The following is a 53,167-nucleotide window of genomic DNA, read 5'->3' as shown; positions in this document are numbered from 1 at the left end:
ATAATGAGCTTCCCTGTGACCTCACACAGCTGACGCCAAGTGTACAGCAACTTTGAAGACTGGACAACTCAGTGTGAGGATGTTAACATTGTCATGACAGGAAGTTTGGCAAAAGATGGTAATAAGGAGAAAAAGAGATACTTACGAACTCTATTCCTGGCGAAATATAACAGCCATGCAGACAACTGCACAGAAGATCTACAGCTCAGAAATGATCGTCTCGCCCAGGTCGAGAATGGGATTGCCACCCCCCAGTGGCCCCTTCACCCATCCTGCGCCTCGGACTCCCGCCCTCCCTGCAGCAGGGCCTGCGGTGCTGATGGCGCCTTGCTTTTTGGTATGGTCCCACCCACCTCCAGGCAGGAATCCCTGAACACTACACTTTGATCTTATCTGTGTTTGAACTTTATATTGCAGAAAAATAGAGTGGTTATTCTTTGATGTTTGATTTTGTTCATGTCACATTATTATTTTTTAAGTTTCCTCCAAGTTGGTACTCGTAGCTGTAGTTAATTCTCCTTTTTGCCACTCTTTTGCATTTTCTTTATGATTATAATCACAGATTGTTTATCCACATCACTCTCCGTGGACATTTGGGTTATTTTTAGGTTCCACTGTCATGAAGAACGGTGCAGGGCATGCAAGTATGCGTGTCCTGGTGCATGTGTGCAAGCATTTCTATGGGTGCTCTTGCTGAACCACATGTATGTGTATTTTCAACTTTGGTAGATGATCTCTTTGGTGGTTATATTGATTTATGCATATGCATCAATACTCTACGGCAGCCTGCAGTTCTAGTTGCTTTATTTTCTTGCATGGTCTGATGAAAGCAAAAAAGAGGTGGGGCGGTGGGTAGGGGGAACTGTTAGTAAGAATTCAGAATAAATAGAAAGCAAAAAGTAAGATGGGGAAGTAAATCCCAGTGTGCCAGTAATGGACCAGGGGAAGCCTGGAATAAAAATTCATTTATAAGACACATACTAAATGTAACATCACAGAAAATTTTATGGTAAATTGATGAAAAGGAAATAACCGGAAAATATTATCCAAAAGAAAGCCATGAAGAGTTGTATTACACCAGACAAAATGGACTTGACGCCAAAAAGCGTTATTAGTGACAGAAGGGACGTCTATCACCAGAAAGATGTGACATTTTCAAAGTCGAATATGATGAATAACATAGCTTGAAAAAACAGAAAGCAAAAATTGATAGGACCACAAGTGGACACTGACCTAGCTGCCATCACGATAGAGACTTCTATGCTCATCTGTCCATGACTGACAGACAAAGCAGAAAACAAAAAGAGCAGAGAATGGAAAATGATACAGATCCTTAGAATAAGAACCCGGTGGAACTTCTTAGAAATGAAACGATGCAGTTAACTGAAATCGGAATCTCAGCAGATGGGTTTAAAAGTGGATTAGGGGATCCCTGGGTGGCTCAGCGGTTTAGCGCCTGTCTTTGGCCCAGGGCTCGATCCTGGAGTCCCAGGATCGAGTCCCACGTCGGGCTCCTGGCATGGAGCCTGCTTCTCCCTCCTCCTGTGTTGTGTCTGTGCCTCTCTCTCTCTCTCTCTCTCTCTCTCTATCATAAATAAATAAATAAATCTTTAAAAAAATAAAAAAATTAAAAGTGGATTAGACACACCTGGGGCGGGGGGCGGGGGGCGGTGAATGAACTCAGGGATCTGTCAGAAGGAATTTTCTGAAATACTGCACAGAGAGACAAAGAGGTTTTAAAAAGATGGAAAAGGCTAAGCTATCTAGAACTTTGTAAAGTAACATATGTTTCTTTAGAATTCTAGGAGGAAGAGAGGGAGAAACTGAGGCGGAGCAATATTTCAAGAACGCTCAGCTCAGCATTTCCCACTATAGATTCATGCAGCCCAATGAATCCCAAATAGGATTGAAAAAAAAAAAAGAAAAATATATATCAAGATACATCATGAAGATGCCCCAGGACGTCGTGGTGAGCCCTTCATCCCTGGCAGAGGTCTCAGTGCAGAGGAATATTTACTTCGTGGGATTTTGGGGGAAAGAAAAAAAGGTAGAACTTAAATCTTGGGTATGTAACTTGGAAGTGTGACAGGGTAAAATGTTCTAAGGAGAGATGTCTGGGTGGCTCAGTGGTTGAGCATCTGCCTTCGGCTCAGGGTGTGATCCTGGGGTCCCAGGATCGAGTCCCACGTCGGGCTCCCTGCATGGAGCCTGCTTCTCCCTCTGCCTGTGTCTCTGCCTCTCTCTGTGTGTCTCTCATGAATAAATAAATAAAATATTTTTAAAAAATGTTCTAAGGAGGTAACTTTAGGCTTTGTCAAGATGTGCAAAGTGAACATTTCAGGCAGTTGCCCCCGGTACCTTATGGCTCTCCAGGGGCTAATCAGGGCTCATACCTTGTCTTTGCCTGTTGCAAATAGAGCTGCTCTTAAGATGGTTTCCCCACTTTTTTATTTTCGTGGCATGAACTTTCTGGAGAGACCAGGCTGATTGTTTTAATTGCAGAATGGCCTACATTCAGGCCTGATGGTTTCACTGGGGCTCATTTAACATTGTTTTTTTTTTTTTTTTTTTCTCCCTGGACCTTGTAGAAAATGTGTTCAACTTAATCTCTTTGTGGCACCTGTGACAGATATCGTTGCATGTGCGTGTGGGCAATTGGCAGTATGGTTATTGATGGACGTTGGTGGGGTGGGGATGAGAGTGTAGCCTTTATGAATTTGCATTTTACATTTGCAGAATGGGAGAGACCGCTGGCCTCCCTCCTTGAGCACTGCCCAGCTGACCCTGGTGCGGTGGTGGCGAGCCCCAGGACGGTGGAGGATGGCCAGGAGGTGGAGGATGGCCAGCCAGGACTGAAGGCGGGGAGGCCGCACAGGATGGGGCCTGGGGTGGCGCGGCTGCCCGCTAAGGCTGTTTCTGGCCCTCCCTTTGCTGTGGGACATGATGAAGTAATGGACACGGGTGACGTTAATGGCAACCTTTTTAAAAATATATATATATATTTTAAGATTTCATTTATTTATTCATGGGAGACACACACACAGAGAGAGAGAGAGAGAGAGAGAGAGAGAGGCAGAGACACAGGCAGAGGGAGAAGCAGGCTCCATGCAGGGAGCCCAACGTGGGACTCGATCCCGGGCCTCCAGGGTCATGCCATGGGCCGAAGGCAGGCGCCAAACCGCCGAGCCACCCAGGCTGCCCAATGGCAACCTTAGAAACGAGAGAAAAGAAAATGAAAGAAGTCTAAGGCTTGTGAGCAAAGAGGGTCAATGGGAAATGCTGGGGTGAAGGTTTGAATCTGTATACTTTAGAGTATACACGGCTGAAAATTCGGGACCTTGAGAGCCTCGGGACAAGGTTAGGGGAAGCCATCAGTGTGACATCCCGGGTCCTCTCCCCCGTGGGGACCACTTCCAGAGGGCGATCCCCTTCAACCTTCCACAAAGTAACCGGACACGAGTTTCTGCAAATTGCTGTGGGCACTGTCTGGAGCAGCTAATTGGCATGAACACCCTCCCGGGCGGGGGCGTCCTTTAGAGAGGCCCGGGTGGAACAAACAGGCACTGTCAGGCCCCAGGGAACAGAGGCAGAAGGAGTTCATTGGGAAAGGAGCACGGCCGCTCCCCACGGCCACTCAGCTGATCGCCGGCGGGGAGCCCCCGCCCGTGCTCTGCAAACACTGGGCCCAGCGGGCAGCCGAGCATCCCTCGAGCATCCCTCGGGCTCTCTGTGGCTGTTGGCTCAGCGGACGCCTCTCCTCGCGGATTTGTGCTGGGAACAAACAATCGAGACCAGCTAGAAGGCGCGATCTGCTGCGGAAGAACAGACGGGGCGCTGCGAAAATATTTTCAAGGTTCGGAGGGTAACTGGGGCCGCGCTGCCCCCATCGGCGACCCCCTAAGGACTTCCACTGTGTCCTGTGCTTTTCTTCTACTTCGAAACAGGAGGAGCCTGGTGCAGCTCGCTGTGCCAGGAAGCACGTGGGCTTCCCTCCGCAAGCTCAGCAGTTCGGGCTACGCTGGATTCCTTTCGCCGGACGATCCTCAAAAAGTGGTGGGTGGCCGAGCGTGGGCACCCACTGGGGGGCTTGCGAGAAATGCAGACGCACGCGGGCCCCTCCCCGGGGCCTCTGAAGCCAAAGCCCAGGCTTTAGCAGGCGAGGTCCCCGGGGGCGGGGGGTGGGGGGTGCTGGCTTGCAGGCACGTTCAGGTCTGCAGAGCACGCTGGGTTCTGAGCCCCGGCTGTGCTCAAGACCACCGGGCGGCCTTAGGACACATTTTCCATCTCCCACTGTTTCCGGGGCTCCTGGTGGCTTTTTCTTTTTCAAGATTTTATTTTATTTGTTTATGAGAGACAGAGAGAGAGAGAGACAGAGAGACAGAGAGACAGAGAGACAGAGACACAGGCAGAGGGAGAGGCAGGCTCCATGCAGGAGCCAGACGTGGGACTCGATCCCGGGACCCCAGGATCAGGCCCTGGGCCGAAGGCGTCGCTATACCGCTGAGCCACCCGGGCTGCCCCTTGTGGCTTTTTCTGCCGCTTTCTCCCACCTTTCCAGCTTTCCTGAGAATACAGGGCTAGCAAAATAACCTCGGCCTGGGCATGTCTGGGGCGGGGGCGCGCTTTGCCGTCTCAGGGAAGCGGTCTCTCTGCTGCCGCCACTTGCCCTCTGGCTTCTGCCCCGCTGCCTTTGGGTTTTGTCTCTGTTCACTCATTTAGAGCAAAACTCGTCGAGGGGCGTCTGTCCTGACTCCGAGTCTCTCTCCTCCCGTTACTTAGTCACCTGCACCAGCACCCCCCCCTCGTTTAAGGAAACTGGTCAAGGTCACCAACGACCCCATGCAGCTCAGGCCAAGGTCCTTTCTCCATCCCCGTCTGTGGGGCTGTGGCTGTGTCTCCCCGGGGACCGCCTGCCCCCTGCTCCCGGGATTTTACAGCCCCTGCTTCCCGCCCACACTCCCCTCTTTGGTCGCCTTCTTCCCCAGTGGGGCGGTGCACACGGCTCCCTTGTGCGTCAGGGCTGGGATGTCTGCGAGCCACAGACACACCTCCTGACCCCCACCTCCAGCACCTGCACACACCTCCTGACCCCCACCTCCCGTCCCTGCACACACCTCCTGACCCCCACCCCCTTGCACCTGCACACACCTCCTGACCCCCACCTCCTTGCACCTGCACACACCTCCTGACCCCCACCCCCTTGCACCTGCACACACCTCCTGACCCCCACCTCCTGCACCTGCTCCTCATCTCCACTGATGGAGGTGTTGCTGAGCGGTTGTTGCTCGGGCCCGACCCTCTGGAGTCACTCTGGGCACTGGAATGAGAGGCCCCACTTCTAGTCTGCTCGATGTCCTGTTTGTGTCTCCCTCAACACAGGTCCGGGGTCAGGCTCTCCCACGCAGCCAGCAGGAGTGTACGCTGGCACGGTGGACGGTGGGCGAGTCTGCGGCAGCGTCCCCTCACGCGCGATGCTGGTGTGTGCCACCATCCGGGGGGGGGGTCGCTCCCAGGAGCACGGGTCCCCGCCAGGAGTTCCACGGCGGGGGGGTGTAGCCCGGAACAACCACTAGTGTCCCCCTGTGGCTAGATGGTAAGTAAACCATGGAATGTTCTCGTGAGCAGACATGAGGCAGGGTGAGAAGGACTGCGGTGTGGCAGGCATCACCCACGCACACGGTATGCACGGTGTGACTCCATGTGTGTAAGTTCAAACACAGCCACGAGGAGCCTCGGGTGCTGGAGGGCAGGAGAGTGGGTGCCTCCGGGCAGAGACGGGGCGCCACGGGGGGAGCACTCGAGGCCTCCAGGGGCAGATAATGGGCGAGTCTTCCTCTGGGTGCTAAACAGAGTACTTCCCTTGCAAGAGTGCTGTGAGCTGTACCCCCAGGATCTGCGTACTTTGCTGTAAGTCTTCCTTCGATTCAAGATGCCCAGACTCAACCACTCTTCCCACCTCCACCGCTCCCTCCTGGATCCAAGCCCCGGGCTCCTCCCGGATGACTCCTGAGCTGCCCCCGCTCCCAGTCTTGTCCGAGGATGTCTGGTCTCAGCACAGCCCCAGAGTGGTTGGGTTTTTATCATTCCCAGGCTCACCTGTGCAAAGTCTCCTTCTGAGCAGAATCTGGATTCTTTCCAGTCACCCCCACAACCAGCGTAATCCGGCCCCGTGCTCCTCACTGCCTTCCCACATGCCAACCGCTCCCGTCCGAGGCATCTGCCTGCTGTCCCCTGGCCTGGGGTGCCCGTCTCCCAGGGCCCACTCCCCAAGGAGGCCTGTTCTGACTGGCCTAGTGACCTTGCACTCAGCAGCCCCCAGCACTCCTGTTCCTGCTTATTCTACTTTACTGTTGTTACTTTACTCCAGCACCTTCTTCTGCATGGCTTGGATAGTAGCTCCCCAAAAATGTCCACCCAGAGCCTATGGATGTGACCTCATTTGGAAAAGGGCCTTTGTGGACATAATTAAGGGTCTGGAAATGAGAGCGTCCTGGTTAGGAAGGGCACTAAGTCCCTTGGCAAGTGTCACAGAAGAGAAGGGGATGTGAAGACAGGCACAGAGATGGAGGCGATGAGTCCACCAGCAAGGATTGCTGGCCGCCACTGGAAGCGATGGGAGCGGCAGGGAGTGGAGTCTCCATCCAGAAGGACCAGCGCCACCAAGGCCTTAATTTTGGATGCCCAGCCTCCAAATGTGTGCAACAAGTCATCTCTGTTGGTCTAAGCCACTGAGTCCCAGGTAATTTGCTACAGCAACTCTAGGGAACTCCTTTAGATACCATATCATTTCTTTATTACTATTACTTTCTGTATTCTCTCACCATTCGCTCTATGAGGGCACAAATCCCTATTTTGTTCCTGATGGGTTTCAAATACCAGTGCCTGGCACACAGTGGGCACTCGAGCCGGAAAAGGAACTGATTGATTGGGTTAAGTGTGGTAGGTCCCAGTTGAAGTCTTCTAAAATGTAGCTGAATGAACAAAGGGTGACACATGGCACCTTGGAGGGCCGGCCAGCGCCAGCAGGAATGGATGCGACACACGGCGATCGGATGAAGCTCAAGTGCATTCTGCTGAACGGAAGGAGCCAGACATAAAAGATAGCATCCTGTACGACGCCAGCTGAGCTCTCCCGAGAGAAAGCAGACCAGCGGTGGCCCAGGGCCCAGGGCCCAGGAGGTTCACTGAACAGGAGGATGAGCAGCTTTTGGGGGTGGTAAAAATGTCCTGTCCTGGTTGTCCTCACTTGGGTATCCACACTTGTCCAAACTCATCACACTGGATCCCTAATATGGGTGCATGTTACTGTAGGTAAGTTATATCTCAAAAAGGTGATATAATCGGGTGGTTTATTTGTCTAGACTAGGGTAATAATGATCTAAAGCAAATCCCCCCTTATGGGCCCCGGAGCAGGGCTGAAGATGTGATTTTTAGAGTCCAAGAATATATGTGGCAAGGATGGACAGTACAAAGAAGCAGAAAGTGTAAAGCCAAATGGACAGAGAGCAGACGATGCTGACCATTTGGAGCCTGACCGAGGTCGCACGTACGAGATGGCGCTGTGGACAGAGTCCCCGTCTCAGACCTCACAGCTCCAGCTGCACACCTGCCGCTTTGGGGCTCTGGACCCCACCAGCAACCTCAGCCAGGCGAGGAGCCCCTGACCGAGTTAACCGGGCAGCGGCCCCGGGGGACACGAGGGGTTGCTAGCTATCCCCGCCTACCTCCCTCAGGCTTCCCCCGTCTATTTCTTCTGTCCTTCAGGATGGGCTGGGTTCTGACCACGAATCACTGATTTTAGTTCCTAAGTGAGACGGACACTGGTTCAAGGGTTCAAAGGTGAATGCGAGCTGGTGATTGATTCAGAAGCATGACTGATGCCTTTCAAATAACAGCTGTTTTACAAGGAAGGGAACTCCCAGACCAAACTCCAACATGAAGGCTGATGCAAAACCCCCAAATAATTTGTCGACTAATAGGAACCAGCAAGATAGGAGATAGGTGCATCACAACTGCTGCAGACCAGGCCCCCCGGGAAGCAGACCCCGACACAGAGATTGGTGTGCAGGATCCCACTTTGGGGAGGGGGAAGGAGGCAGGGCTGGGTAGGCCCCATGGAAAGGCTCTCACCCTGTGGGGGGCTCTGCAGGGGGCGGGAGGGCCTGGTCTTTACACCTCTGTACTGACCCTTGTCGGATGCTATCACCTTGAGGGGTGTGTAAACTAGGCCAACAGGGTTCTCTTTAGCTGGGACGTTTGCAAAGGACAGGCAGCTGAGGACCAACTCACAGTCACAGTCTCAGTGGCCACAGTCCCTTCTCCTGAAGGGATTGCCACGCACACAGCAGCAGCAGTCAACATGGGACGGAGTCAGGTGGTGAAGATACAAGGAGCCACTTTTAGATTTAGGCAGTTTGTTACTTATATAGACAATGAATGGAGGATGGCGGCTCCCTGGATCCTTCTCCCACATGCCAGAAGGGGCAGGATGGCTGCCACAAGAGCTGGGGGACTCTGCTGCTGAGAAGTCAGGTCTAGACTTCACGGAAGCAGTTGATATTCTGCGTGCCTATCCTGAGCTCATCAGAACCCTCCTGGGGGTGGGGGGTGTGGGCAAGCACGTGGGGGGTGGCTTTGGGGTAGCTCCTCACCAGCCTCCCACCCCCGCCCCCTCATCAACTGGGAGAATCGTGGGACCATCTGCCAGGACTCAGATTAGCTGTGGTGGGGTGCCAGGGAGTGTTTTAGGACTCTGAGGATAGTTGAACATCAGAAAATTGTATTGAGCTTTGCAACATTAACAGAAAAAAAAAGGGGGGGAGAAAGTCTATCATCTCAATAGATACAGAAAAGGCATCTGGCAAAATTCAATACCCATTTATAATTTTTATAAATGCTCTTAGCAAACTGGGAATAGAATCCTTAATCTAATACAGAAGACCGCAAAAATTATTACTTTTTATGAGAGGTGGGGAAAGGGCAGAGGGAGAAGGAGAGAGAGAATCTTAAGCAGGCTCCTAGCACGGAGCCCAACACAGGACTTGGTCTCACAACCCAGGATCATGGCCTGAGCCGAAATCAAGAGTCAGACGCTTAACTGACCCACTCCGGCACCCCTTGCATATGTATTATTTGTCAGGTGTTTAAAGTGTTCCCTTGGGACACCTTGGGCAATCCAGAATTATTTACCTGCAAACTGCAATTATTTGAAACAAAGCTGATAATCTGGCAGGTTAACATTCTCTTATTAAGCATCTAAAAAATGCCTTGGAGCTGCCAAGATACAACAAAGTCTATGCACTTCGCTCATAGGAGTCCCTTAAACCCTCACTCTGGGGATATAATACTGGTAAGCTTTTTCATTTTCTTTTCCAAGCCCATAACACTTAGAAGCAGCAACAGAGACTGTCCCACTGGCAAAAATCAGAGTGTGAGCTACCAGCCTGATAGGAAAGGACATCAGTGGACATGGGCAAACCATGAGAAAAGAGGCAACGGTTCAAAAAACACAGTGCTTGGGGCAGGCACCTGGGTGGCTCCGTTGGTTGAGTGTCCAGCTCTTGGTTTTGGGTCAGGTCGTGATCTCATGGCTCATGGGCTCAAGTCCTGCAGGGGGCTCTGCACTCACTGGGGAGTCTGCTTGAAGATTCTCTCCCTCTGCCCCTCACCCCTGCTCACACAAACACTCGCTCTCAAATAAATAAATCTTTTTAAAAAAACAAACCACAGTGTTTGCAAAACACTTACTATTGGGGCACAGCACGTCACACCTCAGCTGCCCGAGGCCACTGCAGTATAGAACAGTCATTGATACGCCTAACAGTGACTTCCAGGCATCAGGAAAAGATAAAATTATGTTTGTGACTCACCACTTAAAAGGACACGAATTATGTTCTGTATGAAAGTTTTCTCTAATGGCCGGGTTCTTAAATTTTTTTGTCATTGGTATGGGGGAATTTTAGTATTAGAAAACTAACTTGGGATGCCCGGGTGGCTCAGCAGTTGGGTGCCTGCCTTCGGCCCAGGGCATGATCCTGGAGACCCAGGACCAAGTCCCGTGTCAGGCTCCTGCACTGAGCCTGCTTCTCCCTCTGCCTCTGTCTCTGCCTCTCTCTCTCTGTGTCTCTCGTGAATAAATAAAATCTTAAGAAACAAAAACAAAAACAACTAACTTATAGGTAATGTCCAGTGCTGAACAACCTACGCAAGGTTTTTCATGGCCTAAGCAGGGCTTGTACAGGAAGCAGAGGTATCATTTTGCAAACTTTTGAACTAAGTTTTTAAAATGGGCCCTCATACTTGAGTCACCAAGCGGGGGTGGGGGGGTGGGGGGTTGTCTGGCCTGAGGGCTCAGTCCAGGAATATTATTTGTCTCAGAGCCACTACTACTTAAAGGCAGCTGTAGCCTGGCCCCGTGAGCACACTGGGCTGAAAAAGGTGAGCGGGTTTTGTGATTTCTCCTGAGTTCACCCTTTGAGAGGTATGGACAGCACGTGCAGAATGTGTCCGCTGCATTTACCTTCCGTCATCTCAGTTCATCATGGGACCACATGCTATCAATGCCCACCGCCCCCACAAGCCACTTATCCTCGCCTGGAGGACTCTGCAAAAGGGTCATTGTGTCTCTTCACCTGGAGGCCTTTCTGGGACATGAGAGCATGCTCAGCCCAGGCACAAGAAGTGCTGGGAGGTTAACATTCCAGGAGCAACACTCAACCCGATAAACAAGGTGGATGATGCCCTGGTCTCCTCACTCCTGAGTGGGATGGAGCTCGGTGGGCCACAGTGGTAACCTGCACCCTTTCTCGGCTTTCTTCCCTTTCCTGCCTCATGCCCCCATGCCCTTACCATGCTTCCTGGGGTCCCCTCCCAAGTAAACTACTTAAACCAAAACCCTTGTCTCAGGGTCTGCTTTCAGGGGAGCCCAGCTCCTGGACTTGGATGCCAGCCAGACAACAGGATCCCGTCAGACGCTGGCATGCTGCTGGGCCAGCTACCAAATTCCGACCTGGGAACGACTGGGGTGAGGAAGAGAGCATCAGGCTCTGGTCAACCAACTGTCACCACAGGAGATGCCAGGACAATTGGAATGCCCCATGGCACACTGAAAGAGACCCACGTCTCCTACATGCAGAGGATGGAATGTGCTGAGGATCAGGCCAGGATGGTATCATGAGTGGTGTGACCACGAAGTGGACCAAATTCACAGGCCTGGCAAGTCCCCTTGGCTCAAGGCAGGCTCTGATTAGGAAGGACGAGGACTCTGAGATGTGTGATGGGCCCATGTGAACAGATGCCTTCAAGAGCCTTGACACCCCAGACCTCCCTGAATGCTTGGGTCTAGCAAGCAGCTCATGCCCGGGCTAGTGAGCAGCCTCCCCTCACCTGGAGATCACGTAAGGCCTCTCTTGACAGAGAACGCTGGCAAGATAACCTCTGTCTTCCCCAAGATCTGCCCCCACTCACGCTCATTATTCCTAAATCAGACAACATGGAGGAGTACAAGTATGGCCTGCGTAGAGAGAGACTGTCCTGCTAGGAAAGGAAGTGAACATGACTGGCATGAGCTGGAAGAGCATGTGTGGGCACGGATCTTGAGGATGCTGGTCCAGTGGATGATGGAACAGAAGCGGCTAAGAAGAGTTTATCAGTGTGTGGGTTCTCCTCTGTGACTCAGGAGTTGGCACCTTGGCAAGGACACACAAAGCTGGTCCTAACACACTGCTGCAATGCCTCCTGGGAGGTTGGAGACCATGGCATAATGGGGATGGAGCCAGAAGACTCAGAGGGATGGCCCACCGGAGTGGATACCAGATGGGAGAGCCAGCCCATGGGCGGAGAACCCTCCCTTTGCTGAAGCAAGGAGAGAGGTAACATTAGTGCTGATGAGCAGCTCAGTGGGGGCTGTCCTCCGTGGGCCACAGCACACAGTAAGGGATGCTGCTACACAACTGGGCTCCCTAGGACTTCTGATTCTCCAATGGACAGGATTCCAGACCAAGAGTCTGTCCGCAGCACATGGCCCTTCCTCAGTTCCCAGCAAGGCAGTTGGGGAACCTCCATCTGATTTCTGGTACACTGTACCCATCTCACATCCTACTGTTACTTTGAAAAAATTATGAAGGATTTTCAAATTCCAATTTTGCATTGTTTTTTAATCTGTAAAATATTGCAATCTTTTTTTTCTGCATGGTGTTGAAAATTGTTATTCAAATAGTATTGTCGGGTAGTCCCAGTGGTGCAGTGGTTTAGCGCTGCCTGCAGTCTGGGGTGTGATCCTGGAGACCTGGGATCGAGCCCCACATCGGGCTCCCTGCATGGAGCCGGCTTCTCCCTTTGCCTGTGTTTCTGCCTCTCTCTCTTTGTGTGCCTCTATGAGTAAATAAATAAAATCTTAAAAAAAAAAAAAAGTATTGTCTAGGGAGGCCTGGGTGGCTCAGTGGTTGAGCATCTGCTTTTGGCTCAGGGTGTGATCCCAGGATCCCAGGATCGAGTCCTGCATCGGGGTCCCCGCAGGGAGCCTGCTTCTCTGTCTGCCTATGTCTCTGCCTCTCTGTGTCTCTCTCATGAATAAATAAAATCTTAAAAAAAAAAGTATTGTCTAAATACTACTATTTTGCCTTTTAATTTTAAAAGACTTGCTTACATGAGACCGATCAGGTCTTGAACTTCTAATGGCAAAGCCTTAGTATAATAAGCATTTACACATGAGCCAAGGAAATCATTAATGCCAAATGTGTGCGATCCACTCTATCTAAAAGCACCTAGCATTTAAAAAATGTAAGCACCTCCACAGACCATTTCACTCATCAGAACAGAAATAATAGCAAAGGTTTTATGAAACAGGATTACACATTCAATTCAATGTGGAGCAGTATTTTCCTAATAAAGAATCCTATAAGACACAAGCAGATGATCACCACTTAGTTAACAGAGACTCAGAACGTACCACATAATGAGGAAAAAATACATGCTTAAATGTGGAAGAGAAGAAATTAATAACAAAAACCCTTTATATTTATTTTTGTCAACAAAAGGTCTGAGTCATAAGTTAGCAGGAGCCTTGAACTTTGAAGTTCAACCAAAGGTGCATCATGACAGCCAGGAATGGTACAGTGAAAGTTCAATCAAGACTTGAGCCAATACTCTTAGGAATCCAAAATATACAGACCAAAGAGGCTTGCTTTCTTATTCAAATGAGATAAATCTTAAAACTAGGAAAATATGCAAAAAATAAACATTTAAAACTTCATTTTGCTAGAGTCATGAGTTACACACACAGAAACAGGGGCAAAAGCAGAGAACAAAGTATTCAGATGTTGATAAATCATGTTGATTTATGTCAAAGGATAGCATATTTATCTTCACATGGGGCATAGTTAAGTTTTAAGGTTCCAGAAACACTTCCAATTTTTTTATTGAACTGGAACACACTCTACCAAATATTTCAAAGTTGCTACCAAAAAACAAGTTGAAATTCTATTTAGCGATACAGGTTTCCCAACACTTCCTCCTTCCCTGTGGGCATCAAGTTCAGAAAGCTTCAGGGCGGGAATGAGGGGATAGTCTCTGATGGATATACCAGCATATTCTATTTCTGAATTGTGTACAATACCTGGTCCTTAAGTAATGGAAGAGATTTTTGGAGAGAATATCCATCTGGGGCTAAAGAACTAGGCGGGTGACAGCTCTAGAAGGAACAGAGAATGAGTGACCTGAGCAGTGAGAGGGATTTGGGAGAGGATATGTGATAAATGCTGGCTAGTTTGATCTCCCCTCCCTCCTCAGACTCTTTTCATCTTTTTCAGACTGTCTTCTGTGTCCTTTTGGGGGGACGTTGTCTGTTTTACCCTTTATCACTTGTTCCTCTGATATTGTAACATAAAGCCTCTAAGAAAGACAACAAATTCAAGGCTAGTATTAAAAGCTTGAACAAAAATAATAATGAGCCTTATCATCTGATCAGTAAACACTTCCTGGTGAACAAAATCTTCATTTGTGCAAGTGGGATCAACTCTCTAAGCAGGCAGCACTCAGGGTGTGACACTCTGCTTCTGGAAATGCGAACAGTTACTAAGCGATGTGATAAAAGTCAGTCCTTTCTGATGCATTACTGTTTTGTGGACCTTATTCATCCTTACGGCATACCGATGCATTACATGGCTGTAGAGATTGAGGCCTCATTTCTAATGACTTATCCAAAATCACTCAAGAAAAAGCAGAACCAATAGAAATATAATCAGTACCCCTTGAAAATGGGGTACATTTTACGTTTATGTTTATTTATTTATATGCACCTGCACCAATTGAATCTTAGGTCTGATAACTGATTTTATGTTGAATATAAGTCATCTTAAAGTGTTATTTTTTTAAAAAAAAATTTTAGTTATTTAAGAGAGAGAAAGATAGTGAGAGATAGCATGAGTGGGGCAGGGGGTGGGGGGAGGAAAGGCAGGCTCCCCCAGAGCAGGGAGCCCAATGTGAGGCTCGATCCTAGGACCCCAGGATCATGACCTGAGCTGAAGGCATATACTTAACCGACTGAAAGACCCAAGCACCCCAAAGTGTTATTTAACATGTAATTTTTTTAAAAAAGATTTTATTTATTCATGAGAGACAGACAGACAGAAAGAGAGAGAGGCAGAGACACAGGCAGAGGGAGAAGCAGGCTCCACGCAGGGAGCCCAACATAGGACTCGATCCCGGGTCTCCAGGATCATGCCCTGGGCTGAAGGCGGTGCTAAACCACTGAGCCACCCAGGCTGCCCCTTAACATGTAATTTAAGAGAATATTCTGGAACATGGAAGTATAAAGATTATATTTATTCTCACTCTGGGTACTTTCTCAATTGTAAAGTACCGGATGGATCTGACTTCTTCATCCGTGATCCAGATTCATGATAAGTTGGCTGCAAAAAATGTCCCCCCATCCTCTGGTAATTACAGCATTTAGCTAGAGAGACGGAAGTTAATCAAATCCTCGTGTTTGCTATTAATTTTCCTTATAATGGATATAAATGCTGCCTATAAAAGTTGGTATGCACACTTTCAGTGCATTCATATGTTTTTATGAGGAAACAGAGAAAATGAATCTGGTTTTGAAAAATAGGGTTTATTTTGTAATAACTATCTTTTAATAACTGCTTTTATTTTTACACTGGGGGAATGCACAAGAATAGATGATGCTAGCTTTAACATTTAATGAAACGGTGTACACTCTTTCTACTAATGTAAAAGGCCAAGGCTCTTCTTCCCACTCTAAACATCTTTTTTTACTATAAAGAATTCTCATTGCATTGAAACTAAAACTCTGGAGCGCTCGGCAGAGGACGGCTGGCCAGAATCAGTCAGAAGGTCCCCTCTTCTCAATTACATAACTGAAATAGGAAGTCTAGTTCTAAATATTAGAAGCAAAGTCTATATATTAGAAAAATAAAGAGAGGGAAGATTAACAAACTGCTTCAAAATACATGCCTGAGGTGTGAAACAGCTTGTACTTTCACGTTGTGGCAGCTTCCAGAAGAAATCTTCTTTGAGTTTTAATCTTCAGGTTCGTACCTGGAAAGAGATTAATACTTCAGTTAAGACTGTAAACAGGGGCACCTGGGTGGGTCAGCGGTTGAGTGTCTGCTTTCAGCTCAAGGTGTGATCCTGGGGTCTGGGGATCGAGTCCCGCATCAGGCTCCTCACAGGGAACCTGCTTCTCCCTCTGCCTGTGTCTCTGCCTCTCTTTCTCTCTGTGTCTCTCATGAATAAATAAATAAAATCTTAAAAAAAAAACATAAATGATATCATGATACTTTTTGATGCTGTCATTGTTACCCAATGAGTTTCCTTGAAACCTGTGGGGAAGTTAGAGACGGTCACGACCTACAAGGGGACTCCTGCTGCAGGGTGGACAAAGGACACCTTTGGGCTCCACATCTCTGGATCTGGCACTTAGACCCATGACAGCTCAGGACAATAGAAACTCGGTCATCAACCAAGTTGTCAGATGCGAAGTGCTGAAAGGCCTATGTGAGGACTGGGTCAACAAAGCCCCTTCTCTAAAGACGAACTGGATCTGAGATTTCCTTCCTTGTGGTTTCCCTGGAGCCCTCATAAAGGTAAAATGGCAGCTGGGTTTCCAGACCAAACCGTGGAGGTCAGAAATGAGGCTGAGCAGCACAGTCCATGCGGGCTGGGAAGACTGGCCGAGTGGTGAATATGTGGGCCCACTGCTACAGGCTTTCAACTGTGCGCCGAGTTCCTGTAACTGGACATGTCCCTCCCTGGGCAGCAGGCAGCTAGGGACCTGGTTCTATGTAGAGCACGGGCTGCTAAGCCACGCTGGCTACGGTACCCAGCCACAAGGACCGCATTCTCTAGCACCTAAATTGTCACTGAGGGCAGGCACCAGATGACCAGGTCTTAGGCTCCTACAAGGACACTCCTGAGGAAGAATACCCAGGGATGCCCTATAAGTTTGCTGGGCTTCCCTCCTGATATCCTGCTTAAAAGGATCTGTTGCTAAGAGGAGCCTAGTGTAGCTGTGTGTGCCTAAGTCCTAGCTGAACCCAACTGAAACCCTCGTGGGCAGGATGGAAAAGGCCTGGCCAAAGCTCTTCCGTTCTCCTCAAATGCAGGCTTCTAGACTAAATGACAGCAAGTACCCACTGGCCTGATCTCCCCAGACACATACTGAGATTTAATGAAGAACACACGTCAACCTGGCAGCAAGGCAAATCCAACAGTCAGCAAGGCTTACTTGGCCAGTCTTCTCCTCAGGTCTTTGATTTGGTCATTCTTCCTGGTGAGAATCTCTTTCATGTTTCGAAAAGCTGCTGTTTGTTGGAATTTCTTTTCTAATTCCTGCACAGTGAAAAGTGTCAGTCAGTTACTACGGAACAGTGCAGAGAAGTAGCACATCTCATAAGCGTGTACATTTTTGCTCTAATTTTGCTAATATTTTATATTATTTTCTCATTTCTATTATTATTTTCTGATTTCTTTTTAAAATTTACTTATACAAAATTAAGGCTATGCAAATTTTAAAAATACATTCCTTCAAAGGAGAAGTCAATAAAACAGCAACACTGTCAGTATATAAATACAACATTAGCATATGACCGGAACATATTATGCCCTAGACATGAGAAATCTGTTTGAAACAGTAAACTACTTCTTAGGTGAAATAAACATGATCTTTCCCCCATATCCCAGTGGTGCCAGTACTCTAGGAGGAGGATTTTTTCATTCAGTTACATTTTAGCTCCAATATGCTTGAGAATTTAATCCCTAAACTGCAGAACACAGTTTTCTAATGTTATTTCATAGAAATTAAGAACAAGGGATAGAAAAAGAGAAGTCACCCATCCCTGTGCCAGGCTGTAAGGGGGATGGGCAACATGGGGGGTGCGAGGCAGCTCTGGAAGCTATCCGCGGAGGAGGCTTTTACCATTCATAGGAAGGAGTGGGGATTTTTATTATCCTAGATCTCGCCCAAAACGGAAGAATCTCAATGCCTAGAAATGATATATCTCGAACACGTACTGGCTAATACCCTGAGAAAAAATAAGGCAAATCTGTAGCTGGCCTCCAACATGTCCCTGAATTACACTTGTTCCTCACCTGGGTGGACACACACACACAGATCTGACCTTTTCAGCCATGCTCAGCTGTTCTTGAACCCTGAGTAGGTCATGCTTGGCTGTCGCCAGATTCTCCTCCAGGGACTTCTGACTTTCTGTCTTGTCGTTTAGTGTCTTCTGAAACTCACTCTTCAAAGCAGCAACTGTGTTTTCCAAGTCATTCAAGTCTTGAGCTTTTATAAAATCCTATGAAAGATACATGCACTGACATAATTTCTTGTTGGCATCCTGGCTAGGAGCTGTTTTACAACAGTGGTTCAACATCGGGACATGAAAGCAAGTGTTCCGCTGTGCGCCCCGGTTTCCCCTGCCAGCTGGGGGAAGCTCCTGCTCCTAGAGGGGAGGGGGTTGGCGTCCCCCGCTCTCCCCTGGCCGTCCTGCATGGTGTGCTGCACGCGGCAGACGCTCAGTGGTCACTGATCTCCAAATATGTAAGGTATCATTTATGAATTGCTGGAATTCCAAAGAGGAATAGGAGAAAGGTGAGATCCTAAATTTACAAGGTTGTGTGTCCCAGAGTAGGGATGGCGAACAAGTTTTGTTTTTGAAGTCGGTTAAAAAAAAATTCTAGTGAAGAATTCTGAATGATGTAGACGGAAATATAATAAACCTGATATAATTTGTTATAAAAAATTTAATAGACCTAGTCTTAGTCACTATTTACATTAAGAGAGCCAAATCATTGCTTACTGATTATATGGTTTGGTAAGTTTGTAAAACTTTAAGTTTTTTTTTTTTTTTTTGTATTAATGTGGTATGCATGTTTGCACACACTGTCAGTATAATAAAAACAGCCAGATCATATTTTTAACTAGATAATATGTAATAGAAAAAAGTAATACATACTAAATAGGAAAATGGTCAAATTGCTAAATACGAAGATGAAGCAGTTCTACTGACAAAATTCCTTATTTTTTATTTTTAAAGATTTATTTTTTCATGAGAGAGAGAGAGAGAGAAAGAGAGATTGAGGCAAAGAAACAGGCAGAGGGAGGAGCAGGCTCCATGCAGGGAGCCCGACGCAGGAGTCGATCCCGGGGCCCCAGGATCAGGCCTTGGGCTGAAGGCGGCGCTAAACCGCTGAGCCACCAGGGCTGCCCATCACTTATTTTTAAAATCTGGTCTTTTAAAAAGATTTTACTTCATTGCAGCTAGTGAAAGCATGTATACATTTTACTTTTGCCAAAATCTGAAAAGTAAAATTGGAACAAAGACCAAAATGGCTTTTAAATCAAATTCGTCATCCAAAAATGTTTGCAACTGTTTAACTTTTGAGAAATTATAAAGCTGTTTTCTGGAGTGTGTAACTCTGTGTTTTATAAATCTATGGTCCTTTATGTATGAATGAAAATCATATTTATTTTCCTTTTTTTTTTTTAGCCATCTAAGAATTATCCTCCTATTTAAAAAATACCTATAGATGAAATGATGTAATGTCTGCGATTTACTTCAAAAAACAAGATGGGGGATGCCTGGGTAGCTCAGGGGTTGAGCATCTGCCTTTGACTTAATGTGTGATCCTGGGGTCCTGGGATCGAGTTCCACATCAGGCTCCCTGCATGGAGCCTGCTTCTCCCTCTGCCTATGTCTCTGCCTCTCCCTCTCTCTCTCTCTCATGAATAAATAAATAAAACCTAAAAAAAAAAAAAAAAAAAAACCCAACATGATAGAAAGGGAGAAGTAGAGGTAAACAGGAAACCAGAAGCTGAGTGATGAGTACCAGGGGTGCGTTACACTATTCCCTCTCCTCTTGTATATTAAAAATTTCCATACAATTTTTCCATAAAAACATGTAACAATAAAAGTCTAATGAAGTAAGTCTGGGGACTGTTTAACAGACATTTGCAATGACAGTACAACCACTAGAAAAGCCAATGCTGCATTGAAAATTCACTCTTCCAGTCTGGCTGATGTGAAATCAGTCATAGTATCTAGCATCAGTGGAAAGGCCACAAGGAACAGAATTGTAGACATGATAACTTCCCACAGGTGGAGGGCTACTCAGTCAACTGCTCAGACAGGCCTGGCGACCCAGCCCTGGATTTCAGCGCATTACAGGAATACCACCAGACGTACGTGGATTTGAAGATGCATAGCCGGTAAGTTCATTCTATTTTGTCATACTCACTGAAAGCCAACTTAATAATAAATTCTGTATAATAAAACTGAACACAAATCCAATTAGCTAAAAACTCTTTCTTTCTTCGTTTCCTTTCCCCCATTGTAATTGGAATGTCAAAACCAAAGGGGTAAGAACTTGAAAACAGTTAAACTTCAGAACATCTTATGTGCTAGTGGTCTCTTGGGACAGGTGAAGCATGTGAGCTGTCTACCTGCCCCTGTAGCCGCCCCCCTCCCTGGCCTTTCCTGGAGGGGGATTAGATGGCCAACAGTGGCATCCCTCTCAGGGAGGGGCAAAGACGAGGGGCATAATGAACAGTAATTAAGACTTCTTCTCCTTTTTCTTTTTTTTTAAAGTAGCTCCACGAGGGCTCTCCAACGCAGAGCCCAATGCAGGCCTTGAACTCATGACCCTGAGATCAAGACCTGAGCGAGATCAAGAGTTGGACACCCAACCGTCTGAGACACCCAGGTGCCCCAACACTTCAAGTTTATACCTTTATTTTACTTGAAAAACATGAAAAAGATAGCTAAAACTTATTCCACTTTTTAAAAAAACTTGAAATATAATTGACATGCCACACCCTATCATTTTCAGGTGTCCATCATAGTGACTGTATTTCTGTGCCATACAAAGGGATCCCTGTGATGAGTGCAGTTACCCACCATCACAAAATTCTTACAGTATTATCGACTACATTCAAAACTTCTTTCACCTTTGTATTTCCTTGGTCAAGCTGTAAATCCTGTAGTGCTCTTTCTAGCTTTGACTTCTCATCTAATGCTTGCGTTGCCTATAAACAGATTTAAACAAAATACATTCAGTATTCAGTCTGTAAGCAACTCTTTCAATAATTTTGTTAAAGTATTTCTCAGTTACCTGTATTTCAATGGTCTTCAGCCTTGACTTCAATTTCTCGTTCTCTTCCTGAAGTCTTGAAATTTCCTTTGTGAGTAAATTCGAGGTTTATTATTTTAACTACAGTGTTTTTAATACTTGGAAGTGTTTCACTCAAAAATTTAATTGTAAAATTAAATTTAAATGACATAACAACAGCTCAGACACCTGCATTCCCTAGTGGCCGGTGCTGTCCTGGTCCCGTCCAGCCCACTGCCCCCACACCTATGAGTCACCTGTGACTCTAAGCCTCTTCTCCGGTCTCTCAGGCTCCCTTCAGGCCTCTTTCCTCAGCCTTCTTCTCAGTCTCCCTCCCCTGCCACCTCTCATCTAGCTGGTCTTGCAACTCTTGGGTCTTTTCTGGGCTGACACAACATACCACCTGTACTTATCCCCAACATGGGTCTTTATCAGTGCCACACTCTATGCCCAAGCCCCTAGATGCTTCTGTCTGAGCTGAGGCCAAAGGCCTTTGCTCCAAGCAGCTCCTTAATAAGAGTCAGCTTTGAGCCCAGTCCTCTTCCTCTCTATGGCTCCAACACACATATCAGCCCAGTCAGACAGCACTGCACTCCATGCCAAATCACACCAGCCTTCTGCCTCTCACTGCTGCCCATGCCATTCCCCTGTCTGCCATGCCCCTCTTCTTTCCTCTGACAATTAAATGTCTTTAGCCTTCAGCCCAGCTCAGGGACCACCTTCCCTCAAAGTCTGTCCTCAGTCACTCATATCCATGCGGAAGGGTGTCTTCTCTGCCCCCCTGGGGCACACGGGTTGGAATTCCCCTGTTTCCAGAATATTAATTCTCCCTTCTCAACGAGACTATAAGGCTTTTGAGACAAAAAGCTAAGCATTACACTGCTTTTTTTTTTTTTTTAATCTAGTAACATCTAGCACAATGTTGAGAATACAGGAGTCATGAAAAATATGTGCATATGGGTAGTTAATCTTTATAAATCTAATAAAAAACTCTATCACTGCTATCTTAGATCATAAACTTCAAATAGCCAGCAATAAACACTGTCCAAAACACCATGCCCTTCCTGTCACCATGAAACAATGCAATTAAGACTGGCTTCAGACTTTCTGGAAGGTGGGTGCCCTCTTTTTGGTCCATGGGAACCACAGAGTAAAAGGACTACCGTGGACTGATTAGCCTTGGCGGGCCAAAGCCTGAATCGGCCACCTCCTACCTCAATTTCTCCACCCTCCGGCTGTGCAGGCCATGAGAGGGCTAAGTTAGAGGGTCTGCCTTTCTCACAACAAGCACAACGTTTACCTTGTTCAGGAGTTCCGTGGTTCCACCGTCGTTAAGTGGAACAAGTTTTGGCTTCATGGTATCTATGATGGGCTGACACAAAATAAAGAAACCAAACCAAATTCACCACAGAAGAAAACACACATTATCACTCCACACTTGTACTTTCTAAGTAGAAAACACTGTGTGAAAGCATATCCACTGGGATGCCAGCTCCATGGGGGCACTTCTGGCGTTGGGTTCTCTGCAATGCCCCAGGGACTAGGACAGTGCCTGGCCCATAGTACCTCCAAACAAATTAGAGATGCAAGTGAATCCATCCTCCCATGTCTTTTTAAATAAATTCAGATGGAAGGGAAAGGAGGGAACAGAGGCAGGAGGCAAGGTGCTCGAAGCCAGAGCAGATCTAGATCCCAGCCTCTAGGGACAGGAATTTTAATGTATGGGGTGTGAAACAGACTTCCTCATGAACCTGAGCCAGGGAAAGCTGCCAGTGAGGCTACACTGCAGGTGAAGAGGAGCTTGGCTAGGCAAAATACTCTAGCAGTTCAGTGATATGTGTTAAAACAGGTGAATCCATGCCCTCTGACCCAGACACTTCTTAGCTAGAAATACATTCCAAAGGAATAACTGGAAAAATGTTTTGTATGTGTATGTGGACTCAGCATCATTTTTCTCTCTGACACCAGGGAGCGTTTGTGGTGCGTCTACATGATGCCATGTTAAGTGGTGACCACAAATAAGGAGAATGATTAAAAAGAGAAGCAGGTCACTAGTCACCACTAGGATTGTCTCCATTTGACAGATGAGGCAAACAAGGCTTGGCTGTCTCTGGCAACCCGCTCAAGGTCACAGAGTGGGAGAGACCAGGCCAGGATGGATGCCCATGCTGTGCATCATCTGAGTAAAGAGTTTATATGGCAGGGAGTGGGATGAACTATGGGGATTCTGTGTGTGTGTGTGTGTGTGTGTGTGTGTGTGTGAGAGAGAGAGAGAGAGAGAGAGAGAGAGAAAGAGAGAGAGAGAGAGAGAAAGAGAGAAGAGTGAGAGAGCACGTGTGCATGAGCAAGTGAGGAGACAGAAGCATTTTTTCAGTTCCTTCCACAGTTTTTCTTTTTTGCCTGAAAATATGAGGTAATTACTGAATTCTGCTCTTGAATTGAATGTCTTTCCTTGACTTTACCTCTTTTCATTTTACCTCTGAATCCTCTTGGCAACTTGAGGATTTTAAATACTGGCTATTAAGATATGGACTTAGAATGACCAAAATTTACCTTTTTATTTGAAGATGTAAATTCTGCTTTTTCAAATTCTGCAACTTGTTCTAATAATTCTCTTGAAAAATATGAAAAAAAATTCATTAGAACAGATCTGTACCACTCACCACACACACACACACACACACACACACACACACACTCTCTCAAGAATAAGGTCACTGGTAGTGATCTACTACAACATGGCAGGGAGGACAGAGCACAAGGAAGGAAACCTCACCATCTCAGAAATGGTACTTAGTTACTGATGGCCTGGAATCCTGACCACAGGGACCAAATTTAAATATTCTACAGCACCTAGTACCTTGCACCTACTGAATGCAATATAATTGTTAGAGCTAAACTACGGTGTCCATAGAAATATGTCTGAAATTTGTCATCAACTCTGTATTTTTGAAGTGTAAGAGACAGATTGCTCTATGACATAATATACATCCATCATTAGCTAGTGGATGTTCAAGAGAGGCAAACTGGTTTTAATAGAGTGGCCTCAGAAAATTGAATTTGTTCAGGTTATCTATGAAAAAGAGTATCATGGCTGCTGAAAAAGAATATGATCTACTTTGAAGGAAGAAATGCGGGGACCCAACCACCCGATTATAGTCCCTTTTCCCTGCAAAGGTCCATGGGAACTGACTACACAAAAGCCCGTAGAGGGAGTGGCAGTAACCACTCTCCTAAGCTTCCTGGGTCTGTTTCTCAAAGTTTTCTGGGCAGCGGGTGGAGTAAACTGGTTTTCCTGCCACCTTGTGCTGTTCAGCTCCCTCTGCCTGGGCCAGCATGCTGCGCTCTATTTCAAGGCTATGTCAAGCTTCCCTGGTTTCTGGCCCGGTTTCTCTTAGACTAAGTTTTAATTTCATTTTACTTTTTTTTTTTTAATTAATGAGCTCTTTGATACTGTCTAGATTATAATCGTTTTTTACATTTCTTATTTTAAAGGTAAGTGTATAATTTAAAATGTAATTATTGAGAAATAAAATTCCTATCCTCCTGGTCTGAATCGATGGCATTTGAATTAAATTTTCATTTGCTTCCTACTCTTCATTCTTTGTTGACCTGTATCTCTAAAGATTCATTATAATATAATCAGGCTGACCAAGAAATGGGCAGGAATAATAAGAGCCTATGAGGAATTTCATGGATCTCAAATGCATCTATAACACCTGACAACGGGAGAAAACAGAATTTTGAAGAGGTCGCTGAGTAGCACCTAAGAGCTCATTCAGTGATCAGATGCTTTGCTACCGACCTCCCCAAACCTTCTCATACCCCAGTTGTAGGAAAAGAAGCGGCAGAGACACTCACTAACTTTTGAGATCATGCCTGGGCCTCTCTCGTCCTAACTGCAGGTACGAATGTGAGTACCTGTTTTCGAGTTCAGAGATATCTGTCTGTAGCTTGAGGTACCACTTCTCGGCCTGTGAGAAAAGCTGCCGCAGAAGTAGCACGTTGGTGTGGGCCGTGTTGATGAGTTCAGACTCCACCTCACTGTAGACCACAGCCTGCAGCCCACTCAGGACCTCGGAGACCTCATCTACGGTGAAGGTCTCCTCCACTAGCCTGAAAAACAACCACAGTCCCAGACTTCTGGATAAACAACCCCGACCATTGACAAAATAAAAACAAAACTAAGAAAACCCACATTCACGTCATCTGAGGGCTTAAGGGTTTAGAGTGAAAAATCTCTCTGGGGGCAGCCTGGGTGGCTCAGCGGTTTAGCGCTGCCTTCAGCCCAGAGCCTGATCCTGGAGACCCAGGATTGAGTCCCATGTCGGGCTCGCTGCATGGAGCCTGCTTCTCCTTCGGCCTGTGTCTCTGCCTCTCTCTCTCTCTGTGTCTCTCATGAATAAATAAATAAAATATTAAAAAAAATATCTCGGGGAATTATCTTCTTTATTAATAAAATATACCAAAAATAATTTAAGCTCAGCTAATATTTGTTGAAGCTCAGGTGATTTTTGATGTCTAGTGAAATGAGCAAATGGTGGGAGTGCACATTCTCTAAAAACAGGTACATGCTCAGAAATAGTCCTCCCAAACTTCCAAACTTTTGACTTTTTTCTTAAGTTTTTCAGTTTAATTTTTTTTTTTACTTGAATTTCTACTACAATTACTCTTACCATATTTAGTAGTTTCAAAAGTTACCTGGAAGGTATTATTTCTCCTTTCTTTCTTTTATTTGTTTAGCATTTCAATAATTGTATGAACTATTCATGTGAGAGTCAAGTGGCTATAAGAAAATCAGTGGTAATTAGATGTTAGCACTAAGGCCCAAATGAAAAAGAAATGGACTTAGTTCAAGTTCCTCTGAGCACTGTCAACTCATCATCATCAACAATAGCATTAAAACCCAGTCTCCCACAGAACATTTGAGTCGGGTGGGAACTTCAGAGTCATCTTCTTCCACCCTCTCATGTGACAATTGGGAATGTAGGCTCAGAGTGGGGAGGTGACACATCTCTCATCCCGCAGGGCGTGACTCAGCCCCACAATCATTTCCAGCAATCTCAGCAACAGGCCCAACTGCTGAATCCTGGGAAAGCGTCTGTGCACGGCATCTACTTTCAAGGGCAGTTTGACAGGGAGAAAGCCTCTCCTCGCCCCACCTGCCCCCAGCTGCTCAGGGGGTGAGGACCAATGGGCCCCAGCCCTGGCTTCTCTTCTTCCAAAAGGAGGATGATGAAGAGAAGGGCGACAAAGTCTTATCAGAGTTAGTCTCAAGTAGATAGTATTTGATTTACTACTCTTCAGAGTTTCATTTAACTAGATTTTAACCAGTCTAAAAAAAAAAATCAAAACTTAACTATTTTTTATGAAAATCCTTATTCGATATATTAACAATCTTCTTGTATGTTTTTTAAGATTTTATTTATTCATTAGAGACACACACACACACAGATAGAGGGGGGCGGGGGGAGAGACACAGGCAGAGGGAGAAGCAGGCTCCATGCAGGGAGCCCGACGTGGAACTCGATCCTGGGTCTCCAGGATCACGCCCTGGGCTAAAGGCGGCGCTAAACTGCTGAGCCACCCAGGCTGCCCAATCTTCCTATATTCTTTAATAGAACATACCAAATCTCCTTAGAACTTTTTTTTTTGCAACACAAGTTTATGAACATTTAAGGTACTCAGTGTATAAAGTAAGCACTGAAGTACCTTCTCTGATTTACAGTTGGGCCAGTGAACCTGCTGCTTTCATCTGGGGAAACCAGCTGACCAAATTACATTAGTGGGTTGAACAGATAACAGTGGACAGCTGACAGTGTCTGCTACTGAGTGCCATGGATGGCTTTATGACACTTGTAGCTCACCTGGAGGCCTTGTGCATTTAACTGTGCCAAAGTCTGATCCCCAAATAATCTGATGTCTCTTGATTAGTCATTTTCTTTTCTTGTTTCCCCTATTTTTCTCTAGATTAAACATGTATTTTGCGTTTTCTACAGACTTTAATTATACTCTATGACTGGTTCAACCAAACTAGTTATCTACTAACAATTTGTTAGTTATGGATTTTCATGGTTTTCTACTGTCCCCCCCCCTCCCCCCCCACCGCTATGATTTCTTCAATATGAACTGTAGGGATTCTCTCACTAAAAGCCATGCCTTATGGCTCTAATCCTTTAACTAATAACTCAGGTAATTAAAGTTCTAGGATCTTTAATACATCAAGCCAATCATTAACGTACATGTACTTCACTACTTCTGGACAGCTCTTCTGAAACTCTGCAATCTCATAATTCTCATATGTGTATGTTTGGTAATAGATTGCTCCCACCACAATAATCCAATTTCTTGAATTTCTCCTATTCATGAGGTGTGATGTGGCTACTCTCAGTGAGTAACTGATCAGGATAATCCCAGCAACAGTTTGTATGGGCTCTGCTACAGCATCCCCATTACAGCTCCCAGAAAGGATGCATGTTTCCCCTTGGGTGTCCTTAGACTCCTCTGATACCTGCTCTCCTTGAGGTCTTGGAAGCAGGAATCTACAGTTTTGAGTCTCAGGCCTCTTTTTGAACGAGCAAATCGCATGTAATTGATAACTTCATTTTGATGGTGCTCATTTAGGCCCAACTCTGCCTAAAAGAGAGAGAAATAATCGTTAGTCTTTAAGATGTGATGAAGCAACTAACAATGAAAATATACAAGATGTCCAGTGGTAGTGACTGCTAGATGTTCACCAGATTCTGTTCTTCCCTTCTTCCCAGTTATATGGCTGCCCAACCATACTTCCCAGCCCTTCCTGCAGCTAGGTGTGGCCACATGACTACTGATCAGTAATGGATGTGAGCAGAAGAGATGTGGGCCATCTCCAAAGCCTGAGCCTTAGGATGTGGCCATGTCTTTGTCACACCTATTTCTCTGTTACCTGGAGGGGTGGTAACTTTGCTGAACCTTGAAGAGGATAATTCCCTAAGGGTTCGACAGCAGGATGAAAGGGATCTATATCCCTGACTGATTCTGTGGAGCAGCATTGACCTACAGACTTCAGATGAGTAGAGAGATGGCCGTTAACTGAGAGAAATACCCTTCTGTATTCTTTAAGCCACTGTTTTTTGGATATCTACTACACCAACTTAACCTTATCCTAGCTGATACAGCTTTAAAAAATATATTTGGTTTTGAAATAGTTATTAATTGGGTCTTTATTTTAAACCAGATGAGAGCTTGACAACTACGAGCTAGAGATTAATGAAGTTTTCATCTTATAGCTATGCTGAAAAGGATGTTATACAACTGAACACGTAATGCAGGGACTAAATGAGTCAGGAATGATCTTTATTTTAAGAATAATGATCTATCATATCTTATGGGCTTCCAATGGGAGACTAGGTCTAGCTTCCGAGCCTCTTTTTTTCAGGCTTGTCACTATGGGTGCACGGGGTTGGGTTGTCTCAACACCAACACTAACACAACTACCAACAGTAAGGCCACCGGGCCTGATCTCCTTCAGCTCCCAAAATGTTCTTGGGGGCTTTTCTGCATCCACACACTTCCTCCCTGCAGTCTCAATTTCCTTAGGACATATGTCTCTAAAGGCCAGGACCTTGCCCACCTGGTTCCCTGAGGTACCCTGTTCCCAGTACTAAGCACAGTGCCTCACAAGCAACAGACACCTGCCAACAAATGAACTTAAAGACCTCCTTTCGAAGGTCACTTCTTCTTCATTGGGCCTTAATGGGTTCTCTTCCAAACTCCGGGAGGACTTGACTAACCAATTATTCTCCCCTCTCAACATTCTACAAGTTTCTTCTTCCTTCAGACTATAGGGAAGACCATATATATAAACCTCATTCTTGCAAACAAAACAAAACAAAACAAAACAAAACAAAAACCACCTCAAACCTGAGAATCCCTCTAGCTACCCCAGTGTTTCTCCAGGCCCCTTCCACCTTTCCTATCCTCATGCTATCTCCTACTCCTTAAACCCATATGCAACTCAAATTGCTTTTGCAAAGCTCCCCAGTAACTTTTTTCTTTTTTAAAAAATATTTTATTGATTCATTTGACAGAGAAAGAAAGCACAAGCAGGGGGAGGGGGGAGAGCAGCAGAGGGAGAAGAGAAGAAGGCTCCCCACTGAGCAGGGAGCCTAATGTGGGGTTCAATCCCAGGACCCCAAGATCATGACCCGAGCTGAAGGCAGATGCTCAACCAACTGCGCCTTTTCTTTCTTTCCTTTTTAAAAAAAAATGATCACCTGAGAGCTTTTATTTATTTAAAAAATATATACATTTTTTAATACAGGTGACCCACAATGTTCCATTCGTTTCATTGCCGATGTATTTCAGTGGCCCATGTCAGTGGTGCCCCCAACTCTGGCTTCAGTCCTTCTTCTGAACACTATGCACTGGTTAAGTGGGGCTGCTATTTAAGCTGCCATTCTACATCTGCTGGAAAGATGAACGGAGACGTTTTAGCATATGGGACAACTGGCCTTTTCGGAACAGGTCAAAACAAAAGAAGGATCGCCCAAGTTTCTTGGGCTGTAAAGCGGCTGGCGTGGATTTTTATAGTCGCCCTCGCATCTGACAGCCGGATTCCATCACGTTCTCCCTCCTCAATCCGTTATGATACGTAACTGTTCATGCTGCCAAAGGGTGTGTGTGTGTGTGTGTGTGTGTGTGTGTGTGTAAAAACTTGGGAGTTTTCGGAACGGAATGAGAATTCCGCCCTGCGCCTTCTGCCGGTGACCGTTCCCTCCAGCTCCCTCCACCAGCCATCTTCGAGGTGAGACTCGGGCCGGCCGGCCCAGGCAGGAGCGAGGAACGACACGACGCGGCGGGGAGAGGCTGCTAGGAGCCGGAGGGGCTGCGGCCGGCCAGGACGGCCCAGGACGGGCTCCGCCCGGCTGCAGCCACGCCCTCCCACGGCCCCAGGTCGGAGCCTCCTCCGCGCGCGGCGGCGCCCGGCCCGCTACTTACCATGGCGGCGGCGGGAGTCGCAGCCCAGGGGAGCGGGAGAGGCCAGGCGGAGATCCACCGAGCCCGGGGTCGCCGAGGGCGGTTGGGCCGCAGAAGATGCGGCGGGAGGGCAGCTTGTTTAGAAGCCTCCGGTTGCTAATGGGAACGGAGGCACGTGATCCGAAATGATGCATTTTTATTGGTCCTCAAGATCACGCGACAGGAAGCTCCGTGTGACCTGCCGACCGCCGCATGCGCACTGGCTTCCAGAGGCCGGAAGTCCCGCCTACCCGCGCCACGCCGACTAGGGAGCCGGCCGCCGTTGCCAATGGTAACGGGAGGCCGCCTGGACCCCCCGCGTTGGGGCGCGCTCTGGAGCTTCGGTGTCTGCGTTGCTCGGAAGGGGTGTCCGTCCCTTCCCGGGTTTGGTGACCCCCACGGTTGTGGCCTGGACGACTGGCTCCCCGACTTTCCAGTGGTTTCGGGGGACCTGGGCGTGGGCGGCGGGGACTGCTCCTCTCTCCAGCGGTGCCTGGAGATAGGGACCCGCGTGATGGGCCGCATCTCCCGCGCTGCCACGTGCCGCGGTAGAGTTTTGAGTGTCCTCCCTCTGCCCCGTTTTTTTCCTTTTTTCCTCTTATACTCCTGGCAAAAGTCTCTAAGGCTACCTGTAGCCTTAAAAATTAAACCCAAAAGGAATTGGTGAAGGAGCAGTGAATTTCAAACTATTATGCTTAGAATCATCAGGGAAGCTTGGGGGGGCCTCAACCCCCCCCCCCCCATTCTGAATTCTGAATCAGGGAGTGTACCTTGGGTGCTTGGAATCTACAGTTTTTATCACACACCAGTCGGGGACCCCTCTTGAAGAAACATTGTCCTGAATCATGGTGGAAATGCAAATCAAAACCGCACCACCACCTACACCTATCGGAGTGGCTAAACTCAGAAACAACAAACGTGGAGAAGATGTGGAGAAAAAGAGCCCTCCTTCACTGCCGGTGGGGACGTAAACTGGTACAGTGGAAAACAGTATGGAGGTTACTCAAAAAGCTAAAAACGGAACTCTAGGAGCCAGTAATTCCACTACTGGGTATTTTAACCAAAGGAAATGAAAACACTAATTCGAAAAGACATATGCACTCCTATGCTCACTGCAGCATTATTCATAACAGCCAAGATCTAGAAGCAACTCAAGTGTCCACCAACAGATGAATGGACGAATGGAGCCGGAGAGCTTGGTCCTTGCCTCGTCCAGTCGAAGAATGAATCTCGTGGACAAAGGAGAGTGTGTAAAGCTGCAGGAGTTTATTAAGTAAAGATATAGAGAAGGCTGTCAGAAGTGAGAGGGGTCCGGACAGGGTTGCTGCTGAGGGCTTTTTTGGCTGGCCTTTTATAGAAAACCTGAGTAAGGAGTTGATGGCCTTGAGATTTTGGTTTGAGTCTTGGTGATTACGTGATGGGAAGATACTTCCTAGTATTTTGGAGGCAGGGGCCAGAAGTACTTCCTTATCTGTTTTTATTGCCTTATCTGTGTTGCATCTCAGTGTCCTTGGGATTTATGGGAGCCCAACCCTGGGGCCTTTCCCTTATCTTTCCCTGCCTAGCCTTATCTGTCACTAAGTCATAAAGAAGGTAGAGTGTGTGTATACACACACATACACACTGTGGAATATCATGCAACCATAAAAATAAGATTCTTGCCATTTGGGACAACATGGATGGAGCCAGAGGGTATCATGTATGCTAAGCAAAATAAGCCACAAGAGAAAGACAAATATGGCATGGTATCGCTCATGTGTGGAATTAGGAAAAAAAAAAAGTCAAACTCATAGAAACAGAATAGAAAAGTGATTGCCAGGGGCTTTGAGGTGGGGGAAATAAGACGCTGGCAAAAAGGTACAAACTTTCATTTACAAAATGAATAAGTTCCAATGATCTCGTGTATAACATGTGACTGTAGTTGATAACACTGTATTGGATACTTAAAATTTAGGAGTAGAGCTTATGTGTTCTCATCATTAAAAAAAGGAAATTTAAAAAGGAAAAATAAATATGTGAGGTGATGATGGGGATGGCTGTGTTAATGAACACAAAGAGGGAGGTTTTTTTTTTTTTTAAGACAAGGGCTTTTTTGAAAAAAAAAAAAAAAAAGATTTTATTTATTTGAGAGAGCACAACAGAGAGAGAGGGAGGACAAGCAGGAGGAGCAGCAGAAGTCATGACCTGAGCTGAAGGCAGAGGCTTAACCAACTGAGCCACTCAGGCACCCTGAGGAGAATCCTTTTACAACACATATATATATCCAATTATCATGTTGCATACTAAATATATTAGAATTTTCTTTGTCAATCTTCTGTCCAAAAAAAGCAGAAAGAAAGGAAGGAAGAAGGAAAGAAAGAGAAAGGAAAGAAAGAGGCTGTCCTAGAAGAGGATGAAACAGATTATTGCAAGTACCAGGGACTTGGGGCTGGGTGGGGGAAAGCCGTAGAGGGGGCGTTTCAGCAGGCTCAGAACACAGAAGCATAAGCCAGACACACTGACAAGGGAATGAATAAGCTACAAAGTGAGTTTGGCACGATAAGAAGGACCACAGAGTGGGGGAGCGTCCTGAGGTTCTGGGAGACTGAAAACTCGGGAGAGACTATTTGGCATTACTTAGTCCTGACTCATGAATACATAAGCCAACTTAGATCATGCTTTTGGGGATTGTGTTGATTTTGGTCACTACACAGTGCAATTTAAAATGGGTCCCAATTGGGACCTAAATTTCTAGAAAGGGTTTTATGGTCCAGGTTCTACCTGCTTCATTTATGGATGGGGAGATTGGGAGCCAAGGTCAGGTGTCCGGATCCTCAGAGGACTGGGTGGAGGCATCTGAAGTTGGAGTCCATGATGAAACTAGCACAAATATGTTTTCAGGAGAAAAACCAGAAAGCAGGTGTGAACTCTTCTGGTACAGGGGGCGGTAAATCCTATTCTGGTTTTGAGAATTTCATTTTTCTTTTCATTTCTTGTCACATTCATTTTAATTCAACATAAAGCATATACCACATTATGTTCCTGGCTTAGGAGTTGTCCCAAGAAGTGAGCTCAGTGCTTTAAAAAGTAAACGTGAAACTTCCATTGCTAGAACAAGGTGGTAGCAGATACATCCTGTACAATTTATGAAGGGATGATGGCTTTAGAAAAAGAGGCACAGCGATAACCACACGTTTGTTAAGTTAAATGGCCAATATGGTAAAATGAAAATAATCTAAGTAAGTTTTAATTCAGACAAAATAAGAGCTAGGAGGAAACAGTATTTTCAGATGAGGAAAGACAGTTCAGAAAAGTAAAGGGTCTTGCCTAGTAACAGAGGCAGCAGAGCCAGGTCTGGAATCCAAAGCTCATGATCGCTGGTAAGAGTTTCTCAACCATTTAATCCTACCCAAATATAGGTGCCAGGGCTTTCTCTTTCAATTTTATCCCCACTTCTGTGAATGTAAGGCCCCTTGCCTTCTGCTTAGGGGAGTTTATGAATGTCCCATGGCTGTTGAAAAGTGTGGGGAAAAGGTGTAGATTTCCCGTTTACCTGAGGCTTGGCAAAGTCTTGGGGACACAGTGAGGAATCCTTCACTTAAATGATCAAGGGATGATATTATGCATGCAGTTGCCCATGGAAGGACCTTGAGCCTGAGGGACAAGAAGAACAGTAGGCAGGGTGCCCCTGGAGCACCCCCAAGGCATAGAAGAATGTTCTGGAGGCACTGGCTTGGCTGCTGTTTTCACCATTGTCTCCCAGTGGCACCTGGGCAGAATTTCTGTCTCCCTGCAAGGCCCATAGGTCAGGTTCTCAATGCCCACTCCCCGCAACCTGACCCCCTCCAAGCTCAGGCAAATGTCCACTTTATCATTGTCATCTTTCTATTGGGTGTGTTGAGTTTGATAACGGTTGCCATTGCTTGGTGCCTACTCTGGGCTAGTCATACTCCAGTGCAGTAGTTAATCTTCACAGTCTTGGGCTCTTAGTACAGTGGACATTCATGAGTTTACGCAGAGGGGAGGTCACTTTACTGGGTGCCGTGTTTGCGAGATAAAGAATAAGTTTCATAACCACTTCTATGACATTTAGGTAAAGTTGTTCATCAGTGTGCATAGCTAAGGAAACTTAAGTCTCTTTTCCCCGCAGGCAAACTCCTGTCTGGGCTTGCTAAGTGTTATTAATGCCGGGGGACAAAGAGTGTGGGTAGAGAATGCAAATCTGTCATTCATGAGTATGTTTGTGGCTTGGGGATTTTTCGAGTTGTTCTGCAAAGCTGCATCAGGTAGTTGTATTAATTTAAAATTCCATCTTATTATAAAATCTTTTCTACCAAGGTGCTATAATAATTACGGTTAGCCCATCTACCCAGCTGAGTCAATGATTGTTACATAAGCTATCTAAATAGTGTCAGCAAATATGAACATGTATTTTTGGCCTGAAATTGATGAATTTGGCTCACAAAGAGGCTGAACTTGTGCTTCGGGTTGTTTACTAGGTTGGGTTGATTACCAAGGCAAACAGTTTGAGCTGTAGGGGAGAACAGCTCCACCCTGTCTTAATAGCAAGCTTCTTAATCTCACACTTTTTTTTCCCCAAGTTTTTATTTATTTATTCGCAAGAGACACACACAGAGAGAGAGAGAGAGAGCAGAGACATAGCAGACGGAGAAGCAGGCTCCATGCAGGGAGCCTGATGCAGATCTCAATCCTAGGACCCCTGATCATGACCTGAGCCAAAGGCAGATGCTCAACCACTGAGCCACCCAGGTGTCCCAGTCTCACATCTTAAAAAGAAAAATTGCTGTGACCATTTAAAAAGTTGTGTGTGTGTGTGTGTGTGTGTGTCGTATGTATGTGTAAATTTGGAAGGAGTAGATGGGAGGCACCCAAACGAGGCCATTATACACTTCTTAGCATAGTTCAACATAAATAAATCGAAGATCAACTATCTTTTCAGATTATCAAGAAATGAGACTCCTGTGAGTTCATAGATTACCAGTCCTAACACCAGCAACCCCCCCCCCCCCGCCCCCCGCCATGTCAGGGCATTTGCAACTAACACCAGGTAAAAGGAGGAAGGGGAAGGTCATTATGCGTGTCTCAATCTGCCACTATTTACAGAGCCCTCCCCTTGTGTGTGCGAGTTTCTGTGGCTGTGATAGAATCTGAGGAGAGATATGGGGGACTCAGGAGGTCCCAGCTTTCCCTACCCTGCAGATCTTTGGTTAAGGTTGGGCCGGGAGGGGGGCACAAATAACAGAGAAAGAGATTTCGTAAAAAATGGTATAGCTGGTACACAGAAAAGGTACAAATCTTGAAGGTGATGTGGGGAAGAGGAAAGTTGGAGAAATACTGAACTGGTGGGAAATGGTTAGGGGAAAATCAGGGGATTCTCCTGAGTCTTTGGAGTATAGCTTCTTGCAGGTAGTACCACCAGGGTTCTCTCCAATTCCCCAAGCCCTACCCAGTTACAACTGAGAAGGTAGCCAAGACTTTTTTTTTAAGATTGTATTTATTTATTCATGAAAGACACAGAGAGGCAGAGACATAGGCAGAGAGAGAAGCAGGCTCCATGCAGAGAGCCTGATGCGGGACTCGATCCCAGGACCCCGGGATCACGACCTGAGCCGAAGGCAGATGCTCAACCACTGAGCCACCCAGGTGCCCCAGTAGCCAAGACTTTAAAGATGGGAAGAAGCCAGGATTGAAAGAGTCTCTACAGGAGCTATGGCAGCCGAGTGGGTCTCTAGTGGGCAAGAGATTACTTTCAGTTCCTCTGTTGTTTACTGCCTCAGTCGCTTGGTTTCAAAATGCTCCAGTGACCAGCAGACTATCACAAATTCGCTCAGTGAAATTACTATCACAGGCAGTAAAAGAGGTCAGGCAAGGAAGTGGTTCACCATAAAATACTACAACTCCCTTTAAGATTATGTAGATGACAGCAATTTCTTAGCCCAAATGATAGCTTTGTTTCCGTGATTATCTCCATATATTAAAACCCCCCAAAGGAAACAAACACCTGAACCATCAAAAAGTGAAGTCTATATAAGAAAAATGTTGGGAAATCAATGGTAGGGAAGGCCTTCTTATGAAGCATGAGAAAAATGAATATGGGGATATGCCCCGAATCCTTACCCCACATCCTCACATGTACATAGATCTGTTTGCATTAGATCTACACGCGCAGGCCTCGTCTCCAGTGATTCTTCCTGCAAAATGGGAGGATATACTGTGGAGAAGGGAACAGTGAGCAAGGTGGGGTTTGTACCTTTTAAGTACAAGTGGGGAAGAAATGTGGAGGTAGGGGCAGCTTTATGAAATAGTCCACAAACAAACCTGTGGGGGGGGGGGTAGAGGGTAACTTTGAATATCTAATAGACGTAGGCTCAATACCTTTATGATTAGACTGGAGATAAATGGTCCTTAATTGTTCTTATCTGATAAAGTTGAATCTTGTTTTAAAAGTAAGACGTGGAACACCTGCGTGGCTCAGTGGTTGAACATCTGCCTTCGGCTCAAGGTGTGATCCCTGAGTTCCGGGATCGAGTCCCACATCGGGCTCCCTGTGGGAAGCCTACCTCTCCCTCTGCCTATGTCTCTGCAGCTCTCTCTCTCTCTGTCTCTCTCATGAATAAATAAATAAATAAATAAATAAATAAATAAATAAATAAATAAAATCTTAAAAAAAAAAAAAGACATAAGCATAAACCCAAAGACAATACCAACTTTAGTATCTCCCTGTAGAGGTCAGAAACAAGTTTGCCTTTTAAGAAATTCAAGGTATGAATTTCTGTATTTGATTTTGTGTGAGAGAAACCATGAATAGCATGGAGTTAGTTGTGTGTTTTTTTTTTAAACTAGGATCTCTGCTTGTATCTACATAAGAAGGCTCTGTCTGTGTGTTGAGAGACTGTCCATATGCTCAACATGTCTTGCAAAGACTTAGAATTTACAATATTGTGAAGATCTGCTTCTTTAAAATGGATGTATGTATTTAAGCCATCTGTGGTATGAGTCATTATAGCCGTCGTTTGTTGCATACTTGCTGTGTTTCAGTAACAAATGCTTCCTGTTTAAAATGCAATATTTAATTTACCCCTCAAAATAACCCCATGAGATAAATACAATGATTACTCTCATTCTTGAAGGGACAAAATAAAGGCTTGGTGAGTGTGGGTAACTTTTGGAAGGTCGTGGGGTAGTTGATGGTGGGGCTGGGGCATGAATGACTATGTGGAGTCCAGCAGCCGGGAGCATGGTCTCCCAGCCCCTCCAGAACAGCCTCAACCGTCTCACTGTCTCACCTCCTGGCAGCAGGGCTACAGCAGGGCCTTTCCCTGGAAGCTCCACATGGATGGTTCCTTCCTTCCATCTTATATTCTGATGCCCTGATTCCTAAACCTGTTGGCCCACATTGAATCAACCATTCCAGGGGCCCTAAAGAGCTCATTAGCTCATTAGCTCCCCCGCCTTCCTCTGTGCCTTGTAGAATACCCGTGCTGTTACTTGATGCCCTAGAGCCTCAGAGTTTTCCTTGAGCACTCCTCATCCAAGAGGGAGCTTCCTCCTTCCCACCGCCCATCCCCTCTACTCACACCCGTGGTAGGACAGGCAGTCTGTGCCTCCTTCATGGTCACCTACTGACTGACCCTTGAGCTAAGCTTCCCCCAACCAGCTTTTGTCTCCAAGGACCCCACCGCCACCTGTCTTCTATCAGCCACCTTCCTCCAACCTCTGGGTCATTCATTCACTCACACACACTCCTTGAGGCCTGTGACGTCTGGCTCCAGCCTGTCTTGCCGTCCCCGGGCTCTGCGAGCTGCGGGCCGGCAGCCTTCAGCTCTGTGTCGCCTTAGCACCTGCTCTGCTCCCACACCCTCTGAGAGCCGGCAGCCGCCCAGGAGCCCTGAGCTCACAGACATCCTTCTGTGACCATCACCAGCCATCCGAGCGCTGCTCCTGTTCCGTCACTGTCCTCCAACCTCGCCTCAGACCCGAGTGTGACCTGTGATCTTTCCAACCGTCGGTTTTCTTTTGTCCTGTCATCCCTTGTCCTTGACCCCTTTGCATCAGTCCCAGCTCAGAAGCTCCATGTCGTCACTCGAGCATGAGAAGTTTCTGTTTCTCACCAGTGACTCACCATTAACACCAACCCAAGTGATTCCAACTTTAAATTCATCGAGTCACATAACTAACTGTATTGGCTTCATAAAAACCTTTTCACTCCCCTCCCTCCATACACAATATCCCCTGGGCAATACACCTGCTGAGACATTTAGGGTCCGCTCCCGTCCCTCTTCATCCAAGGGGCCATCCCTTAAAGTTTTCCTGGTCCCCAAACATTCTTCCTCTCTCCCTGTCTAGTCCCAAAGGATGATTTCCCTCCTGTTTTTCTAGAACGGTAAGCTCCCTTGATGTCTCTGCATTTCTGTTCCAAGTGAGTTCCTTCATCGATAAGTGAGGACCTACTTCAGGACTATTAACACTCGATATTGCCTACGGCATAAGGGAAAAGAACATCTTAAAAAACTTTGGTAGGAGGATAAAGTAGTATGACTTTTTTTTTTTTAAAAGGCGTACTGGAAATTAGTATCAAAACTGAAAATGCACACGCCCTCTGACCCAATGATTTGCCTTCACTTCTAAGTATTTAAGAAAAAACAAGAGCGCCAAGACGTGTGTACAGAGATGTTTACTGTGGTTTTGATGTGAATGTTTCTCTTTTGGCAAAATGACCAAATAAATTGTGCTGTAGTGAAGGGCAATTTTCTATAGCTGTCACAAAGTAGGAGGAAAAAACCAAGCACGCTGACATGGAAAGATACCCACGATACACAATAAAGTGAAGAAATCAAGTTGCAGAATGGTAATTAGTTGGGGGGCGAGGGGATGCTTGCTTGGAAATGCACATACAGACCAATTTAGAAAGGTAAAGTGATAAACTCTTTATGCTCCAGTTTGGGCAGGGTGATCGGTGTCAAGAGGTGGTCAACCTCTGCTTTATTCACGCCTGTAATTTGAATTTTGTTACTATGTGGGCATTACTTTTATCATTCACTGATATAAAGAGAAAATAAAAATCACAGCCCGCACAGACACAGCCTTTGCCACATTCGCCAACGTCTTAGTGCTCACCACAACCAAGGCACCTTCCTTCAAAGGGCCAGGCCTCGTTTCTGTTCCCTTTAAGTAAGCAATTTCAGATCAGAAATTTCAGGTCACGGAGAGACCTGGATAGAGACCATCCAAAGGAACATGCACGCCCTTTCATTTTTATTCTTTGCACCAAACGCTATTCCTCATGTGTAGGTGTTTTCACTTTGGTTGGGGCCCTATGAGTGAGCTTTCTTCCTTTTTCTCTGATGTTGGCTGATGGCCTAGCAGGCCCTTGGCCTCTCACACTGGAGGTGGGATGAGTGGAGCCAACGGGAGGACTCTACTTGCTCAGGATTGATTGTTGCATGACCTTGTTCATGACCTCTCTGAGGGGGAATATCAAATTTTTTATTTGAATTAGGTTCACCGGGCAGGTCCCATTCAGATATTTTATAGCAAAACTAAACAGGGAGCTGGCATATGTCTCTGGATACAAAGATTTACCCTATGGGAATATTGTAAGCATTAGGGTCTTTTTTTTTTTTTTTTACTGCCTTACAGGGAATATCCTTTATAGGAAAGGTGTATTTCAATTTTGCGTGGCTTGCCTTGAGAACGATTATCAGTTATGGTTTATTATTGTCAGTCTTTTTCCAGAAATAGAAGATAAACTTAGATGTATGGCAAGTACTGCAGGGACCACACAGAGAATCCAAGCTTTCATCGTGTCTTCTAGAACACTCATGTACTTCTTCCCCTGGCCTCCCTGATTTTCAGAGGGCCTCCTGTCCAAGGCTAACTATGATCCACTTCTTGTGGCCCACGCCACCCCTTCTACTTCCGCGGGGACCCAGGTCCATCCATTATCCCTTAATATGTTTTTTGTGGAAGCTCCTATACTTTCATTCTCTTCCCCCTGTCTCTTTGACCTTTCCTCAGTTTAAAATCAGGCTCCTGTCTCCTCCAAATTAAAAACAACCCCAAATAATGATAAACATTACTCCAAACCGACCCTTCCATTGTTCAAACTCTTCCTATCATTGGCTGCCCTAGCATATTCCTTCCGTTGGCTGAGCTCCTGGAGAGGGGCCTCCCTGTTGACTGTTTTCACCTCACCTGTCACTCAGTCACCCCTGAGTCTGGCTTTCCCCCTCTTCTCCTTCCTGACACGATTTCCTCCAAACCCTCAAAGGATCTCCTCCTTACTAAAACTGATGCCTTGTCTGGCAGCTTCGCAGCACTTCAGAGTGAAACCACCCCCTCTTCCCTTACACTTCCCTTGGCTTCCTCTGCTTTCTCCCTTCTGTTCCTCCTCACTCTCAGGGTTGACTCCTCCTCGGCTCACCTCTGCCTAGTGGTGACCCTTGGAAATCTGTCCTCAGGGGCTCTCTCTGCCCACCATTCCTTCCTTGTCTGGGCCACTGCACTAACTCCCAGGTTTCATCCATCATCTATGTGCAGAGGACCATCAAATCTCTACCTTCAGGCCACACTTCTCCCCTGTATGCTCAACTCATAGTTCGAGGAGCTGCCAGCCTTCGAAGTGACAGGTGAACAACATGATGATATCCTTGCTTACATTTTCACCTGACATCACGGAGATAACTTTCCAATATCCCTAATATCTTTTCTATCCTGTGTTAAAGCTACCATCACATGCCACATTTTGTAGGCTCTACCTGTATGTGATAGATACCATAGAAACAAAAACTTAAAAAAAAAAAAACCACCACCTCAATTAAAAAGAAATCGAAATCTTGAAGAGGTACAGACACTACTTCTTTGATAGAGCTTTTGTTTAGATCCAAGGGAAAAGGATAGGGAACTTTGTTAAATCTGGACTCCTATTTATTCTCATTCTCAAAAGGTTGAGTCAGTCTTTGCTAAAAGGCAAAGAGTTTTCTTGTAATGCTATCATTAAAAAAATAATTCTAAGAATTGTTGATTTGAACCTTGAGGTTGAATATGTTTTTTATGGGATGTTTACTATAGAAATCGACACTTGTTCACCTAAACTTGTAAATTGTGGTTTTCAGAGGAGGTTGATTTACTTTGTCATCATTGAGATGAACCCACTGACTATGAGCCTCCAGGAAGCTCTCTGAGAAGTAGGGATGCAGGTGGAAATATTGTTCCTTGTAAAGATAATTTCCAGGTAAGCATAAACAGCATTCTAATAGTTGAACCAAAAGATAAAATGCAGAGTCATGCTTCTTTGGACAGTGCAAAGTTGATGATTCAACGTGCAGGACAGAAGTGGGAGCCGATCTCTTCCTGTATGTTATTTTTCTAAAGTTTTAATTTAAATTCCAGTTAGTTAACATACAGTGTAATAGTAGCTTCAGGTGTCTTCCTTCCTGTATTTCAGAAGCAATTGCTGTGCAGAAAGAATTTCTCATTTTGTAACTAACTTGTAACTTGGGTCTACGTTTTTTTTTACTCTGCTCACACCTATCAGAAGGACGTGTGACCAAGGGCCCCCAGTTGATGCAGATGCTTTTATCTAGCACTGATCAAAGACACTGATGGGACTAAGTTCTCATTCCCAAATGGCAAAAGGTAATAAATGAATGAATGTGGATCTTTTGCAGAACATTACATGGAATACTTATTCAGTAATGTACAGGACTGAAATAAATTCACTTCCTTTTTGATACATAAGAATTTGGGAAATAATGACATCTTGCCATTTGCAACAATGTGGATGGTGCTAGAGAGTAATAGGCTAAGTGAAATAAGTCAGCCAGAGAAAGACATGCCATATGATTTCACTCATATGTGGAATTTTTTTCATATGTGGAATTTAAGAAACGAAACAGATGAATATGGCTGGGGGGATGGGGTCGGTGGTGAAGAGATGCAAACCGTAAAACATAGTCTTTACCATAGAGAACAAACTGAGGATTGATGGAGGTGAGGAGGTGGGAGGATGGCTTAAATGGGTGACGGGTATTAATGAGGGTACTTGTTTTTTTTTTAACTTAATTTAATTAAAAATAATTTTATTTAAATTCAATTTGCCAACAGTTAGTATAATACCCAGTGTAAGGAGGGCAATTGTGATGAGCACTGGGTGTTATGTGAGAAAGTGATGAGTCACTAGATTTTGCACCTGAAACTAGTATCATACTGTATGTTGACTAACTGGAATCTAAGTAAAAACTTGAAAAAAAAAAAAAAGAATTTGAGAAACTTCACATGGAAAGGCATATTATATATATATATATATATATATATATATATATATATATATATATATACTGTGTGTGTGTGTGTGTGTGTGTGTGTGTGTGTTAATGGAGAAGAGCAGAAGGGAAAAGTAAAGGACTTTGGAACCCTAAAATAAATCAGATGGTGGATGAGCATTTGTCACAAGCTTATCCTCATACATGCTTTTTGTGGGCAATGAACACAGTAGCATCTGCAAATGTAAATAATCTACTTTTCTGGTAAGAGAGTTGTGGAGGTCTCTCTGGCAGGCAAAGGTTTTCTTTACCTGAAATTAGTCTTTTATTAGTTTAGATTTTGGCAACATGCTCAGGCCAGGCTCCTAGTCTGTAAAAAAAAACAAAAACAAAAACCACTCTGTTTTTTTGCAGTGCAAGTGGAACACATGAGCGATTTTGGAAATGGACCACAGAGCCAGATGGAGTTCTCCGGGGATGAGGGGTCTGTGTGGCGCAGGGAAGGCCAGGTTCTCATCTGGTCTCATAAATGCCAGCACAGCATGGAGACCTAGAGACTCGGCTCAAGGGGTTTACCTACTAAATCTGAAGTAGCGGAGCTAGTTAACCACATGCAAACCGGTTTCATTCTTTTCCCACCTTAATGTTAAAAATCACCTTTTATTCTGCTGCTGAGACAGATTCACAGCTCTGTTTGTCTCTCCTTTAGGCGGATTTCTTCTGGGTCTTTTTACTGGGCACTGTTATTAGAAAGAAAAGGAACTCTATTTAGCACAGGGCCCAAGCACGCTGGCCTGGCAGGAGTGTGCCAAGGCTGGAGAGGCAGACGCCACTTCTGGGAAACTAGAGAGGACCCGAGGGGAGCATTTATTCCAAACCACTTAATCTCAGTACAGATACCGCTTGTGGGTATTACAGTTATTTTGAAAGAATGCAAAGAAGCAAAAAAAGGGGAAAAAAAAGAAAAAAGAAAAAAGAAAAAAACACCCTTCAGAGATCAGACCCTCAGAGGGCAAAAGTTCAAGGGAGGATTTATTTTAATGTTCAAAGGGAAGATGGATGGTGAGTGAAATCGAGAGCACTGATAAAAACGTGAAAGCTCAGAAAGCCCAGAAGTGCCGTTTGGTTTGCTAAGTGTTTGTTTCGCCCGAGCCAGAAGCTAGTCAGGCAGATCTGCCCGATTCCTCAAAGGTTTTTCTAACTGGCTGCTAGTCTCAGGTAAAAGCCATATACTGCAGCCTCAGAAGCGTGCATGTGCATGTGTGCATGTGATGCCTGGTTCTTTGTAGATACAAGGAACAGAATCATAGATGCGTAGGACCTTGGGTGGTGAGCACTAGTGGCATTTTATTATAAGCTAAAGCCTACAGCCGATTTTAGGCCCACCACTTTCTGAGGCTTCCCCGATTATCTCTCTCTAACCGGAAGGATTTACCCACCCCTTATCTAGGAAAGACATTTTGCAGAAGCTGAAAGGAGTAAGGGACATTCACGTCATTTATTATGAGCCTGTCTCAGGGACAGCTGCTGGCTAAAACAGCGACACGACCTGCCACTGCCAAAGCATTTCATCTCCCAGCTGGTGGTTATTATGATCATCGTTGTTTTGTGAAGCTCATATCCAGGGAAAATATAAAAATTATATATGGCCAGCTAGCTAGGGGCTTTTGGACGCCAACTTCATTTATCTGTTCATCATATGTATTTTGAGACTCAATATATACATCAGGCAAACCTTAGGCTCTGAGGTCACATAAGGAAAATAGATACGGTCTCTGCTCTTGGGCAGTAAAGTGGGTCTTAGCACTGTGTGTGACTTGGTGCGAAAATTTTGCTCCTCTGCTGGAGAAACTTGCAGGTTAATTGCAAGCTCTGCGGCCTCCATTCGGAGAGGCTAGGACATGAGCAACAGCCCGGGAGATCGTCTCAGTCGCTGCTGAAGGGTAATAAAGCATGGCCATGCACACGGTGAGGCTCTGGGATGCTTGACTTCTTTTCAGGTGGCTCTGCTCCCCAGGAGGGACCCAGGACAAAATGAAAAGGCAGACCATGCTGGCCATCGAGAAGAGAGGGTTCCACAATACACCCTCCCAACAGTTATTTTAACAACAATAACAACAACAACACTTGGTGCCCTGTTTCTTGTGCAAACTGTGGTGGGGAAACCATAACTTGGTGAGGATGGGCTCTCATCCTCTTGTTTCTACCATCTGTTAGGTGAGAAAGAAACAGCCTAGAGTGGGTGCAGCTAAGAAAAAATTTAGTGACTATTGTGGCTTGGACATATCTTAAAGTATGGTCAGTCAACTAGTTCTTGAATATATCTCTGAGCTGAATTATTAACAACATATGTCTAAGTGAACATAATAGGTACAGGCTTGCAGCCCTCCTTCAGGTACACATTTGGGATTTTCCCAGATCTTGAGGAGGAGAGAACATAAATGTGAATTAAAATGATAACAATAATTTATTAGATTATCTTGCCACTCTTCTCTTAGAAAGTAGCGCTTCCTCTTTCCAGAATATGTGAAGGTTATATTTGGAACCACCCTTGTTTTGAAACTTTGTTTTAAATTAAGCTTAGTTTGGGCTGGGTTGGGTTCTGATGAGAATAGTCTTATCACAAGAGCCAAGAATAGTTCCATAAAAAACCCTCAGTAAATACATGAAAATTCATGAGTCCGTAATGATACTCAGGAGAGAGCCAGAAGAAACTCATTTGAGGTAGCTAGTACTGACTCCTTATTTGGAAGCTATGTAATTGAAGGGGAAATAGGTTTAATGTCTTTCCAATAGGAACTCTATGTCAGGGTAACCAAACAGCTCCAGTTGACAAGATACAACTATTTTACAGAAGAATGCCAGCTAGATGTAGAAGGATAGGCGTAGAAAAATCATAATCTTGCCATTCCAATGAGAATGTAGATCCAAGAAAGGACTATCAGCTTGTGGAGGGACATTTGGTAGATAGTGGATGGGACCTGCACCATTTACGTTGATCCAAAGCAACACCACAGTGATGAGGTTCTGGTCATCAGGAGAAAAAGTAATCATACAACGGATGGCTCAGATTGCCATCACCCTAACTAATGGTAGATCTAGCATCAGAAATGGTGGGACAACCCGATAGTACATGTTCTCCTGGTATCGTGCATTCTGAGGTCACAGAACCCTTGGGATGCAATCTAGCCAACGATATTCACTTGGGGTCTAATCATCCTGTAAATGTAATTTCTGGGAGATACAAAGGAGAGAGGAAGAAGCTAAATGACACCATGGGTTAAGCAAGTGGGGGTGGGGGACTTCTAGGCCGGCCCACTGGCTACAGTAAGAAGATTCCACAAAGATACTAGTGTCTAGATTAAAGGACGCTGAGGACATGTAGCAAGCAGGTGGAATGCGTGGTTTGAGACTGGTTCCTGGCATGAACAAAAAGGCTATGAAAGACAATTAGGGGGATATTTGGGGGAATTTGAATTTATAGACTATTAGAGTATGATTATTAATTTTAGGGGTGATAGTGTTTTTTTTTTTACATAAGCAAGCGTTACTAATTGATTAGAAATGCATTTTGAAATATTTAGGAGGTCATGTCATGATGTCCCTAATTTATTCTTTACACACACACTGTCCTACACATACACAGACTCTGAACCAACCATACTTGTCAAAGTCTGGCAAGTAATGTGTAAGTTGCTATCAAAAAGTGAGTAAAAAATGTCACATTTTCTAAAGATCGAAGTCTTTAAAGTGGGTAACACAAAAAAAGACTACCATGATTATTTGTTCAAAATAATGAGGAAGCCTCTCTCTGTGTGTCTCTCATAAACAAATAAATAAAATCTTTAAAAAAAAATGAGGAAGGCATTATCATAAGCAGATAAGTAAGAAAAAACATTTAAGAACTGATAACTAAATTATTAGTACTTCTCCAGAACCTAATTTCCACTGGGTGCAATTAATGATTTTTATAACTTGTATTCACTTAGTGCTACTCAAAATCTTCATCTACTAGTGAGAGTTGATCAGTGGTAAGGGAATGTTTGGATAAATTATAGCATGCCCGTATTGGAAATATTGTGAAGTCCTTAACAATTAAGATTCAGATTCAATTTAACGCTTGGAATGATATTTAATAACATGAACACACGCTTACAGTACAATGGGAAGTGCAGGAGATACCACTATATTCCAAAACGGTCACAATTTTATGCAGGGGTAATGATTCAGCCCCCAATTTCTGTAATTGCTGAAAGGGGGTAAAGAGGTGGCATCTCGTGTAGTTGTAGTAACACCGTGATTGTCACAAGAAAATAAGAGGAAAAAAACACCCACAGAGGAGACCGTAAAAAAAACAAAAAAAAAAACAAAAAAAAACCTGTTGCGCTCACACGGCATGGATTGTCTGTGAGCATTGTTGTCTGTTTTAAGCAAAAGTGAGGTGTCTCACCACATGGGGCAGATGTGGTGAATTTTCTGTCATGAGAAAAAGAACCCCCTAATTTTACTCATCTCCAAAACTGAAAGTTGAAGAGTTGAAGCCCTTTTGCCCTTCAGTACAATTAAACTCAAGAGAGCCTCGTTGCTGCCAGGCACAGGCCCAGATGGCGGACTAGGAAAAGCCAGTGTTGCCCAGGCAAACACAGGAGAAGCATGCACACGACACAAGGCAGAGGTGTTTAAATGTACGGTCAACCATTACATTGTTCCCGAACATTCTCTCACTCTCCAGGAGGGCGGCCAAGCCTGTGGTGCTGCCAGGAGATCGGGTCAACCGCGAGAAATGGACTCCTTTGTCATGGGCAGCCTTCCTGCCCTCTGCTCGGGAGAAGAAAAAGTGTTACATGCCTTTACGATTTTGAGGAGACCTGCCCTTCCATGGGATGGGGAAATAAAAGTCTGACAATGGGAAGCAAACCCCACCAGTCCCAATGATTGAAGTAGGATTCTCCCCAACAACTCACGAGGTGGAGGTAGGGCCACGGGCGCTGACGACAGAAGACCTCTAGGCTTCGGTGTGCATCCAGGGGAGCCAGAGCCAGAGCCAGAGCCAGAGCCAGAGCCAGAGCAACAGATCTCACAGAATCTCACCTACACACCCACACGCACGTATGTATGAGGAACTAGGACCGGAGTGGAACAAAAGGGACCTTCACCCTTTCTTACTCTCTATATTTCTGGATTAAAATTCTTTTTCTCCTTTTCTTTTCTTTTCTTTTCTTTTTTTTTATAGCAGCCAGTATTTACTTCTTTCTTTTATACTTTTTCCAAAGAAGCAGAGACGAATTCGCATGCCCCTGGCAGAAATGTAAAAATGGTACAGCCGCTTGAAAACGGTTTGGCAGTTCCTCAAAAATGAAACATAGAGCTACCATGTGACCCAGCCATTCTACCCTGAGGTGTTTACCCGAGAGAAAAAGAAATCTATGTAGGCAGAGAGACATGCATGTGGATTGAAGCATGTTTGTCACAGCGAGAAACTGGAGGCAACCCAAACGTCCACCAACTGCCGAAGGGATAGCACACTGGTTATGGTGTCAACTGAATCCAACAATGATATGGAACAACCATGGACACACATTGCAACTTGGATGGATCTCAAAATAATGATGCTGTAAGAAGCCAGGCGAGAAAGAGTCCATGTCATGGATTTCCATTTATAGAAAATTCTAGAAATGCAAACCAGACTCTGGTGACACAAAGCAGATGGGTGGTTGAATGGGGAGTGGGGGTGGTGCGGGGTGAGAGGAAGGAATTCATTACAAAAGAGCACAGTGAAACTTTTGGGAGTGCTGGGGAGGCTCGCACCCTGCGCTGGGCTGATGGTCTCTGTGGTGTAGGCTTCACCAACATTTATCCAACTGCACACTTTAAATAGGTGCAGTTGATTGCCTACTATAGCTCAATGAATCTGTAAAAAAAAATGTACATATTTAATATAGGAAATTTGGAAATAACCTACGAATGAAGGAGGGAAAAAAATAGCACCTTTACTCCACTGGGAAGACAGTGGCTGACAGGTGGGGCTTTTCCATACCGACCAGACTGTAAGCCCCACGAGGACAAGCCCTCCCGATTCACCAGCTGTAATCCCAGCACCGTGCTGGAAAAACAAGTGTTTGACAAATATTTTGAATAAATAAATAAGCAGGCAAATAGCCTACTCTATTGCATATGATCTCCTTAGAACCTTTTTAAAAAAAGATTTTATTTATTTATTCATGAGAGACGCAGAGACACAGGCAGAGGGAGAAGCAGACTGCCCATGAGGAGCCTGATGTGGGGCTCGATCCCAGGACCCCAGGACCACGACCCGAGCCAAAGGCAGAGGCTCAACCACTGAGCCACCCAGCCATCCCTCCTTAGAGCTTTTTCATGTCACTGAAAATTCTTTGAAAATATATTGGTGGCTCCATACCCTTCCACTGTCTGGAAATAATAATATTAAGTTTGAAGTCTGATCTTGGACTTGGGTTGTTTACCATGTTCCAGTATAGCCAGTAATGCACTGTGATCCTCAACTGTGCACACCTCCTCGGGTATACCATGGGCTTAGCTATGGCGCAGCCAACTTCCAAACCACGAATGGATCCGATGAAGCAGGCTAACAGCTTAATTTTACACAGTGCAGATAAAAGTAAGAGCACTATAGTTCCCATTTTTTAAATTCATGTGTTGGGGCAGCCCGGTGGCTCAGCAGTTTAGCGCCGCCTTCGGCCCAGGGTGTGATCCTGGGGCCCCAGGATCGAGTCCCTCGTCAGGCTCCCTGCTGGGGGCCTGCTTCTCCCTCTGCCTGGTCTCTGCCTCTCTCTATCTCTCATGAATAAAGAAATAAAATCTTAAAAAAAAAAAAAATCAACCCTGCAGTTCAATTGTTACCATTTAGCCCTGCTTTGCAAGACTCATCTTAGCCAAAGATAAACATTGGCCCCAGTGGAACAGATTCCAAGTTCTAGATAGCTCCAGTGATCAGAAGGATTCAAAAGCAATTTTCTTTCGAGTGGAATTCCCCAGCTTTCTGCTGAATTTCGGGGCTAAGTGACTCTCGGTTGAAACCAGTAGCTTCGTAGAGTCGTGGTAGCGAACCATAAATCATGCTGCGTTTCTCAAGCTCTGTAAACCTTAGAAAAACCAGATGACTCTTAACAGAGCTGTTTGGTTTAACAGTTTTGGATTGGATTTTTAGTTAACCTATGGTTCCAGATCCCCAGCGTTTAGCAGAAATCATTAGGGAGCTAAACTCACACACACAAATAAGGTTCTTGTTCCTTTAGATTAATGTCGAGAAGATGAATATATAAATATATATTGACTCAGGATATCTGCATATATATCTTTATTAAACAATAACCTCTTATTTTACAGCTAGTGAAACTGAAGCTTCATGAAATCAAGTGACTTGCTCAAACTGCCTTTAGTAAGGGGGGGGAGATCTAGCTCTCTCTGATTCTACTATAAGTATATAGTTTATGTAATATAAAGTCATACCAGTCAACATTTTCCTCACACACCATAGTTTGCAAAAGTGTTTAGCTGCATTGTCTGCTTGGGCCTTGACAGCTATGCTCTGACAGGTGGCTGCTGTGATGCCGAGCTTATCTCTCAATCTCCTGAAGTTAGAAATAAGATCGCTCTCTGACTTTGTGCTACTCAAAGTGTGGTCCCGGCCAAGTAGCATGGACATCACCCAGAGGTTTGTTAGAAATGCTGTCTCTCAGGCTCCATCCAGCCCCGCCAAGTCAGAATCTGTATTTTAACAAGATCCCCAGGTGACCTAGAGGCACATTACAGTCTGAAAAGCCCTCTCCAGTAAGCCATCAAAGGTATGCATCCTGGCCAGAGCAGAGAGACCCAGGGTCATCGAGACAAAGGGTCCCCCAGGCCAGCAGGTCGAGCGTGACACTGGTGGAAAAGCTAAAGAAAGCCGGTATGCATTGACTCTGACTGGTCAGGCAGGGAGGACTAGGAAGGGATGGCATGGAGGTGACCACAGGCAGGCCAGCCCGGCAGTGCTCACGGATGAAGGCTTTTAGCTAATGGTCGGTGACAAGATCAGTGGTGCTGTGTGAGGGGCACATCAGGCATCCAAGCCTGCTGACACCGCACGTTTGTCACGCGTCATCCCATGACCTTGGGATCATAGGCTAGGAAGACTCGAATCCATTTTTATTGTTCAAGGCCTTTCTAGAAGACAGGGCGAAGAAGATACCATGTCTGCCAGATGTCAGTCTAAAGCTCCTCTTTGTTTACAAATCACATTTGTTTACTCTTTTATGTCTCTCTTGGAGGACGTTGTCCATGTCTCGGGTGACATGACTGGTCACATGGCACCCTGCACCCACAAGTTCTGTTCTCCCCTGCCTGGGATGGAACACATCCGCAAGAGGGAGCATACCTCCTGTGGTCCACTTCTAATTTTTGAGGGAACGTGGCCAACTCTGAGCTTACAATTGCTCATATCATCGATGAGCTCTTCCTTTGTGGAAGGCGATGGGAAGCAGCATGGGTAACGTCTGGAGGTGGCTTGGCCATTGCACTGGTGAGAATGAAGATCCCAATGTGATACCTCCTCGAGAGCACGCATGGCTTTGATGGCTCTCTTTTTGGTGCCCTAAAATCCTCATTTCCTTGACATAAAAGGAATTCAGATATGTCAGAGCCAGAGAGAGGAGGTCATCCCCAAATCTGGTAGAACCCAAGATGACATTTAAATCAGCTTCTTGGGCAGCCCGGGTGGCTCAGCTGTTTAGCACCTGCCTTTTGCCCAGGGCGTGATCCTGGAGATCTGGGATCGAGTCCTGCATCGGGCTCCCTGCATGGAGCCTGCTTCTCCCTCTGTCTGTGTCTCTACCTCTCTCTCTCTCTTTCTCTCTGTGTGTCTCTCATGAATAAATAAATAAAATCTTAAAATCAATCAATCAATCAATCAATCAATCAATCAGCTTCTTATGTCTTGTCTAAAACCATTTCCACCAGGCTTCTAATTTGGCTTCCCCAGTGGTTCCGCCCGTGGAGAGCGCTCTTGCCAACAAACATACCCAAGACCCTGTGACAGCTGATTTTTATCTTCCTCCAACTTTCCACACCTTTCCATTAGACACTGCTGTCTCACTAAATGGGACATAAATTAGAAAGTTGTAATGAAGATGTTCCTGAGACTACTGGCACCAGACCCGCTGCTGCCTGGGGCTCCCATTATAGCCCCAGTGCCCGTTCTGCAGCTCAGGCTGGTGGGAGGGATGGGCTAGAATGTTACAAGGATGTTCATGAGGCCACATGTGGAGCCATGTGGTTTGGGGTCAGGAAACCAGGTGCCTGCTGTCAGGCTACACCCACAAACTTAGGCACCACCACCAAGTCAAGTGCCTCTTCATTTTGGCAGCTCAGAAATTATGAGCTGACAGTCAGGTGGCACGGAAATCTGTAAACAAAGTTATCAGCTAATCAGAAAAATGTGCTTGGATGTGGTTTTAGACATCCTGAAAGTTAGCCCAATGTGGCATAGTGTGGAAATCGCTATGCCCAGGACGAGTGATGGTGCGTGTGTGTGTGTGTGTGTGTGTGTGTGTTTGTGGTTGAACACAGAGAACCTACCTTTGTTCTTAGCTATTAGATGATCGATGAGAGATTTTGACAAATTATGGGATAATTTTGTAATAACTTTCTATAGAGAACTAATCATATATTTGCACAAATTCAAAGCGTACATTCAAGACACATTACAGATTTTTTGTGCTCTTCAACAAACACTTATGAGAATCTAAATTGTTTAATATTAATTATTTAACTGTGCAATTTATTCCTAAATATACTCTCGTGGCAAAACATTCAGTGATTACGGACAAAGTGAAGCTCTTCCTTGACCTCCTCACACCACATCCTAACTTCTTTCTAGAGGTAAACAGTGTGGCCATTTGGGTGTGAAAGTCTTTTCTCTGCAACGATAGACAAAAGATAGTCACTTTGGTGTTTTGTTTTGTTTCCAGCAGAAATACCATTATATTGAACACATCGTTTAGAATTTGCTCTGTTCATTTGGAAACAAAGCCTGGAGATCTCTCCACGCTAACACATACAAATCCACTCCATTCGTCTTAACTGCTGCATTCATTCCACAGAATGAATATACTAGCCTTTACAAAATCATTGTCTTATTTTTTTGTATATTTTTTATTGGAGTTCAATTTGCCAACATATAGCATAACAATCATTGTCTTATTGGTGGACATGGAGATTGTTTTCCGTTTTCACCAACACAAGTACCTTTGTTGTGATACCTCCTCGAGAGCACGCATGAATATTCTCGAAAGGGAATAGCACTGTTGGACGGCTGAGACACAGGGATGCGAGCGTCATATGTTAACACATCCTCCCGTGATCCCCCTGCAAGGGCTGAGCCAATTCTCACAGCTTCAGGAGGAGTGAGCCTGGTTCTCCTCCCCAGTGCTCAATATTCAACTTGTGGAGAGTTGCCATTTGAAGAGTGAAAAATGTTGCTGTTTAACGTGCATTTCCCAGATGATGAGTTAGACTTTCCTTGCAAGATGTTTTGCTCCCCTCATTTGGGAAAGGCCTCTGTGTGCTTTTGCATGCTCTAACGCTGGGGTTAATTGTCTTTTTCTTTGGGGTTCGAAAAGATACTGCAAAAAGTTAGTAGCGACAGTTTTTCTCTCTTTCAGAAAGTCTTAAAACCTTGCATAGAAACAGAGGGAAAGAGCCTGTGGTGTGTCTGTGCATGTGTTTTTTTTCCATAGCGTGACTTTAACACCCACACACGTTCAGTAAGCGGATTGAAGCCCCCAAAGATTGCAACGGCAAAGATGAAAGACAAAGAAAAGGAAGATTGTTCTACTAGACGCTTAATAACAAGGAGGGCAGTTTTCAGCGAGCAGCTGAAATGTGGCTCTCAGGTTCTGCAAAAGGCTTGCTTTGCAATCCCAGGGCCGACTCTTTCCTGTAGAAATCTTTTCTCTACCAGGAGCTTGGGATTTGGGCTTGTGCTCATCAGTTGCCCACCTAAGGAAGTGATGTAAGTCTGTGGCCCTCGCCTGGGGTTATCTGAGGGGCTCATCACACATGGTAGTGACAGAGACAGAGGAGCACCAGATGATAACGAGGAGTGGCAGCCCGGGCTTCTCGACTTACCCTCAACCGCAAGGGAACTTATCTCCACAAGGCATCATCCTGGGTGAAAGCTAAAGTCTGGGGACTTGAGAAAGCAGGGCACTTACGGGGCAAAGGGGCTGAGGAGGAAGGGGGCAGGAGATCTGTCCTCTCTG

At 45.5% G+C, this 53,167-nt stretch overlaps 1 protein-coding gene and 1 long non-coding RNA gene across 2 annotated transcripts; one reads left to right on the top strand and one right to left on the bottom strand.

The window, feature by feature from the left end:
• Positions 1-15,091: 15,091 nt before the first annotated feature.
• Positions 15,092-29,766, bottom strand: LZTFL1 (leucine zipper transcription factor like 1). The gene is made up of 10 exons (XM_025458252.3): positions 29,608-29,766; positions 27,140-27,264; positions 24,550-24,744; positions 23,182-23,242; positions 21,929-22,000; positions 20,632-20,697; positions 20,468-20,545; positions 17,640-17,816; positions 16,748-16,851; positions 15,092-15,558 (listed from the first exon to the last, which is right to left on the bottom strand). Exons 1-10 carry the CDS (start codon positions 29,608-29,610, stop codon positions 15,540-15,542), a joined length of 900 nt encoding a protein of 299 aa, XP_025314037.1. The 5' UTR covers positions 29,611-29,766; the 3' UTR covers positions 15,092-15,539.
• An 11-nt stretch (positions 29,767-29,777) lies between these two features.
• Positions 29,778-47,091, top strand: LOC112666820 (uncharacterized). Its single transcript, XR_003140977.3, has 3 exons — positions 29,778-36,593; positions 40,740-40,858; positions 42,303-47,091. It is a non-coding gene; the product is annotated as an uncharacterized LOC112666820 (long non-coding RNA).
• The last annotated feature ends 6,076 nt before the right edge of the window (positions 47,092-53,167 follow it).

The sequence above is a fragment of the Canis lupus genome, chromosome 20, assembly GCF_003254725.2.
Source record: "Canis lupus dingo isolate Sandy chromosome 20, ASM325472v2, whole genome shotgun sequence".
NCBI classification, from domain to species: domain Eukaryota; kingdom Metazoa; phylum Chordata; class Mammalia; order Carnivora; family Canidae; genus Canis; species Canis lupus.
The sequence above is the reverse complement of the archived record's forward strand: the minus strand, read 5'-3'. Positions and strand labels throughout refer to the sequence as shown.

Coding starts and splice junctions, on each gene's coding strand:
- LZTFL1 (XM_025458252.3), bottom strand. Junction 20,546..20,631: donor TGAAGACCATTGAAATACAG/GTAACTGAGAAA, acceptor ATCTGTTTATAG/GCAACGCAAGCATTAGATGA. Junction 17,817..20,467: donor TTGACCAAGGAAATACAAAG/GTGAAAGAAGTT, acceptor TATCTTTCATAG/GATTTTATAAAAGCTCAAGA.